Genomic DNA, 54,554 nt, shown 5'->3' with positions numbered 1-54,554 from the left:
GCCCAGCTCTTTTAGTTCCGACTTTTTGCACAGCTGTTCCACCCCAGTCTGCTTCACTTCTTTTGGGGCCACCTGAATTTTGGTCTTGGGCCAGGTGGTTCCCAGGGGCCTTTCCATTTCTACCCTCTGTCTCGTCAATGGAGAGGTGGCCAGGTGGCCTGACAGATGGAGGAGAGCTGGTGAAAACCCTGCACCCTCCCACTTCTGGCCCCTTTCCCTAGGACTTACTTCACCCAAAGGCAGCCGGGCAGCAAACAGTAGCAGCTGGGCTGGTGGGTGATCTTCATGGTCTCAGGAGGTCAGGGGCTAGACTACCACACTTCCAGATCTAGGGCATTTGACCTGCAGTTCTTTGTGCCTACCGCACTTTCACCCTGTCCCTCCCTGACCTACTTCAGTTTATCCTGCAGCTGTGGCTGAGTATCTTCTTAGATCACATTGACCCTGACCCCCTCCCCACTGGAGGTGTGTACAGGACTCCCAACAGGACTCTGTGCTTCCCAGTCCCAGCTCCTATTGCATTGAATTCCACCCTGCAGGGTTAAATGTGTCTCAACATGGAGCACTTCTAGTAGCAAACACAGTGAGTGATCAGTAAACTTTAGCTAAGATTTTAAAGAGCCGGAGCCTTCCTGGCTCTGAGGAGACACCGAGGGGCAGTTACCGAGACCCCCTATCTAGCCTTGTCAAATCCCAGTGATGGCTTTAGTCTAAACAGAAAAAGTTTCAGATGGTCTGTACTGGCAACCCCCTTCTCATGGGGACAAGTGTGGTTGTGAGGGGACACCATGTAATACTTATTGCATCTCTGGCTTCCGTTCTACCCCTCCGTAGCTTTGTAAATGCTTAGGAAATTCCCCCAGGTGACACTGACTCCCACCTCTGGTATGGGCCCTAGTCCTTTAAGCCAGCCAGCTCTGGTGTTCCTGGTCCTGGACTCCTGACCTTAGATGGCTAGGTCAAAGCAAAGCCCAGGACTTTGGATAACGATGGAGGGGAAGGAAGCCCCTTTTGGGGGAGCTGTACAAATCTAAACATAAAAGTGGAACAGCCACAAAGGAACCCAGATGACTCAGAGCTCAGATGGAGAGAGTCCCAGAGAAAAGACCAGAGCCTTGGTCAACCTCTGACTGGTCAGCCTGAGTCAACCTGCTCCATATAAAGGTTTCAGATACTCGATCCAAGGAGTCTACTTTGTTTTTAAGCTGGCTTGAGTTTTTCTGTTATTCATCACCAAAAGCATCCTGACAAATACGCATACCTGGACTCCCATTTCCTCCTTGTGAAAAGTGAACCGAAGCAGGCTGATTTGATGAAAAAACGACTCAGCTTAGAGAGAGCAGAAACCACATTCGTATTGCTCACTCTGCTCTCCCCGGTGCCTAGAACTGTGGCATGTAGGAGGCACTCTGTGGGAATCTGGTGCATGAGCAAATGAATGACCGAACAAGTGGTGTTAGAAAACCAAACCCATTTCACCTGTAGTGTGACTTCAGGCAAGTCACTCCCCTTCAGCGCCCGTTTCTGCATCTGTAAAGTGAGGCTGACTCATAACAAGCACTGCTACCCACTCACAGGCCTGTAGTCTCTGTGAGAGGGAAGACCCAATGGGTAGGAAAGCACAGCTCAAATGGGGACATGGCAGGGGTGTTATTTGAAATGGCTCCCTTGGGGTACAGAGTTTTCTAAGCCTAAAAGTGAAGCCAGTTCTTGGGTGAGGGGAGCCTGGGGTTGGAAGAGTTTCATTTGGAGTTCTGAGAACAATTCAAGAGCTTTCTGTTTCTTCCTGGAATCTGCCTCCCCCCGTGGTGCCCTGGGAAGAAGATGCTACACTCTCCCTTCTCTTCCTCCTTCTCAGGTATCCAGGGAATGCAGCTACACATCCAGGGAATGCAGCTACACACACACAGCCTGCCCAGGCTTCAGGGCAGGCTGACTTAGAGGAGGACAGTCAGTCAGGGGTTGCTGCAATGTGTCCAGGTCATCATGGTTTTTTGACTTGCTGCTCCTTCCTCCTTGTCACACTGGCCTTACTGTCTCCTGGTCACAAGAGGGCAGCTGTGCTCCAGAGGGCTCAGGGCACAGTAGGTAGGTCAAGGCAGTGGGACACCAGGGACAAAACTCTTTCCCAGAAGAGCCTAGAATGTTCTTCTGTCTCCATGTGTGCCCACCCCTGAATATGAACCATGGGTCTCTCTCTCAGATCAGGGATTGCCCTTTGATCCCTGTGAGCAGGAGAGAAGAGTGGAAACTCTGTACCTCCTTACCCAGGCCACACATACGTGTGAGGTGGCCAAAGCCTGGGAGGGCAGATGTCCCCCATGGCTGAGACTCAGAACACATTTAACATTCCACATCCCTGGCTCAGCTCTAGGGGGTAGGCCTTCTGATAGGGCTGGCACCCTCTTGCACACCCCCTTCCAAGCCACACAGTTTTATGTGGCAGTTCAATTGAGCCAAACCCGCCAGGGCTTTTTTTTTTTTAAATCCTCACCCAAGGATATTTTTCTCTTAATCTTCAGATAGAGTGGGAGGGAGAGAGAGAGGGAGAGAAAAATCGATGTGAGAGGTACACAATAGGCTGCCACCCCAACCAAGGCCGGGAACGAACTGCAACCAAGGTAAGTACCCTTGGCTGGAATTGAACCCGTGACTCATTGGTCTGGGGGCCGATGCTCTACTGCTGAGCCAAACTGGCCAGGGCAGTTAGCAGTTCTTACAGTAATGTATCAAGGCATGGCTAAAGCACCCTTCCTTGTGAAATCCCTCAGGTGACTGACTCTACCTCAGTGGTTTTCAAAGTATTTTTGCTCAGGATCCACAGTGATATATATTATGAACTAGTACAAACCTCTAAGTGTATCTGAAACATAAGTATCATGAAACACTTCTTACTCGTACTCCATGTAATACAAAATCTGTTAGTCTCGTTCTATTATTTTTTTAAATGCCAGTCATGACCTACCAAATTGATTTTTACAATCACTACTGGGCTCTGACCCTCAGTGTGACCATACTTCCCCTCTCTAAGCTGACCTAGTGTATCAGTTTCCCATTGCTGCTGTAGTAATGGCCACAAACAGGGTTGCTGTAAACAACACAAATGGATTCTTACAGTTGGGGTCAGCAGTCCACAACCAGTCTCACTGGAAAGGTGGCGTTCCGTCTGGAGGTGACAGGGGAGAACTCATTTCCTTGCTTTTCCCAACTTATAGAGGCTCCCTGTGTTCCTTGGATCTGTAGCCTTGTGACATTCCAGCCCACAATTCCATCATCACATCTCTGACTCACCCTCCAGCCTCCCTCTTATAAAGATCCTTGTGATTACGTTGGGCCTTCCTGGATCATGCAGGATACTCTCACCATCACATCTTCAATCTAATCCCATCAGAAAAGTTCACAGGTTCTGGGGATTAGGACATTGGGCATCTTTGTATGTATGTATGTGGCAGCATTATTCTACCTACCACACTTTGCCTGAATTATGCACACTAACTTAAATAACATAAGCTTATAATTCACATACTGATCTGTGCTGACTATCCCACATGGGGCAGCTTTATTGCCTCAGCGACACTGCACGCACCTGGGGAACCCTGGGCCTTCGCATCATTGCCTCCAGTGCTGGGCACACATGGAAACGAAAACGAAACTGCTTGTGATGACTGTTGGGCCAAACTGAAGTTATGCCTAAACAATTAATCTGGGTTCTGAAGCTGGCCCATTTTCTAAGCATACTTTTCTAGAAAGAACGATTGAATATTTTGGTTAGCAAAATTCTTCATACGTTGTTTCCCACCCTACCTTACTCTGTTATTAAGGGTCTCCAGGCCTATTATAGGGCCAGTGCTAAGCCTGGAAGCCAACCCCACCTTCACTGAATATCTAACAGGAATTACTAACACTGTATTACCATTTTACAGGTAGGGAGACTGAGGTTCAGAGATGTTAACTATTGCTCAAGGTTACACAACTGGGCAGAACTATGATTTGACACCAAAGCCCAAGGCTTTGAATCGAAGGCTTTGGTGATCACCTGGAACCCCTCCAGATGGGTAGTCGCTGTGGACCCAGGCCTGGCCTGAGTCTCGAAGGTAGGGTGAGAGGAGAGAGCTTCCAGTCTCAGACCCCAGCACTGCAGTACAGCACGGAGGGTTTCTGGCTGCCATGACTGGGATGGGTGGTCTTCCGTGGGCGAGAAATAGCACAAGTTACAAAAAGAAAAAAAACACTACTCTGTGGCTATTAAGTTCTTTGTGGCAAAGTTCACAACTTTTGTTTTGTGTTGCTGTTGATTCTTTCAAGGAACACATTGTTTCTCTAAAAACCTCTGGGCTTGCTAGCCAAGTCACAATGAAATTTCAAAAAAATTTTTTAGCTAATTCGTAATGTTTGGTCTGCTTTTGTCTTTCCTCTGCGACGACAGACTTGTGATGCACTGGTGCAAACACCGGTACACAAAGGAGCTCCTGCCATCAGGTCCACAGAACATGGCAGCAAACAGGGAAGAGGCAGGCTCAGGGAGCTGGCACCCCAGGTGCTGCTGGATTCTCTCCTGGAGGGAAGTAATGCTTCCACGAGTCACCAAAAGGACAAAATAACTCTTCTGAGAATATCATGATGTCTTCTGAGAAGCACTGTTACCAGGGTCCTAAAACTAGAGTTGTGTTTGAATCCCTGCTCTACTTCTGGGCCAGTAAAGTCAAGAATATGGCTATGTTCAAGGCTACTTTGTTATTCATTTATATTTGCACCTCTCGAGATTCTCAGCCTTGGAATCTCAAACTTCATGTCTAATTATGATGAAAACAGCTGGGCACAATGATCACTAAACCAAAATGATAACGTGTCCCTTTCCTCTTCCCACCATACACTTCCTTGGGGGCACATATTACAGTAGTTGCCCCTACTGTGGGCACAGGGCACAGACCTCAGGGTCTCAGAACAGTCTCCTGGTTGGGCTTGACTGCTTAATGGTGGTGGTAACTCTGGGCAGTATGGGAACAGTACACCTACTTTGCAAAAGTACTGCAATGCTAAAAGATAGCATTTAATAAGCGGTTCTTTTGGTCGAAGAAAAAACATTTACATTCAATTTAAGAAACTAATAATCTAAGATTTTACCTTAAAAACTAGTTTAAAGAAGAAATGACCCAGTTTTTCTACTGAAAGTGGAAATATTATAAGAAGACAAAACCAAAAACATATTCAGTATTTTATTTAATTTTTTAGCAATTTACATTATCTCCCCCCCTTTCTTTTAAGTTAGTGTGACAATTTTCCATAATAAACTACTAAAAGAGAAGCTTTGGTCAAAAATGGAATGAAATAGCAAAAACAAAAACAAAAAACCAAAATACAAACAAAACCCAATCACTGCTGCTTTTAAAAAACCAACACTTTCACCAATTATATTCAAACAAAACCACACAAACATTTTCGCGATATGTGTCTTCAGTGTTTCCTTGTGGCTGGCTCTCCTCACCATCATGCAAATGGTGGAGCTGCCGTAGGGCAGTTTGTCATGCTGGATCTGGGAGGCTCACTCAGCTTCACATTATCCGAAGGCCCTGAATGGAAGACTCTAAGGTCTTGAAAATAGCAAGAAGAACACCAATGGTTACTAAGGACTGTGCATCTGGGCATTTTCCCCATAGCTCCATACTATTCCCCCTCTTCTCCTTGGCTGAGGTACGGGCGCCTTGTCCCACCCCCCACCCCCAAATCTAAGCCATGCTCTCCTAGGACTCGACCCAGCAGACTTTCCAAGACTGCTGGCCCTTCCAGGCCATGTGTTGCCCTGTCTTCACCACCCCAGCCCACAGGCTCTGGGCACACTCCTCTGTGTTCCTGGGGCACACACCTCCTTATCTGTGTCACTAGCCCTTACTGATGAGGGTTATTTGTCACATGTCCCTTGCCTCTTCACTACACTCTGGATGCCCTAATGGCAGACATTTCCATGTTTCTGTAGTCTACACAGCAGCCAGACTGCTGAACAACACAGCAGATGCCCAAAGGTGGATAACTACACAAGAGCAGGAATACCCAGGACTTAAGCATATAAAGATAAAGTTGGAGGGAATACTTTTAGAGAAAGTTTGTTTTTCCAGAATATTCTGGAGGGTTTTTCATACCATGTATTTGACCCAAGGAGGAGGAAAAAATAAAACATCATGAAAATGCACAGTGGCAAAATTCTGTAAAGCTGGAGTACTCAGAGTCCTCCTGGATTTGTCACTGCCCTTCTTCCATCAGGCCTCTTAAAATCTCTCTGTCCAGAGCCTGCTGGCCACACCTCTGCCATAGCTGAAGTTCATATCCTCGTCAGTTGTTCCCTGGACTCCAGGGCCTCTGCCTGGAGCCCTCAGTTGCCCAGGCCACCCATGCCTTACAGCCTGGTGCTTTTCTACATCAGTTCTGGAACAGCTCTTGTCTGCAAAGCCCAGCATCTTCTCCCTAGTTCCGTCTTCTGCATCTGTAAGACTCATAGCACAGTCCAAACCACTGAACCTATGTAGTGTGCACTCTCTGAGCTCTGGGCCTGGTCTGCACAGGCTGCTCCTGCAGCCTAGAATGCTTGCGCACCCCCTTCTCCCCTAACCATGTGCCCTGAAATCCCGCTGCATCTAAAGATGCAGCTCTTCCCTGCAGCACTGGCAGCCCACGCACCCCCTAAATTCCTCAATGTGAAAACAGAGGCACTGGTTTCTCTTCTGCAGCTCCACCTAATCCCCTCACCCTCCTCTCTCCTACAACAAGCTCTTCAGGGGCTCCTGCATCTCAATATCCTCAGTAGCTAGCACCATACCTGGCACCCAGAGGGCACTTAGTGAATGTTTATTAGACTAATTAGTGTAAAACATAAAAATCTATCTATAGAGTTAAACTTGGACGGGTACCCAAAACAGGGCCTGCTATGGAAACAGCACTCAACTTTTCCTCAATGAGCAGATGGACATCTAGAAAGAAGTATGTATTCCATCTCATTGGGAAAGTGTAGTTTCCTCCTGCTAATGACCTTTAGGTTTTAAAGTCAACTACATTCTAATAGCCTACATTTCTGATTTGCACTGGCTTTGATATTTTGTTTCAAGAAATGAGAAACACTTTTCTCACAGGAAAGTTTTAACAAGATTTGTTCTGAAAGGCAGAAAATACCTTGAAATCCCAAATTGTCATGGCTCCATCGATGCCAGTAGTGCAAAACTTGCGACAATCTTGTTTGTCCACCTCATAAATAGATACTTGACTGAAAAAAAGCAAAAACAAGAGATTGTAAGGTATGTGGTAGAAGTGAGCTCCAACCTTCCTGATAGTGTAAGGGCATTTTAAGGAAATTATCTATCAATTCCTGAATATCAAGTTGTCTATTAATATTAGGCTGTAGAAATCTGACTCAGAAAATATGCAAACGCATTTTATTACCAGATGGCCAGAGAAGAAAAGACTGAAATGAGGAAAACGTTAAGAACCTGCATTAATTAGTGATGTGGAGAAACAAGACAATCCAGGCCACACAGTATGCAAACTGCCCAAGAGCAGGGTGTGGCCAGGACTACGGCCACAACTGAAACAAAAACTAATTTAAACAAACAAACAAACAAACAAAACCTAGAGGCAGGATGAAGCACGACTGAAACCCAACTAGCTCTAAACAAAAACTCCCAAATCATTCTCTAACAGCCAGGGCATGTAAGCCAAGAGCTCTCCTTGCATTTGAAATGGATCATTATAAATATTAGCAAGTCAGTCAGACTCACCACAAAATTCCAACCAGGCAAGCCAGGCTGTCATTTTATTTTTAACCTAAAAGTCTCAGAGAAGTAATGAGAACTGTTTCCTTTCAGACATAGTCTGCAGAGAAGCTTAAGAAGTAACTCTGAAAGTCATTCAAGACAGAAAACTTGAGAATTGTGAAGAAATTTTGCCATGCCTTCAAGTTAACACTTTTCTATAGAGCTCAGACATTCTCAGCCTATTTTAAGTCTGGTGGTCCTTTTCATTGAACATGATGAAACACACAACTTGGCCATGACAGGTGTGGCTCAGCTGGCTGGGCACTGTCCCGTGCACCAAGATGTTGCCGGTTCAATTCCCAGTCAGGGCACATGCCCCGATTTTGGGCTTGATCCTCCGTGGGGGACATGCAGGAGGCAGCTGACAAATGCTTCTCTCTTAAATCAATGTTTCTCTCTCTCTCTCCCTCTTCTTTCCTCTCTCTTAAATCAATGTTTCTCTCTCTCCCCCTCTTCTTTCCTCTCTCTTTTTAAAATCAATAAAAACATATTTTTTTTAAAAAGCACAACCTAGTCAGAGAGCGGGATGTCCGGCTTGCGAGTGAGAGTCTAAAGAGCGGTTCAGAAATGGGTGATGTTGAGAAAGGCAAGAAGTTTCTTTTTTCCTTGTGGTACGTGCCCCTAATGGGAACCGAACCCGGGACTCTCTGGTCTGCAGGCTGACGCTCAACTGCTGAGCCAAACTGGCCAGGGCGCAAGAAGATTTTTGTTCAGAAGTGTGCCCAGTGCCATACCATGGAAAAGGGGGGCAAGCACAAGACCGGGCCAAACCTCCATGGTCTATTTGGGTGAAAGACAGGTCAGGCCCCTGGATTTTCTTACACGGATGCCAACAAGAACAAAGGCATCACCTGGGGAGAGGCTACACTGATGGAGTATTTAGAGAATCCCAAGAAGTACATCCCTGAACAAAAATGATCTTCGCTGGCATTAAGAAGAGTGCAGAAAGGGCAGACTTAATAGCTTATCTCAAAAAAAAAAAAAAGCTACTAATGAGTAGTAGTTGGCCACTGCCTTATTTATTAAAAATGTCTCATGACTTTTTTTATGTGTACCATATTTAAATTGATCTCACACACCACAATTCAGATCATGAATGGCTGATAGAACATTTCTTTTGGGCAGTCATGATTTAAATAAGATTGGCTTGTGGTTAAATGAATACGGTCAGCTTTCTTACTTTGATGGTAATTTCAGTTCAGCGAGTACTATCACTGTTTTCCCTTTCTAAAAATATGCTTGGATTTGATTCGTAATGTTCAGCTTTTCACAGAGATGGAAAGTGCCATCTCAAAACCTGTTAGGAGATTGGTTTTATATTTAGATTTATATAACTGGTTGTATTAATATGTTTAAACACCGAGGAAATCCTTTCACTGTCTCTCAGACCAGCAAGACTCGCTTGTGTTTCAAGTTGTGTTCATGAGCCTGTTACAAGGCAAGGGCTAGAGGTGAGCTGGCAGTGCCCATTTTCTCTCTGGTCCTAACTATGCCAGTTTAAATTCCCAACAGTATCTAAACTGTTGCCTTTTACTAAATGAAAGGCGTTTTAGTGTGGTTTATGTATAATACCAAATAAAGAATATTTAATACCTCTCACATTTTATAGATGATCTATAAGGTCAGATGCTTTTAAAATTCAGCGTGACAAGATATAGTGGCAAACGTTGTGAATTCTTTAAGTCAGACAAGTTATAATTCAGGATTTTCTTGAACAGCTATTCAAAAACAACTGTAGAATTACTATATATGTGTGTTATTGGTAATGGTGCTTTTGCCAGCTCACTAGAAGGATTAAAGTAGAGGAGAACAGATAATCAACATAAAATTGTAAATTATGTGATGATAAGGCTTAAGACAATTAAAAACAAAATCACATATGAAAAAGAAAAAAAAAATAAGTACAACCTATAATTCTCTCAAAGACAAAGTCTAGAGGTTTCCATCATTCTTCCTCCTGTCATCACCACAATAAAAGGTTTAGTCAAATAGAGAAAATCCTATGGTATCTAACTCTGAACACAGTAACTTAAAATGTCAAGAATACACTGCATTTCTTAAGTTAAAAAAAAAAATCAAGCTTTTTGAACAAAACACAATTCTATTGTCTTTTTTTAAATTTTTTATCCTCACAGGAGGACATTTTTCCATTTTTATTCAGATAGAATGGGAGGAAGAGAGAGAGAAACATAGACCGTGAAAGGGACACATCGAGGCCTCCCGCACGACCCAACCAGGGCCAGGGACAAACTGCAACCGAGGTACGTGCCCTTAGCGGGAACCGAACCCGGGTCTCTCTGGACCGCGGGCCGACGCTCTAACTGCTGAGCCAAACCGGCCAGGGCACAATTCTATTGTCTTATACAACCACATATGCCTGATGAAAAATAAGCAAGTCCTCAATTTATCATAATGATGCTAAAGAATCCTATTTTCCTAATTACATAATCTTGTTTATTTTATTTTTTTGTTAATCCTTACCTGAGGATATTTTTCCATTGATTTTTTTTTTTAGAGAGAGTGGGAGAGGGAGAGAAACAGAGAAAGAGAGACACAGAGAGAGAACATTGATGTATGAGAGACACATCTTCTCTCACATCAACTAGTTTGACTCCACCATGACCCTGATCAGGACCGGAGATCGAATTTGCAACCAGGTACTTGCCCTTGACTGGATCGAACCCGTAACCCTTCAGGCTGCAGGCTGAGGCTCTAACCACTTAGCAAACTGGCCAGGGCAATCTTCTTACTTATATACATTACTTGAAATCCATGATTGAAATGACAGAATTACCTTTTCAAACAGGATACAACATATTTTCCTCTTATGAGTTAACTATCAGAGGAATGTGACATTAAGGAAGGTCTCCTTTCATTCTCTCTCTCTCTAATTATTAAAAAAATTTTTTTTTCTTTATTGATTTTTAGAGAGAGAGAGGAAGGGAGAGGGAGAGATAGAAACACTGATGAGAGAGAACATCGATTGGCTGCCTCCAGCATGCCCCCCATTGGGGATCGGGCCCACAACCTGGGCATGTGCCCTGACTGGGAATTGAACTGGCGACCTCTTGGTGCATGGATCAATGCTCAACCACTGAGCCACACTGGCCGGGCTCTCTCTTTTTTTAAAATAAGGTATTTAAAAAAAATTTTTCTTTATTGATTTTTAGAGAGAGGAAGGGAAAGGGAGAGATAGAAACACTGAAGAGAGAGAACATCGACTGGCCACCTCCTGCATGCCCCCACTGGGGATCTGGCCCACAACCTGGGCATGTGCCCTGACTGGGAATTGAACCGGTGACCTCTTGGTGCATGGGTCGATGTTCAACCACTGAGCCACACCAGCCAGGTGCGGGCTCTCTCTTTTTAAAAAAATATTTACTGAATTTATTGGGGTGACATTGATTAACAAAATTATATAGGTTTCAAGTGTACAGTTCTACAGTACACCATCTGTATATTGTATTGTGTGTTCACCATCCAAAGTCAAGTCTCCTTTCGTAACCATTTATCTTTCCCTTTACCCTCCTCTACCTCCCCCCACCCCCCATTCCCTCTGGTAACCATCATACTGATGTCTATGAGGTTTTTTTTTCTTTGCTTAATCCCTTCACCTTTTTCACCCAGACCCTTTCCTCTGACAGCTGTCAGTCTGTTCTCTGTATCTATGAGTCTGTTTCTGTATTGTTAGTTTATTTTGTTCATTAGATTCCCTTCATTCTCAATCAAGGTTTTGAGAAAGCAAGCCCTAGGAAGAGGCTGCACTGATAGGCCACACCAGCTCACAGTCTGCAGTAGGATCTGCACTCCTCACGGGGGATGCCTTGTATCATCTACACCCTGAAGGACAGAATAACTAGGTGGGTGTAGTTCACTCTCTATCATGAGCTGAAAGTAAGAGCCTGAAGTTGGGAAGCTACAAACTTCTTGCTCTCATTCCTGAAGGAATGTCTGGGTGTCAGTACACAAAACTTTCATAGAGACCCAGTAAGGAAACAGAGGAGAAGAAGGGGGTCTTGGTCACCTAAACACTTCTCTCCAGACAGTCAGGGCCCTGGCTACAGATAGCATCTATCCAGGAACTCAGAACCCAGTCCAGGGGGCCCCCGGTAGCTGGATGGCACCTACGTGATGCTATTCTGGTGCAGCGTCTCCAAGGCTGTATTGCGGTCCTCAGTTGTGGCCCTCTTGTCCATGTTGCGGAAGCGTTCCATGGCAGACATGTTGCGCTGGATGCTCTGTTTTGGAATGTCTAGCTTGGAGACGAAAGTCAAGCAGCCGCGGTCATCATAGTTAAAAAGCATTGGGCAGCAGTCATGACCCTGAAACAAGATATTAGTCAGGCCCTGGAGGGTACACTACCTATCTACCAACCCCTCAGCAGAATGTTCACCACCACAGGCGTCTCTTACTCCTAAAGGCTAGCTCTGTCTCTTCTAAAAGGCTGTTCTACCTTGTGCCAGGGCACAAAGTCACAGAGCACACACTGCTCCTATTCTGAAGAATTATATACAGTGTATTACAAGGAAAGATGAAGAGAAATACTTACAGCAGCTACAACACTATTCTCCGAGACGAATGACACACTCAGGAGGGGCAGGAACTCTGTTTTCAGAGTTGAGACCCTGAACACAAGAACACTTGTTAAAAGGAGATAAAATGAACCGTTCAGCTTCTTTATAGATACAGAAGTTGACAAAGGACCCATTCTCATAGGGGCTTCGGCAGTATAAATGACCACTTATGTTTAAAAGGAGCTCCATGACCTAGCAGTTCAGGAATCTCAAGCATGAGATGGCCTTGAGATAACCTGCAGAAACTGAGGCCTTTTGCTCTCTTTAGCCTATGCACTACTCCCTTCTAAGGCCCCCCAACTCACTACAAACTGGTCTACAGCTTGGTCCCCAACAGGCCCTTGTTCTTTCCCATCTCTGCCTTTGCTCCCACACCTCTTTACCACATGCTGTCTTTGCTCCTCCTGCTTATCCAAAATCCACCTCAGTCTCTGAAGCTCAGCTCTAATATGTCACCTCCATGAAGCTTTCCTGGACCATATCAGCCTAAAGTGGCTTCTCCTTTCTCTGACCTCCTAAAGTTCTTACTGTCAGTCACAAATGAATGCCTTATTTTGATATTTTTCTCCTCGCCTGTGCTCACTGAGGGCTCCTAGAAGGCTGGCACCACTAGAAGTCAGGAAAGCCTATTCTCTTTCCTCCACCAGGCACTGGGTTAGGAGCTAGGACTACTGATGAACAAGACATAGTCTTAGCAAGCCAGGAACTCACACACAATAGGTGTGTGTGTACACATACATGCAGACTTAGTATATGTACTAAGTGTATAATTTAGTAGTTATCTGCTCCAGTATCTGGCCAAGAGGTTACATAGATATGGCAGAATAACACATTGGTTGATGAGTTAGGATCACATAACTTCACGTAAAAGATTATACATTTTGAAAACTATTTCTAAAGAGACAACCCCCAGCCCTGCCCCTGCCAAATAACACACTATCTTAAGGCCTTACTGTGGCATACCTGGCTTTTACTATATGAACTATTCGTATTTGAGAAAGGGAAGAATGGAGGACATAATCTGACTTGCAGGATCATAAAAGCCAAATATAAATCAATACAAGGGGAGACAGAGACTTATAATAAGCACATGCTAAGAGCTTATATGCATTATAATAAATTGTATATAAATTAAATAACTATAACATCAAAACATTACTGAGTGACAAAAGGTAAATTACTGTACAAAATTTGTGTTAAAAATCAAAAGCTATATAAGTATCTCTATATATATGCATAGAGATCCTCTAGAAGACTATATAATTTATAATGGGGGCATTAAAAATAACATAAAATTTAAAAATACAATTCAATCCATTAGGAAAAATATATCCTTTCTGAAGTGTCACTTTGTTGTCACTGTGTGGCAAAGGGAGCCAGAGTCACCTGCTGTGATCGATTGTCAGCATACAGATTAAGTCAGGAAATCTTTAAAGGTGGGTTACCTTTGGCTGCCAAAGGAAAAGAACATACCAGGAAAGAAGATTCTTCCTCCAACATATGAAAAAAAAAAATGAATTCTGATGTCTAACAAGATGCCTAATACTCTCCTTAAGGCTGAACAGGCACAAACAAGTCATCACAATCCAGCATACACCAGAGGAACTAGCTTCAAGGTTTTAGCATTATTGAATTAAGTCTCAAATTAATGGAATCATCGTTCACTGACTACACAGAGCAAGAATACATCCTCTATTTAAGTTAAGGCTGGTGTGTGACATTTATACATTGTATAGTAACAGACTAAACTGGGTATCTGAAGGAACTCTTATTAGTAACAAACCAGGAGGGTTCTTCAAAGGAATCACTATCAGCACTTCCATTAAGAAGTGTTTCTGAAAGTGAAACCTAACTCTTTAAAATTTCCCCGAATGGACAATCTAAAGTGTGTCTGTGACTTTAAAGGTTGCTTTGCAGTTCACGGTCAGATTTTTATGCTTGTGTCCTACATAAGTACCCAGGGAAGGGAAGCCTTAGCCCAGTTGATGAGAAATCCCATTCTACTTCCTAACACAAAACCAAAGGCAAATAAATACTCACTGCACGCTTTTGGAGGCATCAGCCACGGACACGGTGCTGTCATGGCTGACCCAGGCCAGGCGACTCCCACTAGCAGAGAAGCTGACACCATGCACCCAGCCACCAGTGCCACTGCCACCAAACTCTGACATCAGTTGACCAAAAGGCATCTTGCTGCCCCAGGGCGTACTAGCTGGCTTTTCATCCACTTCTTTAATGTATGCAGAAAACACTCTGCAGTTTAAGGGGCAGGGAGAGAAGGAAAAAGTAAATGAAAATATATAGGCCACAGGCTGCTGCTGTAAGGTGTTCCAGAATACAAAGAGCAAAATATGATGGGACAAATTCACATACACAAACCTCTTAAAACACAAAATAGTTCTAGGCTGCCTACAGGCCAATTCAAGTTTGGCAAACATAATCAACAAATAATCACAGAGTGCTGCTCTAGGATTGTCATTCTAGAAGTAATGAACACAAAAGCCCTTCCCTCCTGGAGTGCACATTCTGGGGGAGAATCATGCTGTCCCCACCCTCCCTTGCCCATGGGAGATCTAGCTAAATGAGCATTCTTTCCTGCCTACTTTACCATTATTCCTGACACAGTATTCCAAGAACCCCACACAGTCAAATGTAGGAGAAAAAAACTGCCACCCTGCAATAAACCAATGGTATGAATCCATTTAAAGAAAGGGATGTCAAAAGAGAAAGCCTAGGGAGGTCCTGGGAAGAGTGAGTAGGCTTTTCCTAGCGCTGTCAGGCAGAGGGCTGTGCTCACTTGACCCTCAGGACCACTGTCCAGTCTTTGTGGCAGATATGGTCTGGGATGAAGGTGGGTCATTTACACCTGCTATCATCAGTCCTTTCTCTAAGTTCTTGAGGTGGGAAGCAAAAGGGATAAAGGACAGCTGGGAATTTATCATTTTATTCCCTTTTGCCCTCCAATGCTATATCTAGTTTGTAAAGCTTCTCTTCCAAAACTTCTGAACCTAAAAACTCCCTAAATGATCCAGAATATTTCCCCCCCATATGACAATGGCAGCAGCAGCTCTGGAAGAGCCAGGGCACTAGAGAGGGGAAGGGCACAGTGAGCTCTCTGTTAGTTAGATGTGGCCTTAGAATCACAGTGCTTTAAATCAGCATCACAATGGCTATTGCTTTAGACATTTGAGTCCAGGAAAGAACGGTGGTTCTCAGCTGCACCAACTCAAAAGTGTGAACAGAACAGACCTATACCCAAAGGAACACAAGTCAAAGTTAAGTTTATTTCTGCAAATTATTAGAAAAAAATTGTAACCTATTTTCACAACCAGATTTTTAGCAAAGCCTGATGATCCAGGTGGTATGGATCAGTAACACTTAGCTCCATCTTCTAAGGGAGCTAGAACGACTCTGGGTAATGTCACAAAAACAAAACTCCTAAATATGAAAAACTGTAGAAAATGCCTATGTCTTTTTACTCTTACATTGGTTCTTAAGTAGAAGAACCAATATTTTTCCAACAAGTACCTTAACACTGCTGAATCCCCTTCCTGTAATCAAACTATCACACACATATTTAAGAAAAATAATAAAAGGACCCAAAAAACAACAAAAACCCTTGGGTATTCTTGGATATAAATCACTAGCCAGGTTTTCTGGAAATTCTCCACAGCCTACTAAAGGTTGATGCATCCCATCTCCCAACCTACCATGTAGCCAACATAAAACATTTATGCCCTGGCCAGTTTGGTTTAGTGGTTAGAGCACTGGCCCATGGACCAGAGAGAGGGCCATGGGTTCAATTCCCAGTCAGGAGCATATATCTGGGTTGTGGGTTTGATTCCTAGCCCTGGTCAGGGTCATGCTGGATGTAACCAACAGGTGAGTCTCTTTCAAATTGATGTTTCTCTCTCTCTCTCCTTCCTTCCCTTCTACTCTATCTAAAAATCTATGGAAAAATATCCTTAGGGGAGGATTAACCCTCCAAAAAAAAAAAATATATATATATATATTTTAAAGTATTGCCTGCTTTTATTTTATTTATTTATTATCCTTACCCAAGGACATTTTTTTTATTATTTTGTTCAAATAGAGAGGGAGGGGGAGAGAGGAAGAGAGAGAGAGAAAGAAACATCAACGTGAAAGGGACACATCGAGTGGCTACCACCTGCATGACACAAGCAGGGCCGGGGACAAACTGCAACTGAGGTACGTGCCCTTAACGGGAACCGAATCAGGTCTCTTTGGACCGCAGGCCGACACTCTAACCGCTGAGCTAAACTGGTCAGGGCCAAAAATATTAATAATAATAAATAAATAAAGCAACATTTATTTGCTTTTCTTCTGGCTAAAGGGGGAAAAAAGCCTTGTTGATAAAGAACAACTTTTAAAAAAAGCAATTACTTGTGTGATCCTTACAACTCTTAGCCAAGTGGCTGTGTTTCTGCTAGCTTCATGCTAATAACAAAAAGCTTTAACTGGAAAGGAATAGCACAATAATAGCGCAGCAGTACACTGTTCAGCTATGTTTTGTTAATCTTAGTTTCACTCTGGAATTCGCAAAGTTTGCTGCTTGGGTTATAAAATGAGAAATAATATTATAGTTGAGGGAGGTGGAGAGAACACTTTCCCCACTCCAAACCATGGAGGTTCTGCCTAAGAAAAACGTCCTGAACCCTGCTCTTGAATCTCCCTTCTACCATACTTCCAAGTCCACTTTTTTCTTCTTCATTGATTATGCACTTCCTTTAGCCCCTTTTCTTTTCTAGATCACAAGCTTCTTCACTCTGAGTCCCTTATGGCACCTGGCAAAAAGGGACCTTAAAAATATTTGTTGAAAAGATGAACAATGAACAGCTCAAGACTGTCTAGGAATTCTCATTTGCTCCCACCTGCATTTGAAATCACATGATCCTGCTGCCAGCAAAACATTGTTGGGATGCCAATCCAAGCTGAGGACTGTGGAGCGAATTGGCTTTTTAATGTGCTTGCTTACCCACCTACAAAAGGAGAAAAGCTATTTTAGTTTATCCACAAATCAAACAATCCCCAAATGACCTACAAATGTGTCAGGTGAAAACAGCAAAGCATGGCTCCTATGTGGCTGCCAGGTCCCCTGCCAGAGAAAAGGTGCATTTCTAAAGGAAGAGAGAAAGAACCACAGATAGTCCCTTCCATTTTCCTGTCTTTTAGGTTCTGAACTTTTCTGGCAACTAGGGGATCCTCTTTAGTTAAGTATATTTATGGATTAACTCTAGTATTGCCCCATGGGATGTCAGATTACGTGAGACTTTAACCTTTGAAATAAAAAACTGAGTTTTGAAATTACTTGAATTTTTATTATAAATATTCAGGGATTTGTTATTTCATTTTAGGTTAAGTTTGGGTTATTAAGAGAGCTTAATTTCCTTTCTAAGTTTCCAATACCAAGTAAGTTTCCTGAAGCTTCAAATTCCTTTTAACTTTTTTTCACAGAGAAAACATGACTAAGAAATCAGCAGAACCTCTTGGTCTCTAATTTTCTAGCTCCACTTAAAGAGTTTATTTGCGTTTAAAATCAGTCATTATTTTGGCATAACTAAATCAGCTTCTGCCCTTAAACTGCTGGTTAAAAACCAATCATGTTCTGTTGTTCAAGATTAGAGACTTGTGCCAAATGCCCTTCCTTGAAAGCTAAATTATTTTTCTGTAAAATCTTTTTCTTAGGAACAAGCTGAAAAATTTCACTCAGAATAGACAATATTCTGACTGTTTAATAATACAGTTATTTTAAAATAAAGACTGAGAGGTTGTTTTAAAGTACTAACATCATACCAATAAAATATTATTTCATGGCTGAGAAACTCCCCTGAACATACAGCTTGTTCAAATGACAACACTTTGTACTACAGTAAAATCCAATTTACCTATACTTGAGACTATTTTTTAATGAATAAAAATGTGAACAATCTCTGACATTGAAGGTAACCTACAATAAAAAAGTGTTTCTTACCTGTCACAGCGAGCATTCTAAATGATTTTAAGCAGGCAACATTTTGTTAGCCATAATTTTACACATGCTTGAAAGAAAAATGTATGTCTTAAATTCATAATTCAATCTTGCTTCAAATTCAGACTTTCTTCTCAAAGAATCAAAATTTCCAAGATTTTATAAATTACAAAGTTAATATGATAATCCCTTTTTTTCACTGTTTCAGAAGAAAGCAAACAGTAACACTAACACCAAGAGTAATGTGTACTCTGCTATTTTCAGTGCCAATATACATTGCCAGCTTCACACTAAATGACAATTCCATGTTGAAGGGTATTACCACCCTTTCTGAATATATGTCAGGTAGAGCAGAGTCGTTTTCTTTTCAAAGTAAGCAGGAAGGAGTAGTTAAAGTAAGTTACTCAGCCATAAAGTAAACTTATGTATTTTGAATGGCTTAGTTACAAGTAATTTATTTAAAAAAAGTACAACGGGCTAATTATTTTTCCAAGATCCTGGCAATTTTTACATAATTGGCTTATACAAGTAAAGTATTATACCAAAGCACAAATTTGGTTAGCAAATACATTTTAAAGAAAGAAGAACACTGTTATCTGTAAGAACTCCTAGGTATTTAAGTGAATAGAGATAACGAGGGAAAAAAATTATTTCTTAGGACACTGGGAATCTTTCAAGTTTATAATTTATATATCAGAGTAATATATAACAGCTATTTGGACAGTACAGAGTCAGAAGAGTAGTAATATCTTATAGAACACATAAGTTAGAAGATCGGAACATGGCAACCACAGCTCTATATTAATATGAGAAAGATGTGAGATTTGACTCAGTGTGCACATAAGAAGGAAAAATGTGCAGAGAGAATCGAAGATTTCAGAGGAAAAAAATCTCCAGATAAGGAAAAACTGAAGTTATAGTTAAGCCTTCACCCAGTGTCTCAATAAATCACCAAGAACATAGTGGTTCAAATGTATGACTCTATAGGGAGAAGTAAAAAAACAACAACAAAAAAAACTCAGATGCTGCTCACCAGTCATTTTCAGACTCAAAGTAACAAACAGAAATGAGTCTTGCTCCACTTCCCACAGCAAATTTGTTCTCTAGTGGGGACCACTTGACAAAAGTGGCTGCACGATTAATTCTCAGGATCACCAGGGTGGGCTTCCAGACACCATCTTTCTGACTCCAGACATAGGCATTGCGGTCTGCCCCGCAAGTTACGATGCGGTCACTCTTGGGGGCCCAGTCGATACCTGCAAGTGAGACATGGCATCATCTACTTTGCCTGGGCCAATGACAACTGACATGGCACAGGCAGGTGGGCACTGGTATGGCAGAGACAGATGTGGTCCTAATCATCACTTTACAAGGGCAAGGTTTCCCTGCAAAGTTCTGTAACTTGGGATCCTCCATGAGGCCAGGTAGAACATAGCTGTTTTTATAACTGCAGAGGTTACAAAACGAAAGGGACATCCTTTCTACCCATTCACAGGTTTTTAAAGATATCTGGTCTGAGACCTTTATCTTCCCTCTAAGTCTGCTATATGACATCCAAACAAAACAACATACAAGGTAAATAAAATTAAGCTTCAGTATATAGAGGGGAAAATATAAGTTGTGTTCCATTATATATTCTTCTGAAGATCTGTGTCATTTAAATGAACCTAAATACCTTTTCTGTATGATGCAGGTTCTTTAAAAAAAAATTTTTTTTTCTTTATTGATTTTTAGAGAGAGAGAAAGGGAAGAGGGAGAGAAAGAGAGAAACATCAATGAGAGAGAACATCGATGAGAGAGAACATCAACTGGCTGCGTCCTGCATGCCCCCCACTGGGGATCGGGCCCACAACCTGGGCACGTGCCCTAACTGGGAATTGAACCAGCAACCCCTTGGTGCATGGGTCAACACTCAACCACTGAGACACTGGCGGGGCATGATGCAGGTTCTAAGAAAGAGTTCTTGATTATCTTTGTATCTAAACTAGGAAGAGGCCTACATATGTATCTAAATGTAAGTTTTATTTTTCTTATTTGACCAGACTTTTACTTATTTGGTGCCTCTGTGAAGTATCCCAAAGTCAGTCAGTTTATTATATATCAAGAGTAAAAGCTGCTATGATAGTCATTTTATAGCTATAGGTATTTTCTTTTTTTTTTAATCCTCACCTGAGGATATTTTTCCATTTTAGATAGAGTGGGAGGAAGGGAGGGACAGGGAGAGAGAGCGAGAGAGAGAGAGAGACATTGATGTGAGAGAGACACATCAATTGGTTGCCTCCCAAATGACTCTGATTGCAAATTGAACCCAAGACTCGTTGGTCCTTGGGCTGATGCTCTAACCGCTACCAAACCAGCCAAGGTATTTTTAATAAATATAATTTCACAGTGATGTTACAGAAATATTACTAATGAATTTTTATTATAGATGTCCCTAAAAATTAGTAATTAGCATTCTTAACATTTATATGAAAACAAGTAGGATGAATATAAATCAAAATCTCCATTAGTCACATACCATAGTGATTTAACAGTGTGAAGAGTTTATTCACTCATTTACCTACAGGAAAAGTCAGTTCAATTATTTGCACCATTGAAGGGAGAAAGATATGGGGGAGTGTGCTCTAAGTGATGAAGGGGGAGAGAGAGAGTGAGAGAGAGAGAGAGATAGAAACATCGATTGGCTGCCTCCTGTATGCCCCACACTGAGGATTGGGCCCACAGCCTGGGCATGTGCTCTGATTGGGAATCAAACTGGCAACCTCTTGGTGAATGGGTCGACGCTCAACCACTGAGCCACACTGGCTGGGCTAATTCTTTTTTTTAATCCTCACCCGAGGATATTTTTCTGTTTATCATCAGATACAGTGGGAGGGAGGGAGGGAGGGAGAGAGGGAGGGGGAAGGAGGGAAGGGGAGAGAGAGAGAGAGAGAGAGAAACATCAATGTGAGAGAGACACATCAACTGGTTGCCTCCTGCATGACCTGTCTGGGGCCAGGGTAAACCACAACTGAGGTATGTGCCCTTGACCAGAATTGAACCTTCAACTCTTTGGTCCATGGGACGACTCTCTAACCACTGAGCAAAACCGGTCAGGGCATATATTTTCATTTAAATCCATTCATTACAGAATATAGTTTTGCAGCCCTCTTTATTAGATTTAAAAGTTTATTTGGTTGAGCATTGTCCCATGTACCAAGAGGTTGCCAGTTTGATTCCCAGTCAAGGCACATGCCTGGGGTTGCAGGCTCGATCCCCAGTAGGGGGCATTCGGGAGACAGCTGTTCTATGTTTCTCTCTCTCCCTCTCCCTTTCTCTCTAAAATCAATAAAAACATTTTTTTAGAAAGTTTGTTTTTAATTACAATAGCAAAAACCACACATTGTTATGAGACAAACATCACAATGGAACATGCAAGAAGTCAATAAAGCCCTGCCCTGTTCTTTAGGTCCATATACATTCCTCTCTCAAAATATTAATGTTATGGCAAACATTTTCTCTTGCTTTTTCATAAATTAGTAGTCGTTATTCATTATTTCAGAACACTGACCTTATTAATGATTTTCCTAAACATCTCAGTGTTGAACATTTTGCTAGTTTCTAATCATGTATTAAGATAGATGAAATTGGCCCAGCTGGGGTGGCTCAGTGGGTTGAGCATCGTCCCATGGACTGAGAGGTCCCGGTTCAATTCCTAGTTAGGGCACATACCCGGTTGGGGATTGATCCCCAGTAGGAGGCAGCCGATAGATAGCTCTTTCTCATATCAGTGTTTCTACCTCCTCTCCCCTAAAAAAAATCAATAAAAACATATTTTAAAAAAGACAGATAAAATTGGAATAAACATTATTTTTACTCTGGATAAAATCTCTTCATGAGAAAATTTTAGAAGTGTGCAAAATATTTTTATAGATGCTTTGTTTTTCCTAACTTGATTACAAACTTTTTGACAACAGGAAACAAGTCTTTGAAACTATTGTGTGGGCAGACACTAGGGTGGTCCATGTGATCTTGCCTGCTGGTGTTCATTCCTCCCTGTGATCCCCTTGCCATGGGTATGAGCAGGACCCGTGACTTGATTTTAACCAATGGAATTTGGGAAAGGTGATGAAATGTATATGATTACTGTACAAGATTACATAAGAAAGTGCCCCCCACCCCCGACTCCACAAAACATAAGAATATGCCACCCCTCTTGCTAGAGACACAAATACTCTTTCTGTTGTAGGCTTTGAAGAAGAAAGCTGCCAGGAATCTTACAGTCACGGAAATAAATTGTTCTACCAACAACCTGCAGGGGCTTGGAAGTGGAGCTTTCCCTGGCAGAACCTCTGATAAGAACTCATCCCTGATTGACATCTTATTATTATTTTTTTATTTTTTCTTTATTGATTTTTAGAGAGAGAGGAAGGGAGAGGGAGAGGGAGAAAGAGACATTGATGAGCGAGAACATTAACTGGCCACTTCCTGCATGTCCCGCACTGGGGGTTGGGCCCACAACCTGGTCATGTACCCTGACCAGGAATTGAACCGGTAACCTCTTGGTACATGGGTCTACGCTTGACCAATGAGCCACACTGGCCGGGCCTGACACCTTTTTTATAGCTTGTAAGACCCACAGCAGAGTCCCAGATAAGCAGGCCCTGACTCCTGACCCACAAAAACTGTGAGATGATAAATCTGTTTAGTTTAAGCTGCTAAGTTTATAGTATTTGTTACACAGCAGTAGAAAACTAATATATCCTCTAACATCTAGAATATCTCCTTGTAAGAGAAAGCTAGTGATTTTGTAATTATTTTGATAATCTCAAATTTCACCCCTTATTCCATATGACCACCACTCTAATTAAACACGTGTGTGTTTTTAAAAAAATGTTTTTATTAATTTAATTTAATTTTTTTTTTTTTTTTTTTTTATCCTCACCCGAGGACATTTTTCCTTTTTTTTTTTGTTCAGATAGAGTGGGAGGGAGAGAGAGGAAGGGAGAGAGAGAGAAACATCGACGTGAAAGGGACACATCGAGTGGCTGCCACCCACACGACCAACCAGGGCCGGGGACAAACTGCAACCGAGGTACGTGCCCTTAGCGGGAACCGAACCCGGGTCTCTCCGGACCGCAGGCCGATGCTCTAACCGCTGAGCCAAACTGGTCAGGGCAATTTAATTTTATTTTTGAGAGAGAGAGATAGAAACATCGATGAGAGAGAAATATCAATTGGCTGCCTCCTGCATGCCCCCTACTGGGGATCAAACCCAAAACCTGGGCATGTGCCCTGACCGGAATAGAACCTATGATCTCTTGGCACATGGGGACTACACTCAACCAACTGAGCCACAACTGGCTGGGCTAAATATACACATGTTTTATTACTGAAGTGCTTAAACATGAGGTACTTAAAAGTAAAATCAACAGATCCTTACTCTTTAAGAAAAATATAAGTAACTGTCTTCTGTTTGGTTTTATAGTTCTAAGTCTACTTCTGTAGATATATCTTTCATACGAATATGAAAGCTGTAAAACCTTAGTCATAGCCTCAAACTATTTTAGATAATAGCTCTTAGCTCTTTAAACACATATTTGTTAAAGAGATGGGAAGAACAAATGGTCAGTAAAAGGAAAATTTTCATCTTTCATTAATTTAGTTTTGCATCTTTTTTTCCTGTTTCCCTGCCATTAGAAGACTTGATAGCAAAGGAGGGGAATCAAGCTTCTATTCTGTCTTTCCTATACTAACTACATCTCAGGCTAACCAAACAGTAGATGAAGTAAGCATTTTTCATAAATGTACTTTAGCTAATATGGAAGAAATGATAGATTTAGAATGCCATCATGGTGTAGCTAATACTAAAGTAATGGATATGGGCACTGATCATCAAGAGTTGTTAAGATCACAGAAAGAAAGACAACTAGACATTATGTGCCTCCTTGATGAAAGAATTTACCATTACCTAACTCAACTAGCAATTTACAGGAAATAAGAGGACAAAGGAATATGTGAAACACCATGGGCTTGCAACCAGTAGAATCTAGGCTCTGGAAAACACTATAGAACAAACCACTTGACTTCTGACTGTTCTTAACAAATAAATTGCAAAGGAAAAGAAAGAGAAAAAAGGAAACCTATAAACAAAACAAAAGACAAGAGATATGTGAATTAATCATAGCCCTGTATGTACCTTATTAGGATTCCAATTAAAACAGACTATTGTGGCCCTGGCCGGTTTGGCTCAGCGGTTAGAGCGTCGGCCTGCGGTCCTGAGAGACCCGGGTTCGGTTCCCGCTAAGGGCGCGTACCTCGGTTGCAGTTTGTCCTCGGCCCTTTTACGTCGATGTTTCTCTCTCTCTTTCTCTCTCCCTCCCACTCTATCTGTACAAAAATGGAAAAATGTCCTTGGGTGAGGATAAAAACAAAACAAAACAAAAACAAAAACAGACTATTGTGTTGGTTATTACTGAAGAGTCCTTACCTTTTAGAGATACAAACTGAAATATGAAATGATATAACGTCTGAGATGTGCTTCATAATAGGACAGGAAGGGAGCTGACAACAAGATTGGCTGTGAGTTGGTAATTGCTGAATCTAGTTTATGAGTATACAGGGGTTCATTACATTATAGTCTATTTTTGTTATCTGTTTAAAACTGTCCATTGTAAAAATTTTTTTTTTTTTTTAAAGACAATGATTAAACATTTAACACAAAAGAATAAACTCTCAGAAAAAACAAACAAACAAACCCAGGAATCTGATATCCCTTTGGTGTGTGCCATATTCTTTTTCTCTGCAGTACTTTGTCTTTTCTTCTAGAAATATTCAAAGATAATCTTTTTCTGTAGTTACCATCTTTCTGAGGAAATATGTTTGATCTTTGGTCTCCTGCTGCAGACTTATATTTAGATTTTTCTAAATCTATATTTAGATTTTTTTGTTTGTTGCTGTTGTTAATCTTCACCCGAGGATATTTTTCCATTGATTTTTAGATAGCATGGAAAGGAGGGAGGTAGGGAGGGAGAGAGAGAGGAAGAGAGAGGGAGAGAGAGAGAGGAAGAGAGAAAGAAAAAGAGAGAGAGAGAGAGAGAGAGAGAGAGAAGAGAGAGACATCAATTGGCTGCCTCTTGCATGACCCTGACCAGAGCCCAGGATCAAACCTGCAACCCAGGTACGTCCCCTTGACTGGGAATCAAACTCAAGACCCTTCAGTCTGAGGGCCAACGCTCTAGCCACTGAGAAAAACTGCCCAGGGTTTGAACAACAGTTTTTTAAGACCTTAAAAAAAATCATTTGAGCATTTGGACAGAAAACAGGCCCAAGTTCAAAGGATTCCAAAAAAGAGGCAGGAGAGAAAAAGGACACAACTAAATACTTCACTTTTTGGCTATCTCTCTGATCTTTCATCTTAGCTATTTCTCATGTAAAAATATTTCCTAATGCCAAATTTCCAATTTAAAATGAGTATTATTCTTTTGAGGCCATAAGGCCACTGGCAAAGGGACTTAGAGAAAATAGGCCAAACCTAATAAAATAACATTGTGGAAAAGCAATAGCAACAAAAATAGAAATTAGGTCTTTGGTGCTAGTTCAATTATAATATAGTCAGTTAGCTCAGGGTGCACACTGGCATTACATACAAACCCTGGTAAAAGCAAAAAGAAATGGTAACAAGTTTTTACTGGGGAATACAATGTAAAAAGTGCAGATGATCAAAACATGCTATGTTTTTCTCTGATTTGGAGGAAGTTGATCTTTGAACTAAACAGTATGTTAGGGGATTAGAAGCAGAATTCCAAGGTCCCAATGAAAAAAAATATCACACCGGGTCAGTGTGGCTAAGTTGGTTGAGCGTCATCCCATGCACCAGGAGATGACCAGTTAGATTCTGGTCAGGGCACATGCCTGGGTTACTGACTTGATTCCCACTAGGGGGCGTGCAGGAGGCAGCCAATCAATGTTTCTCTCTTATCAAAGTTTCTGCCTCTCCTCCTCTCCCCTCCTCTCTCTGAAATCAATAAAAATAAATAAATAATAATTTTTAAAAATCACCACCAGTCCCTTTGCTGCCCACTAAAGTGCAAATGTCACTGTGAGGAGAGGGGAATCCCAAGACTGCAGTGAGAAATTTGTAATTAGAAAATTATGAAGAACAAGTTTTTATGTGCTTGGCCAAACTGTTTAAAGCAAGAGGTTGAATCATCTCTGCCAGAAAATAGGATAAAAAAGAAACTATAGTAGTAAGAATCAAAGAACAAGAGTTCTTTCTAAACAGAGCAGTAAGTGAACTTTTTGTTCTGTTTTTGTTTTGTTTTTTTATCCTCACCCGAGGATATTTTTCCATTTTTTGTACAGATAGAGTGGGAGGGAGAGAGAGGAAGGGAGAGAGAGAGAAACATTGACATGAAGGGACACATCGAGTGGCTGCCACCCGCACGACCAACCAGGGCCGGGGACAAACTGCAACCGAAGTATGTGCCCTTAGCGGGAACCGAACCCGGGTCTCTCCGGACCGCAGGCCGACGCTCTAACCGCTGAGCCAAACTGGCCAGGGCCTGTTTTGTTTTTTAATAGTCAGACATGACTTAACAACAAAGCAATACAGTCTCTTGAAATTTGATATCGGGATTTGGCTCATTAAATTCCGAAAACCACTGTAAAAATTCCACATTTTTACCTTCTCCTCCTCTGATACTTGCTTAATAAAACTCAGCCCTGCTCTTCTTGCCAGCTCTATTCATCTATTAATAGTTTTTGCCAAAGACAAAAGTTAATATATATTAGGAATCTACCTGATAGCTGATGCTTTAAGACCCAGTCTTCTACAAATCAACAAAGAAAAAATAAAAACTCAATGGAAAAATGGAGAGGAGCTCTGGCCAGTTTGGCTCAGCAGTTAGAGCATCAATTCCAGGTCAAGCACATGTACCTCAATTTCCGGTTCAACTCCTGGCCCTGGTTGGAGGCAATCAATCCATGTGTCTCTCTCATATCAATGTTTCTTTCTCTCTCTCTCTGTCCCTGCCTCCCTCAATACCCCTGGTATCTTAAAGAAATCAATGGAAATATATCTTCAGGTGAGGATTTAAAAATATAAAAATAAAATTAAAAAAAATGGGGAGGAATTATAAATAGTAAAGTCACACACACACACACACACACACACACACAACCCAGATGGCTAATAAACATCTGAAAATATGCTTAACCTTTCTATTAATCAGGAAAATAAAACTTATAGAGATACCACCTCTCACTCATCAGTCTGACCATATCAAGTATGTGCAGGGTGTGGGAAAATAAGCACTCCCATACAAGGCTGGTGGGATGAAGGAAATTTGATGATATCTAGAAAAGCTGAAGATGTGCATACTCCTATGTACAACAATTCTACCATATATGAACATTCACACATGCACAGAGATCTGCACAGGAATGCTTGATTTAGCACTTCAATATAATAAAGAACAACTGGAAATATAAATATCCTTCAATGGAGGAAAGAATAAATGAGATATGAAATGTCAAACAGCAGTTAAAAGGAACAAACTTGATTTAGAGACACCAACACACAGCTCAGAAACAATATGAAATGCAAAAGCAGGCTGCAAGAGATGTATGATTGATGCCATTTTGGTAGCACTTCAAAATACTAGCCAAGCCCTGGCCAGTTTGGCTCAGCAATTAGAGCATCGGCCTGCGGACCAATGAGTCACAGGTTCAATTCCGGTCAAGGGCACGCACTTTGGTTGTGATTTGTCCCTGGCTCTGGTTGGGGTCATGTGGGAGGCAGCTATTCGATGTGTTCCTCTCACGTCGATGTTTCTCTCTGTCTCTCTTCCTCTCTCCCCCTCCTACTCTATCTGAACAAAAAAGAAAAAATGTCCTCCCACAAGGATAAAAAAAAAACTAGTCAACAGTACTAGAGATTGCTTATTAGATATATACATGTATGTAAGAGTTAAAAATGGACCAAGACAGCCCTGGCCAGTTTGGCTCAGAGGTTGCAACATCAGACCACCGACTGAAGGGTCATGGGTTCAATTCTGGTTAAGGGTGTGTACCTGGGGTGGCAGGTTCGATCCCCGGCCCCGGTCAGGGTTAAGCAGGAGGTGACCAATTGATGTGTATCTCTCACATTGATGTTTCTCTCTCTCTCTCTCTCCCCTCCTTCCCTTCCACTCTCTCTAAAGGTCAGGGGAAAAATATCCTTGGGTGAGGATTAACAACAACAAAAGAATAAAAATGGACCGTGACAATGTCATACTAAATTATAGACTGCCTTCTGAGGTACAGGAACAAGACTGGTGGTGAAAAGAGACTTTACCATTATCTAGAATAACATTCTTTGTTATTAAATCTGTTTCCTAACTTTTCTGGCATAGGAAAAAGATATTTATCTTTTTTGTTGTTAATTCTGGGTGGTAGGAATATGGATGTTTGTTATATTATTCTTTGTCTTTTTCAGCATTTGGAATGTCTTGTCCCCAAAACAACATAGTGATACCTCGGTTCTCGAACATAATTCGTTCCAGGAGGACGGTCGAGAACCGAATTGTTCGAGAACCGAAGCAATGAAACCCAATAGGAAAGCGTTCTTCCAAACACAGTGGCTTACATTTTCATACAGCTGATAGGCTGTCTACTCTTCACTTTCACATCTCATCTCTTAATTCAAGCTCCTTAGTCCTCATAGTAGGTTTAGTGTTTTTCACAACACTAGTGGAGTGCTGTGTATCAATTGGGCTAAAATAAGCACATAAAAATTGAGATCATGCTCTGGCCAGTTTGGCTTGGTGGTTAGAGAGTCAGCCCGCGGACCAGAGAGACCCGAGTTTGATTCCTGCTAAGGGCATGTACTTCGGTTGCAGTTTGTCCCCGGCCTGGTTGGGTTTATGTAGGTGACAGTCAGTCAGTGTGTCTCTCTCATATCGCTGTTTCTCTCTCTCTCTCCCTCCTGCTCTATCTGAAAAAAAAAAAATTGAGATCACTAGTCCTGGCCAGGTGGTTCAGTTAGTTGGAGAGTCATCCTCTACACCAAAAGGTGGCAGGTTCAATTCCCAGTCAGGGCACATACCCAGGTTGCAGGTTTGATTCCTAGTCAGGGCACATAGGGATGTTTTTATCTTTTTTTTTTTTTATCCTCACTCAAGGACATTTCTGTATCCATCTTCAGATAGAGTGGGAGGGAAAGTGGGAGGAAGAGAGAGAGAAAGAAATGTGAAAGAGACACATCGAGTGGTTGCCACCCACAAGATCTCAACCGGGGCCGGGGACAAATTGCAACTGAGGTATGTGCCCTTAGCGGGAACCGAACCCGGGACTCTCTGGTCCATAGGCTGATGCTCCAACCGCTCAGCCAAACTGGCCAGGATGGAATGTTTTGCTCTTACATTGATGTTTCTTTCTCTCTCTAAGATCTATTTAAAAAAAATAAGCCCGCTGGTGTGGCTCACTGATTGAGTGTCGACCCATGCACCAAGAGGTCACTGGTTCGATTCCTGGTCAGGGCACGTGCCCAGGTTGTAAGCTTGATCCCCAGTGGGGGGCATGAGGGAGGTGGCCAATGGATGTTTCTCTCTCTCTCTCTCTCTGTAAAATCAATACAGAAAAAATATTTAAAAAAAAACTGAGATCACTATTATGCTATTTTCTCAAAAATTTTAAAGAAAACTCAGTAAATGCTATACAACTATGAATATTATGGCAGACTTATTCTATTAGGCTCTTTATTTAAACAAGTGTGCTAAATTTGAAAAATACTATACTAAACTCACAGTTATCTTCTTTTACCTGTGATGTGTCCATTGTGCTCCTTGAGTTCGTGAGCTTTCACCCATTGGCTTCCATTCTTCTTATAGATGTGGACTTCATGATTATTGGGGCTAAGGGCAATTTCTGGAGAAAAAAGTCAATAGTTACCACTTGAACTTGAAATTGTCGCACAAAAAGAGGTATGTTACAGTTGGCATTTAAAAAACCGATTAAAGGAATAGAAAAGTTATTCTAAACTGGTTCTCAATATTCACCCTTGAAAAATTCCTTATTTTTACCTTTACTGGGACTCCATATTTTAAAATGTTTTGCAGAAAAGTTAAATTTAAAAATTCATTTTATCAGAGACATATACAACCGTCAATTAAAGATTCTAACCAGTAAGAAATAAACAATGTTGCTATACTTAGCTCATTTATAGTTGACCCTTGAACAACACAGGTTTGAATTGTGCAGGTCCAATTATATGTGGATTTTTTTTTTCAATAAATAAAATTGCCCTCCTTATCCATAGGTTTCACTCACAGATTCAAATGACTGCTGCTGATTGAATACATTATTTTCCATCTATGGTTGGGAATCTGCAGATGTGGAGGGCCAACTATATACATTGTTCTATGCCACTTTATTGAAGGGACTTGAGCATAAATGGATTTTGGTATCCAAGGGGGGTACAAGAACCACTGCCCCTTGAATACCAAGGGTTAACACAGTTACGTTTTTGGGGAGTCAAAACTTGTACATGAATTTTCAACTTCATGGGGGGCAGTCAGCGTGCTAACCCCTGCATTGTTCAAGGGGTAATTGTAATTTTAGCCTACAGTAAAGGTATTTGACATTTTAGCTTATCTGTACAACATTATTAGTAATAAATATTTAATTTGTTAGACTTTCTGAAATGCTGAAAATAGCTCATAGGTTCTCATTACTGCTATCTTGGACCCATGTTAGAACCACCATAGTTTATTTAAAAAAAACTGATTCTGCTGATAAACTATGTCAAAATCTTCCTTTAAATAAAGCCAATATAAACCACAAAATGAAATTCTGTTTTCAAGAGAAATCTTTTGGAGCAATTCAAAATATTAAGAATAAACATATTTATATAATACATTATTTTGAACTTATTTTGAATTTTTCCCTTTCTAGTTGATCCATTAAAAAAAACTGACTTCTTGCCCTGGCTGGTTTGGCTCAGTGGTTAGAGCGTCGGCCTACGGTCTGGAGACACCCGGGTTCGGTTCCTGCTAAGGGCATGTACCTCGGTTGCAGTGAGACCTGGGTTCGGTTCCCACTAAGGGGATGTACCTCGGTTGCAGTTTGTCCCCAGCCCTGGTTGGGTCGTGCGGGTGGCAGCCACTCGATGTGTCCCTTTCACGTCGATGTTTCTCTCTATCTCTCTCTCTCCCCCTCCCACTCTAGCTGAACAAAACATAGAAAAATGTCCTCGGGTGAGGATTAAAAAAAATAAAAATAAAAAAAATTAAATTAAATTAAAAAACTGACTTCTTGCCCAGCCGGTGTGGCTCAGTGGTTGAGCGTCAACCCATGCACTAAGAGGTAGCTGGTTCGATTCCTGGTCAGGGCACATGTCCAGGTTGTGGGCCAAATAGAAGGTAGATAGTCGATGTTCTCACACACTAATGTTTCTATCTCTCTCTCTAAAATCAATAAAGAAAAAATATTAAAAAAAAAAAAAATTGACATCTTGCCCGGCAGCGTGGACTGAGAGGTCCTGGTTCAATTCCAGGTCAGGGTACATGCCCAGGTTTCAGGCTTGACCCTCAGTAGGGAGTGTGCAGGAGGCAGCCAATCGGTGTTTCTCTCTCACATTGATGTTTCTACCTCTCTCTCTAAAAAAAAATCAATAAAAACATATTTTTAAAAACTGACTTCTTAAAATTAAAATTAGGATCTATGACTGAAACTTTAGGTCAATCTTTTAATAGTTTCCCCATCAATTATGTCACCTCTCCTCCCCTCCTTTGGAAAATTACATCTGTTTTACGGATGAACTATGGAACTAGATAAATATCTAGCTCTAAAATCCTAAGACTTTCAATGCTTTCTGGAAAAGTTATATATTTCTCTAAATTGTTAAGATGCATATAGGGATTTCAAAAGCCAAATCCAAAGTTAAATATGGAAAAAGTTTATAAATTTCAAATTATAATGTGGCATAACAAAAAATTTGACCTAATACATTGAATTTATTAAGCAGTTTAAATGAGGACAATAATAATTTGCATTTCTATTAAAAATAATTGGAAATACTCCAAAAACCTATTTTTAGATGGGAAAGGGGAGATAGAAGATATAGGAAACCCAACTATGAAGCTCTGGATTCACCATCCTGCATGTTACATATTTTCAAATACCCAATATAGAGGCTCATATCTAGGTTTTCACCCAACAATAGCCGAAGTGGACTGTTTATGTACCAAGGATTTATTTAAAAATAAGAGTGAACCATGTCTGAATGGCTTTTAAAAAGATAGTGAATCTACAGATTTGAAGAAATCCCTACAAAATCCCAGCTAGCTTCTTTGCAGAAATTAATAAGCTGATCCTAAAATTCACATGGAAATGTAAGAAGAACCAAAACAATCTTGAGAAAGAAGTACAAAATTGAAATTTATACTTCCCAATTTCAAAATTTACTACACAAAGCTATAGGAAGCAAGACAGTGTGGTCCTAGCATTAGGATAAATATAAAGATCAATAGAACAAAACTAAGAGTCCAATAAATTTACATTCAATGGACTATCGACAAGGTTGCCAAGATAATTTCATGTTGCTGGGACAACTGGCTACCCAAATGCAAAAGGATGAAAGAAGCTGGGCTCCTACCTTACATCATATACAAAAATTAACTCAAAATGGATTCAAGACCTAATATAAGAGCTAAAACTATGAGACTCTTAGAAGGAAGTAAAGGTATACATCTTTGTGACCTCTAATTAGGCAATGGTTTATTAAATATGCAGCAAATGCATAAGCAACAAAAAAATAAATAAATTGGAGATTTTCAAAATTAAAAACTTTTGTGCTTCAAAGAATGCCATAAAAAAAGTGAAAAGACATGCTACAGAATGGGAGATTTTGCAAATTATTTATCTGATAAGGGACTTGTATCTATAATATATAAAGAACTCCTACATTGACAATAAAAGACAACCCAATTTTAATAATAGGGAAAGGATATGAATATATATTTCTTCAAAGGAGATATACAAAAAGTCAATAAGTGGGCATACTACTTTATACCCACTAGAATAATAGTGGGTATAGGGCTATAACAAAAAACACGTATACTAAGAAGTATTGATGAGGATGTAGAGAAATTGGAACCCTTATATACCGCTAGTGAGAACGTCAATTGGTGTGGTCACTTTGGAAATAGTCTGGCAGTTTCTCAAAGTGTTCAGTATAATTACCATATGACCCAGCAATTCAAATCCTAGGTATACACTCAAGAGAAGTGAAAACATGTGTCCACATAAAAACTTGTACGTGAAATGTTCACAGCAGCGATATTCACAACAGCAAAAAAGTGGAAACACCTCAAATATCCACCAACTGATAAATAAACAAAATGAGGTATGTCTATACAATATTATTCAGCTATAAAAAGGAATGAAGGTGATACATGCTACAACAGAGATGAACCCTGAAAACATTATGCTTAGTGAAAGACGCCAGATGCAAAAGCTACACATTGTATGATTCCACTTTTATAAAATGTCCAGAATAGGCAAATCCATGGAGATGGAAAGTAGATTAGTTATTGCCCACGACTGGAAGTTTTGAGGAAAACTGCAAGTGACCAATGGGTAGAGCTTCTTTTTGGAGTAATGAAAATATTCTGAAACTAGATAGCAATGATTGTTGCATAACTGTGTGAATATATTAAAAATCACTAAATTGTATACTTTAAAAGGATAAATTTTGTTATGTGAACTATATCTTAATAAAGCTATTATTTAAAAAAAGAGTGAATATAATTCAACTTTTAAAAACTCATGGGCCTAACACTACACTTCTGTTTCTATATTGTTTTTGGTCTTCTCCTTGTTATATTATCTGTCACTTTGCTTGCTGTACTATGCCTACTTCTAAGAATCTTCTCTATTCCTTTCTAGTTTGCTGGAGCTAGAAAACTAGAAACTCAATCCTGTTATGAATAACACAGCAAATACAAGTTAGTATTGCTCTTAGCTCCTCAGGAATAAACCATATGTCTCTGAAACATTTTATTTCTAGGTCCTAGAATTATGACTAAATGCTAGGTGAGTGTGGTATTATGGCACCACCATTCCAGACATTGGATTCTTAGGGCAATGAAAGAGGTCGCTGATATAAACTATCTTCTGGTGGTATAGTAAAAGAAGAGGACAAGGAACCAGAAGGCTTCGTGCTAGCAAGGGCTCTGACATCTTGGTATGTAAGCAATGGAAATTCCTTCCAACACTCTAGGCCTCAGTTTCTTTATCTGTAAACGAAAGGACTGACCAAGTTCCCTTCTGAACCTATATCTATCCTTTTCATATGTGAGTATTATATATGTGATCCCTAAATGTGCCTACATCTAAAAGTATCAGAAGTATAAAAAATAAAGGCACAAAGTTAATAGCATACTTACGGGTACGATCCCTGTTCCAGGCATGACAGGTGATTGGCTCTAGTAAAAACTGATGCAGGGACATTATTCTTAGTGTTTTCAAAGGATAAAAATCTGCAATGAGCAACACAAAAAAAAGCATTTAATATGGCAGGCAACCAATATTTAAGTTGTCTTTGAAGTGTTTAGGGATAATGAAAACATTATTCTCCTATTAAAAAAGAATCAATCTCAATGTCAAAACTTAATCACTTAAACACAACTAGTGCCCTGGCCAGTTTGGCTCAGTGGTTAGAGTGTCAGTCCACAGACAGAAGGGTGGCAGGTTCAATTCTCGGTCAAGGGCATGTACCTGGGTTGCAGGTTTGATCCCTGGCCCTGGTTGGCGTCGTGGGGGAGGGAACCAATAGATGTGGCTCTCTCACATTGATGTTTCTCTCTCCCTTCCTACCTTCCACTCTATCTGAAAAAAATTGATGGAGAAATAGCCTCAGGTGAGGATTAACAAAAAACAAAAACAAAACAACTAGTATTGTAACCACCAATGTATAATTTTTTTCAGTCAAGAGTCATCAAGGGACCCCACAACCACAGGTTAAAGATTGTTGGAGTACAGGATATTCCGGCAGTCTCAAGCGATCATCCTATAGATTACTTACTAATTACAAATTATGCTATTATAATAAAAAAATCTGGCAGTCTCCACCTTAACTGAGTGATCAAATTTAGTATTATAAATGGTGAAACAATATAATTTGAGGGGCTTCCTGATGGGAGGCAACATGAAGTACACATCATCATTTATAAGTAGTGACCACTTAATTAATCATTCAGACCAGAATAACTTTAAAGAGCAAAAAGGGACACTATTAATAATTATGCTGTAAAGCCCAGCTGGTGTGGCTCAATGCATTGATCATCATCCATAGACTGAGAGGTCCCGGTTGGATTCCTGGTCAGGGCACATGCTCAGGTTGTAGGCTCGATCCCCAGCAGGAGGCAGCCAATCGATGTTTCTCTCACATCGATGTTTCTCTCTCTCTCTAAAAAAAAAATCAATAAAAAACATATAAAATTTAATAATAATTATGTTGTGACAACAGGTCACAGGACTATCCTGGATTAACGTGATAATATAGCCAACCAAGCTACAAAATATTTATGCCAAACATATTTACTTTAATCAAGATTCAGGTCCAATTTCCAGTTTGTAGAAAATAAAAAGAAATAGAGAACACAAAAGGGAAACAAACAGTTAAAACCAGAATGTGCGCCATACTATAAAACCATTGGCCTGGACTACTCAAAAAAGGCAAGTTGGGATGCAGACTGTTCTAGATTAAAAGAGCTATGAAAATAAAATTTGATATGTGAAACTCAATTGTCATATGTATTTGAAAAATAGCCATAAAAGACACATTTTGTATAATAGGGTAAAATTGAATCTGGGCTACATATTATGTAACAATAGAGAATTATTTTCAATTTCTTAACTACAATGGTTTGCCCTTAGGTAGGAGAATGCCTTAATTCTTAGAAGATAAAGACGATTAAGTATTTAGAGATGAAGTGTCATGATGTCTTCTGTTACTTATTTTCAGTCCTCAGTACAAGTAGAAATATAAAGAGCAAATGTAGCAAAATGTTAACAACTGGTGAATCCAGGCTAAGAGTATGCAAGCATTTGTTATATTACTCTTTAAACTTTTTATTGCTAACTAAATGAAAAGCTGGGATCTGTTAAATATCACTGAATTAGAAAAAAAATTCTCTATTTTATAGGCACCTAAATCTAGATCCACTGAAGAAGCAACCATTACCTGAAATAGAAGAAATTTTTTCAAAAAGCACTCCACTTTATCATTTCTAAGAGGCACTCTCACAACACTCTGAAGTTTCAATATACTTAAGTACAAGTCATATTAACCTAGGGTGGAGACTGAAGTATGAGATAGGAATTCTGATGTAAGCAGAAAATGAATGGAAAGGCCCCCAGAAGGTTGTGAAGTGAACAATCCAAGTTCAGCAGACAAAGCAGAAGTCAATCTCAGTGAAAAGCAGAAAAAATGTCTCTGCTAATTGCTGTAAAGGAACCCAAAGGTCAAAAAGAGATAAGTACACCCTTAAATAAAACATCTAATATCTTGAAATGGCAGAGAAATGGCAGTGTTTCACATTTCATCCTCAGTCATTAATTTTTTACTTTTGCATGCTCTAGAAAGTAAATTGCAACTCACAAATAAAGAAAAAGGCTTTAATAGGAGATTAAAATTTTTTTAAATAAATTCAAATGAGACTGCTAATTTGTTTTTAAAAAAATAAATGTTCAGCCCTGGCTGGGTGGCTCACTTGGTGGGAGTGTTGTCCCTATACCAAAAGGTTTCAGGTTCAATCCCTGGTAGAGGCGGGTACAGGAGACAACCAACTGCTCTTTCTCTCTCTAAAATCAGTGAACATATCCTCAGGTGAGGATAAAAAACAAAAACAAAAATGAAACAAAAAAACTTTCAAACTTATGGCATGATTCTCTTTACCTCTAATATCAGATGCTTACCCATAACAACTCATAATTACTCAAAATAACATGCAGTGTTAAAAATATCTCCATAATTAAAAGCAATTAGTTAAAAACCACATTTTATAAGCTCATTTAACTGAAATAAAACTGTTCTGCAAATTAATAATTTTATGTGAAATCTACATGCAATGAAAGCACATATTTTACACAGTTAAAAAAGAACTGCTGCAGACAAAGGTTTTCTCATTCTTCATTTTATAAGCAATGCAGCAAAGCCTTCAAAAGAGGTAAACATTTACACAATGGCATAATTACTTCTAAAACTGCATTTCTAATTTAATTATTATTATCCAAGCACCATATTTGGACACACATTTAGACCTGTAATTCTTTTATAATCATGTAGCTGTTTTAAGTCTGTAGGCCAAGACAACACGCATATTTGTCAAATTTATAAGGCACCCAGTAAACACAGCCTGTATTTATAAAAGTCAGTGAATGGAGAAGAATAATAGCTGAATCTTATAACAAGAAAAAGATACCTTCCATCATAGGGTGATAATTATAATTTCTAGTCTGTGATTAATATTTAAGTGAAACCTAAAAACCTTTGTCTTAATGAGGGTAGAGAGGAGAAAAAGGGACAGACAAAAAGGTGGTGACATTAAATTTAACAAGCTTCTACTGTGACCTTTTTATTGTGCAGCACTGAGATGATTTATAGCATAGTATGATTCCAGGAATTCTCCCTACCTTCAAATTCCTTTCTTTACCTAACACTTTGAGTACAGAGTCATTTTGATGTTTGGTTAGCTATGGGCTCTGGAGCCAAGGGAACCTGGGTTTGAATCCTGCTTTTGACACATAGTAGCTATGAGACCTTGGGCAGGTCACTCAATATCTTTAAATCTCATTTTTCATCTGTAAAATGGACATATCACTAACATCCCAAGGCTGTTGGTAGGAGGATTAAATGAGGTAACAACACATGAAAGCATGTACAAAGCTAGCTCAAAATTGATACTCATTAAGTTAGTTCCCTTTCTTCCTTTGACTGAGCTTTTGGACCATCCGAAGACGTACACACCAGTTAGTATCCTCTGAATTTGGCTGTGGAGCTTGAATGCTTTTGTACAGTGGGAATTTCAGTTCCCTGTTTAGAGTCAGTTTTCAAGACTGTGATTCATCCAGTTTCTAATTGCTCTCATTACCCAACCCAGCAATACCAGGTACTCTAACAAGGTCACCACACCCTCCACACATTCAGACACAAGTTCCAATTCCGGGCACCAGCCTCACCAGCAGAGCATTCTATATGTTGGATTTGTTTCAGCATAGGATTAGTCAACTAGATCGAAATATTGCCACGCTCCCTTCAAGCAGGAGTTTTAATTTTTCCAAAATGACCCCCTCCTTAAATTGTAAGTAGATGAATTAACTTGAGAAATTCTCTGAATACTTTGTGATAGGAATGAGCCAGTTACACTCACTTCCTAACAGGGCAAAAAACACCCTCCTGATATCCTCTCTTTTATTTTTATATACCTAAAAAACCCAGAGCCAACGTAAAAACAAAAGGTTAGATAAAATTGATAAAAAAGGACAGGACTAGGATAACTTAGGCAATGAGTTGAGGTAGATAAAAGCAGGTTCCAAAGTCGCAGTATGTGAAGAGATGGCTTTATTATCAGAGTCTAAGGCACACTTTTTTAAGTGCCTACCGCGTTCCCAGCAGTATAGTAAGTACCAGGTTGGGGCCAGAAACACAGGTCAATCCGACACTTTTCTGGACTTCAAGTGAGGAGTGAGGGAGGTTAGGAGATGAAGCGAAGATAAAAATGCCCAGAATGCCCAGAAGCAGTAATAATAGCTAGTATTTATTGAGCACCTACTCTGGGCCGGAAACTACTCTAAGCAATTTATGCACATAAACTCACTTGATTCGCCAGAAAGCCCTAAGAATGTTCTTACTGCAGATGAGGAAACAGGGACTCAGAGACGCAACCTTCCCAGGGTCATTCAATGACGTGGTGCTGCTGGGATCAGAATTTTGTCAGTCCGACTGGAGGGTTGAAATGTGACAGGTGCTGCTACATCAAAGGTTCCAGCAGAGCCAGTAAGTGCAGTTTTGACTTAGGAGATAGCGGCACTCGAGAGGGGGAATCTTATGGAACTCAGGGGAAGGTTTTCCTAGTTTAGAAGGGTTCCCCAATAACAGAAGGATTGAGGGCTGCCCTAGATAGAAGGCAAATGTTCCACGAGCGCCCACCGTGTGCAGGCACCTATTCTAGAGGCTACAGAAAGAAACGAACGGTCCCTCGTGATACCGATTAAGGGGAGATTATTCCACTTACTACAGTTTTACAGACTAGGGCAAATGGCCACAACGGAGGTGCAATAAGGGCTATGGAATTGCAGGAGAAGGAGCCGTTAATTCTGGCACTGGAAGACGCTTGAAGCCCGAAAATTTTGAGAGAGACGATCTTTATGGGGACTCACAAGTTCGGCAGGTTCTATGGAGAACGGAGATCCCCGTCCCTCCGGAGGCCGGGCTGGAAATCCCGGCCCGCCCTCAGTCTTCGGGCCCCGCGGCCTAAGCTCTCGCCTGGACCCCACGGGTTCAAGTCCGGTGCGAGGCCAGGTCAGTGGAGGCCCACAGGGTCAGAAGCTCGCCCCTGCTGCTCCTTACCTGGGATCGGGACAGTCCGGACCGGCTCGGAGCGGGGAATTCGCGGACTCTGGTCAGTCGACGCGAACAGGCTCCCGCGGGCGCTGGCTGAGGACCGAGGCCCAGTGGGAGCGGCTGACAGATCCCGGAAACGGTCACAGCGCCTGCGTAGGGCAGCCGCGCGGGCAGTCCGCGCACGCGCAAAGCTCGGCGCGCGGCAGTCAGGGCGGGTGCGACGGGGGAGCGTCCTGGACTTGTGCATCTGTGTTCGCGCCTCTGTAGTGGCTTCGCAAACCGGCCATAAGGTGGTGACGAATTAGCGTGGACGTCTTACTCCTTACCTAGCATATTTCCATATACCTGTGGACCGAAAATGTGAATCCTTGGGGGTTTCACAAGAGCTTTTGTCAAGAAATGCATTACTAAGAATTGGGGTTTTTCCAACTCCAGGGACCCGAGGAACGACTACGGTTTTCTCCCTTCAGAGAGCCCCCCTTTGAGAACCAGTCTCCTCTGTGGAAAGCACCTGAAGCCCGTCCTGAGTGAGAATCACTTGTTTCCTGCTCCCAGGATGGCGCCACAGGACCCAGGAGTTGGGGGAATTCAGCAGCTACCCCTCCCACTGAAGACAGTGCTTGCTGTGCTGACGCTTCCTCAACTTCGGAAGGAGAAGGGGCACCGTGATAGACACCAGAAGCTCGGGACTGCTTGTCAGGCCTGGCAAGCTCAGTGATGGAACGTAACCACACAGGATGGTCTAATAATACATTTCTGACTGGGTAGGTCATGGCGAATAGTCATGTCTCAGTCCTTTAGCTTCCTTAGCAAAGGTCAGTCTTGACTTGAAGGAGCGCTGTCCATTGTTCTTGTGCAGCTGGGATAACATATCTTTCATATGTCAGGGTAGTTTTCTTTTTCAGACCCCATGAAAGTGCAATCTGCAGCACCAGAGCGTGAGACCACAAAACTCACTGTTATTTTGTTGCCTGCATACCATATGTATGTACTAGAACTATCCTGTACCCATCAATGTAAAAGGAGTATGTCTCCATTGTGCATTTTATCCATCCTTAGACCTTTCCCTGCTTTGCTTCCTCCTGCTTTCTTAATGTACCACCAGTGGATTTCATGTAACTTTCCTTACACTTTCTCCTTTGATTCTAAATGTGTAAAATGAGCTGCAAAACTGCCATTCTCCAGAGCAGTTTCTCAATCGTTGAGATTCTATTTCCAGACATGTCCTCAAAATTTTGGCTCAAATTCATATAAAATTTTTCTGTAGGATTAGACATACTTTTGTCGACATACAGATGTCCTGAATGTCTACTAGACTTGCTGCCCTTGAACTCAGAAATTTAGGAGCACTTCTGTCCTCCGGGTCACTGCAAGTTGTTCACCTGCTGCCTATTTTGTTCCTTCTAGTGGTTTATGAATTTGAACCTACTGCTTGGCTGTAAGGTGATGTTCACAAGAGTGACTTTTCAATTTCCCAATTTCAGAGCCACATTATGTTCTCTGGGGTTAGTTAATACAGTTGATCAGGGAACACTAATTCACTGGAAATAACTGGTTTTACTTTGTCCTCTGGCTACCAAGTCTTTGGTCCTAGGGAGAAAGGACAGATTGAGAGTGGAACAATCATTTTAAACTAATTACCCACTAGAAAAAAATGTCTTGGCAAAAAAAGGACAGCACGTGGAAGCGAGGATTCCTGAACCAGCTGGAAGTGTGTAGAGTTGGTACCCAGAGTCAAAATACCAACAGTGTTTTATTTGAATTTCATCTTTTTTTATTTTGTTAATCCTCACCTGAGGATATTTTTCTTTTTTCTTTTTTTTTATCCTCATCCGAGGACATTTTTCCATTTTTTTGTTCAGATAGAGTGGGAGGGAGAGAAGGAGAAACATCAACACAAAAGGGACACATCGAGTGGCTGTCACCTGCACGACCCAACCAGGGCCGGGGACAAACTGCAATCGAGGTACATGCCCTTAGCGGGAACCGAACCCGGGTCTCTTCAGACCACAGGCCAACACTCTAACCGCTGAGCCAAACCAGCCAGGGCTCCTAAGGATATTTTTCTATTGATTTTTTTAGATAGAGTGGAAGGGAGGGAAAGAGAGAAACAGCGATGTGAGAGAGACACATTGATTAGTTGCCTCCTGCACAACCCTGACTAGGGCTGGAGATGAACCTGCAACCCAGGTTCATTCCCTTGACCGGGAATCGAATCCAAGATCCTTCAGTGGACAGGCCACTGAGCCAAACCAGCCAGGGCAAGATCACACCTTTTTACAAAGGATAGTTCCTTCTTAGAAGGAGTTTATAATCTATGTAGGTGAAAATAACATTCAAATCAATGATACCAGATTCTTTATAATAAATGAGAAGAAAAGAAATAACTTAGCCTCCGAAAAATAACAGTGAGACATTTAATATGAGTTAGTATTTTGCATTTTAGCCTAAACAAAGCTAAAATGTGTTTCATTTAATAATTTATGAGTCATTCTAGATGCCAGAACCTTAATTCTAAAGAGGTCCTTGAAGTGAAACCACCTGATTGTGTAACTGAGGAAATAAAACCAGAAGATTGAGACTTTAAAAATTTTTCTTTTTCTTTTTAAAATTGATTTTAGAGAGAGAGAAATGCCGATTTGTTGTATCATTTATTTATGTATTTATATATTCATGGGTTGATTCTCATATGTGCCCTGACTGGGGGATTGAACCTGAAATCTTGGCATATTAGGACAAAGCTCTAACCAACTGTGCTACCCAGCCAGGGCAGACTTTGAGACTTGATGACAAGGCTTTGGTATAAGTCAGTGGCAGGGCTGGCCTGTTGATGCTTGGGCCAGAACATTTCCCATTATTCCATCATGTCCTTGTATAAGAGCCCTTGGACTCCAAGGAGGAACACTTTTTAGTGTTTGTTTTTTTAGACTTGTGTAATGACACATGTGGTATCCAAAATGGGGACTCTGCCTTATAAAAAATTAGTTCCAGGGAAGGTGGTACTTAAAAATGGGAAATGGGAGAAAGGGAAGGATTGGACACTACGATAGAATAATTTTGTTTGCTTTATTGATTTGATTGGAGTTGGAATAGGATTGAATTGGAATTTGGTCAAGCTTCAAGTCATCAGATATTTAGTGAGTACTCACCAATTGTCAAGTATTATGTTAAGCATTTTGTGCAATGTACATGAAAGTTGAGTAAGATCCCTCTGTCCTCAAAAAATTTAGAGACCGGGATAAGATCAGTTCACAAATGATTTTAAATATAAGAAAATGCACAGTGCCTTGAATCTGGAAGGGCTTGGGGCTAGTTAATGTTTGGCGAATGAAACTATGAATGAATGAAAGAAATAGTCTGTGATTTCAAAAGAGACATAGGTTACCACCAGTTGCTAATTGGTGAGGGGTTTGTATAGATATAGCAGAACATAACCAATCGCAGGTCGGAAAGATTACATGTTTGCAAAGGTCTAAGGAATTTCTTCTGATCAGGAAAACTTTGATTTAGTATATAGATTAGAATGTGGAGAGTAAGAAGATTGGTTCTTACTTGTGCTCCAGCTGAATAGTAGTGAATACTTACTGCCAATCTGATCCAATTTCTATCTCTTCCATGGGTTAATGCCTGACACCCACTCACCACAAAAACTGCTGGAACTGTTACTGAATCAATGTTTATAAAAGTTATAAGTAGCCTGGCCGGTGTGGCTTAGTGGTTGAGTGTTGACCCATGCACCAAGAGATTGCTGGTTCAATTCCCAGTCAGAGCACATGCCCAGGTTGTGGGCCAAATCCCCAGTGGGGAGCATGCAGGAGGTGGCCAGTGATGTTCTTTCTCTCTCATCGATGTTTCTATCTCTCTCTTCTCTCTCTAAAAACCAATAAAGAAAAAAATAAAAAAAATAAAAAAGTTATAAGTAAACAGAAGAACAAAAATATACTTTGTTAGTGCTTAATAATCCTTGTGCTTTAGATATTGTCATGATTGCTATGGTATGGTCCAAGGAGGAAACGTTTCCTGTAGAAAGGACTTAGTATAATTTAGAGCCAGAGGGACTGAAAAATACATACAGATTTTTCCACTCTGGGCTGCTCACCCAGTTCATTTCCATAGCATGGAGATGAGATTAGTTTATGGGATATCTAGGAGCATAAGGTAGTGTCAAATGGTATGTAAATAGCATACTATCACAAAAAACATGCTTATAAGACAAGCACACAAGCATACTTATGAATACCAGGTATTGTTTTCCTAATTTGATAAATGAAATCTGTAGCCCACTAGGTTGTAAATCTCCTGGAGGCCAGGGCTACTTTTACACATTTTGTTTCTAACACATTTTCCCATGCTGTTATGTAACCTTAGATTATTTTAATAAAACAGTGGTATAATAGAATGCTTAAGAAAGTTTACTGACTTAGGAAATAAATAGAACCGGGTTCAAATTCTGACTCTGCAGCTTACTGACTTGGGGCAGGTCAGTCAACTTCTCTAAGTTTATCTGTCAAATGAGGATAATAGTTCCCACCTCTTAGGTTGTTCTAAGGATTACAATAGACAGTGTAAACAAAATGCTAAGACAGTTCTTGGCACATTAAAAGCACTATATAAATTGTGACAATTATTATTTGAACATATTGTACCAAATTGATTTTTATAATTTATTACAAGCACACCTCATTTTATTATGCTTCGCTTTATTGCACTTCCCAGATACTGCATTTTGATCAACATCAAGGCAAGGCCCTCCACTAGCAAACCAATTACAACTCCCTGAAGACTCAGATAATGCGTAGCATTTTATTAGCAATAAAGTATTTTTTAATTAAGATATGTACATTGGTTTTTTTAGATATAATGCTATTGCAGTTTTAATGGACTACAGTATAGTATAAACATAACTTTTATATGCACTTGGGAAATAAAAAAATTTGTGTGACTCACTTTATTGCAATATTCGCTTTACTGTAGTGGTCTGGAACTAAACCTGCAATATCTCCAAAGTAGGCCTGTATTCCCCAGTTGTTTTTCTCCTAGTCTGTGGCTTCTCTTCATTCTCTTAATATCTTTCAAAGAGTAGAAGTTTTTAATTTTGAGGAAGTCCATTTATCTGGTGTCATGTCTAAGAAATCTTTGCCTAATCCAAGGTTATATAGATTTTCTTCTATTTCTTTTCTTTGAAGTTTTATAGTTTTTACATTGACTAATTTTAGAGTATTGAATTAAACTTGCATTGGTGGAAAAAGGCATACTTGGTCTTGATGTATTGTTTTTATACATTATTGTATTCAGTGGTTACAAATTTAAGAATTTAACAATTAAAAATTTAATATATAATCTTTGCATAAGAAGGATATTGTTTTGTAGTTTACTTCTCTTGTAATTTCTTTTCTAGTTTTGGTAATTCTGGTTCTGTAATTCTGGCTTCTTTCTTTTGTGTTCAGAAGTATTTCTCCAGTTTTCTGGAAGAGCTTATGTAGAATTGGTGTTTCTTAATTTCTAAACTTGGAAGTTTTAAGTTATATTTTTGTTATTAATTTCTATCTTAGTTGCATAATTTCTATTTTATTATTTTTTATTTTTATTTTCTTCTTTATCAATTTTAGAGAGAGAAGAAGGGAGAGGGAGAGAGAGATAGAAACATCGATGAGAGAGAACATTGATTGGCCACCTCCTGCATGCCCCCACAGGGGATTTGGCCCACAACCTGGGCATGTGCCCCAACCGGGAATAGAACTGGCAACCTCTTGGTGCATAGGTGGATGCTCAATCATTGAGCCACACCAGCCTGGCCATAACTTCTATTTTAATTAGTGATTTGTTTTTGCTTGCTTATTCTTTCAGTTACTAAGAAAGGTGTTAGTATCTCTCAGATGATTGCGAATTTGTTTATTTCTACTCTAATTCTGTCATTTTTTAAAATATATTTTGGTGCTATATTATAGGTGCCTCTATATTGTAGAATTATGTCTTCTGATGATTTAAATGTTTTATCATTATGAAATGTTCCTTTATAATAGTGCTTTTTGTCTTAATGTTTACTTTTAAGATGTTAATATAGCTACACCAGCTTTCTTTTTGTTAGTGTTTGCCTACTATATATTTTCTCTCTTTTTACTTTCAACTTTTATTTTAACATATGTTCTTAGGTGTGTTGCTCATAAAAATATATAGTTGCATTTGATTTTTATAGTACGTTTATCTTATAAATGAAATATCCAGAACAGTTGCAATTAAAGTAATTACTGATATATTTGAGTTTAACTTTTACCATATTATTGTATGCTTTATTTTAGTCCTGACTATTCTGTTTACTTTTCTCTCCTTTCTTGCCTTCTTTTGGATTGATTATTTTTATGATTTCATTTTCAAGGACTAATTCAGAGGGATGCTGGAGCTGTCTCACACTGGCTCCGGAGATCATATTGTGCCCAACTCTTCACAACTCCATGATCAGTAACCTCCTGTTGGTAGCTTGAAATCAGCTATGGTAGGAGCATTTACATGATAGAAAGTAGCAAAGACTACAGAACAGGGCTTTTGTCCTTTGAAGAAACATTTACCAGCACAGCAATGATCAGTCCTTTCTTTTCATGAATAAGGCAGAGGTCTCAGAATATTATCCTTCTTCACAGTTATATGCTGTTCTTGTCATGCATTTTTTTTTATCCTCACTCGAGGACATTTTTCCATTTTTTGTTCGGATAGAGTGGGAAGGAGAGAGAGAGAGAGAAACATCAATGTGAAAGGGACACATCGAATGGCTGACTCCCACACGACCCAATCAGGGCCGGTGACAAACTGCAACCGAGGCATGTGCCCTTAGCGGAAACCAAACCCAGGTCTCTCTAGACTACAGGCCGACACTCTAACCGCTGAGCCAAACCGGCCAGGGCTTGTCATGCATTTTAATTCTATAGTAAATACCATGTATTTGCCATTTTTTCTGAAGGATTGTTTCTATTACCAACATGTTGTTATGACTAGTCCTTATTTATGTTCTTGTCCTCTCATGTGTTTATCAGTGTTGTGTCTAACATTTTATTTTAAAAATTGTGTAGGGATAATTTGAGACCCAAAATGATTGTATCTTTGCCCAGATAAGATTTACATTTTTCCAGGTGCCTGAGGGTGTCAGCAATCTGGGATCAGCTTAATTTAATTTTAGGAATTAAGATTTTCTGGGCCATCCAGATGACTCAAAGCTGTGCTTCAATCCTTGGGAAGAATGTTCATTTTCTTACTCATCCTTACTCCTAGTGTCCCAACCCAAGGCACAGGTGTGATAGTTAATTTTATTTGTCAACTTGACTGAGCCACAAGATGCCCAGATATTTGGTCAAACATTATTCTGGGTGTTTTTGTGAGAGTATTTTTAGATGAGATTGATATTTTAATTGGTAGACTAAATAAAGCAGATTACCCTCCATAATGTGCATGGGCCTCTTCTAATCAATTGAAGCAGTTGAAGACCCAAATAGAACAAAAGGCTAATGTCCCCCAAGTAAAAGAGAATCCCTGCTGCTTGCCTTTGAACTGGAACATTGGCTCTTTCTGCTTCTATAGCAGCTTCTGGACTTTGGACTTGAACTAGGACATTGGCTCTGCTGAGCTTTTACTTGTCAGCTTTCATAATCATATAAGCCAATTCCTTATGATATCTCTTTATATTTACTTATCTCTCTCTCTCTCTCTCTCTCTCTCTCTCTCTCTCTCTCTCTCTCTCATATTCTATTGGTTTTGTTTCTGTGGAGAACCCTGATTAATTCAACAGACATTTACCAGGACCCTTGACCTTGGAGGACTCTGGGTAACCTTTGTCTCTAGTCTAGGCTGTTAAAAGTACTGCTCAGGTTCTCAACCACCTATTCTGGAACCAGCAAATAGCTCTTGGGGTAAAGCAGTCCTAAAATGATGGGCTCACTTTCTGATGTTCTCTTTTCTTTTAGATCTTGACCTAATGTTCACTGCTTTACTAGCCCACTCTTATCTTTGAGTAGATGTTTTGTATATTTTGTTCACTTTTTTAGTTATTAGGGAGAGTTGCCTATCGCTCTAGCCTTTCATTACCAGAATCATTTGGTAAGTAACCATTAAAAAAAGATTGATTTGAGAGAGAGAGGAAGAAGGAAGGAAAGAGAAAAAGAGAAACACCGATTTGTTGTTCCACTCATTTATGCATTCATTGGTTGCTTCTTGTATGTGCCCTGACCAGAGACTGAACCCACAACTTTGCAGTATCAGGACAGATGCTCTAACCAACTGAGCTACCCATCTGGGGCAGTAAGTAACCATTTTAAAAAGTTAACATTTATCTATTTAATCTTGCTAAATCCTATTGCGTTAATTATATATCTTTAACACATCATTACAGTGTTTATTTACTTGGTAGTACATGTTTGTTGCAGGTTAGAGGGAATATTTACTTCTCATCCAGTATAGTATATATCTTGTGTACTGGTTATAGATGTAATCACTATGGTGTTAAGTATTAAATAATTAGGTGGTGTTTAAAATGTTTATATTATACAGGAGTGCTTGGAGAATTGTTTTATAGGTTTTAAAGAGGGTTTTAGTGATATTTAGAGAAATTATTTGGAGTTTTTGGACATGTGGTGAATGCTTTTTTATTTTTTTCATTTAAAATAACATAGTATAGGTTCCTTTGATTTTAGACTTGTTTTCAGGAATGGATTAACCAAGGATAATTGTCGTTGTGGCATATAGCATTACCTTTGATTTTTTTGTAATTATATCAGAGATATATCTGTGGGCTTCTTCTTACATCTCACTTCCAAATGAAGATATTGGCAAAAGTTGAGTAACTCTAGACCTGGAGGCAAGTTAACTAACACAAAGAGTGTCTCTCCAGGAACAAATTTAAAGTGGCAGAAAATTACAAGTCTAATGATTATTTTTGTAAGAACACTGAATGAAATGGCTGGTTTGCTCATGAACGTAACTGTTTTTGTTTGAGTCCTGCTTCTGGGCCTAAACCTTTATGTTGATGAACCCAAGTTTTTGCCTCCATTTGCACATACGCCCTAAGTGATCTGACAGGCTCTTGGCTTAAACCACCAACCGTAGGTCACTGACCCTCAGATGTGTCCCTCATTTCATTCCTGACCCCTCATTTTATTCTGACTGCTACTGAACTTCGTCACTTAGTATCTCATCAGCTCCCACTTTAATTCAGTACATATAAAATCTGTTATTTCTCCTTCCTTTCCCACTTCAGATTCTACTTTCCTCTCTACCTCTCATTTCAAGGTGTCATCAACTACAACACATTGATTACAGGCTCCCACGCAGTTATCAAGTCATATCATGCCTACCAACTATGTATTTCTTTATCCCTAGAAAAGCTTTCAAACCTACAGAAAAGTTGCAAGAATAGTATAATGAATATCCATATACTAGTTTATGTAGATTCACCAATAGTTAACATTTGCTTTCTCTCTTATGTATATAAAATTAATAACAATAATGGTTATTATTTTATTTATTAAACCATTTGTAAGTCACAGATATCATGCCTCTCTATCCCTAAAGAGACACATACTTTACTATGTGTCTCTGAAGAACAGGATCTTCTCTTACATAACCATAATACAATGATCAAATTCAGCATATTTGATGTTAATTCAGTATTATTATTTACAACAATAATTAATTCTAAAACTTAATTATATAATATAATTATAAGTTTGTTTTAAGTTCATATTCAATTTTCAGTGGTTTTTCCAATAATGTCCTTTCTAGCATTTTTTCTTTCTTTCTTTTTTCTGAACAGATTTTATTACATGTGATGGGGCTCAGTCCTTCTTGACTGCTGCCTTCCTCACGGCTGCAAGGACATTACTCAGCTCCTCTCTCTTCCTCTTGGCACGGATGTGTGTCCCCACCCTTTTCTTGATGAATTTCAGGGCCCTCTTGTCCTTAGAGACCTTGAGCAGCTCCATGGCATGCTGCTCATAGGGGGCAAAGCCACACACCTCTCAGATCATGTCCCGCATGAACTTGGTATGCTTGGTGAGGCGCCGGCGGCGGCGGCGGCTGTGCCTTGGCTTGCTCACATTCTTTGTCACCTTGTGGCCCTTGTTGAGGCCCACGACCATCGGGTAGCACAGAGCCATGGCTGCTGTTTCTCAATCTAGCATTTTTTCTTGGTCCCAGAGCCCATCCAAGACCATTTGTTGCATTTAATTGTTGTTTCTTTATTCTAATCTAAAATAGTTCCTCAGGCTTTTTTTCCTTTGCTTTTCACAACATTGACATTCTTAAAGGGCCCACACCAATTATTTTATAGAATGTTCTTTCGTTAGGGTAGACACCACCATAATTGAGTGATTAAAGTTAACATCACAATTAATGGCACAAATGGACTCATCTGTCTTCTGGTGTGATGCAGTGGGTCCAAAATGCATAACCTTGATCAATTCATGACAAACCTCTCTTGCCCCCTGAACGAAGTCCATGCTCCATAACAAGTCATCAAGGCCACTCACACTCTGTCACTTCCATCTCTCACGATATTCTCTATGTGCATTCTGACTATCCACACCTCGCTTTTCCCACCTTGGGCTTCCCCACTTTTGTTCTTGGGAAAGCTGGGCCCTTTCAGGGAATGAACCACAGTTGGTCCATGCCTTATGTGCCAACCCCATTGCCACTTGATGTTAATTGGTTTAGGGATGGGTGTGTGACCCATTTCTGCCAATCAGGACTCAAGAAGAGGTCTTCTAGGGAGTTTCTGGGAAAAAATATGCTCTGTGATAAAAAGGGATGGTGAGAAAGTCTTTATCATTTTCCTGTCTTGATGGTTAGAGCTGTGGAAACTGTCTTGAGAGACCTGAGGGCAACACAATATGGAAAAGTGGAGATCTAGGTTCTTCACATTGCACTAACTGTGCCAGAGGGGTTGGTGTGTAAAATCATTAAATGTCTCTATAGCTTGCACCACTGTTGGCTGATGTGCTGCTTATTGCCCCTAAGCATGCTTTTAGCTGGTCTCCCTACTCCCATCTTTTGTCCCAGCATGCTGTCCCCCACTTTATGCCTAACTCTTATTCATCCATGGGCTTCAGCAGGACATGATTTCCTCTGGAACACCTTCTTTTATCTTCTAAGCCTGGCTGAGTGCCTCTCCTGTAGCTTTCTGTACTTACCCCCACAGAAGCCTTCCTATCCCCAAACCTAATTCTCATAATACAGTTTTCCCCTTGGTCTACATATCTGGTTACTATTTTGTATCTATATTTAAAAGTTGGTTTTTAAATGTTTGTAGAGAAAAGTTTTATGGAATCACTGGTCCAAAGCTACAGGATATATATTTTTTTAGCCTAAGCCAGAGTTCAGGAAGTAGAGGGAGAAATAGTTCCTTATAATAGCCAGCAGGTTCCCCTCTAGTCTTGTGATTCTACAATAACTCATGGTTGGCCTTTTCACAATAAATTTCTAGCCCCTACTCCCAGTAGCTTGTGAGTGGAAGGGTTGGGGTGTGTGTGATGTATTTGTGATTTCTAGAAACACTTAAAGACATGTCCCATGGGAAAGACCCAGAACCTGCTGGGTTCCCTACAAGGACCCAGAATTGGTTCACATGTGAAAGCAGGAGGAAGATAATTGATGTTTTTAAATGTACCTGAGTTTTCTGTGTTTCTTTTTTTAATTAATTTTTGTTACAGATGTTTCTCTTTTTTTCCACCATTGACACCTTCCTCCCAATCCCCCCCTCCAACCTGTGATTTGTTTTCATCGAGTATGGTAGGACACACAGACGTGGAAATGATTGTCACGAAGGAAGAAGTTTATGTATTCACAGACACATCCCTAGAAGCAGGAGACACAGCATGGCATGTGTATGGTAAATGGGAATATGGGCCTCTTCCCATGCTCCAACTCCCCCTCCTATCCTGTGGGAACTATGGTGAAGGCAATGTGTAAGTGGACTGTGAGACCTTGGGAACCTGGCCAGCAACTCATTCTAAGAAAGGCCAAAAGAGAAACAGCTTCTAGATGTAAGCCTGGATTATAAACAGCTAGTGTTTTGATTTCACATAGGAACGTCTTCCTCCCCCTGCATGCCCTGTTTTTCTGTTTTCTGTACTTTCCCTTGTGTTGGGAAAGTCTGGGAGGCGACCCCTAGTGTGGCCTGTCCACAGGCCGGATGGACTCAGTGGGACTTCACCAGTGGTGGCTGGTATGATGGTAAACATCACCAGTCGGCTGCCACCAGTATGCACGTAAATCCTAATAAACCCATGTCTTTCACTGCCAGTCCTCCAGGTTATTTCTTTGGAATCCACAAATAATACACTGAGGTTTTTTGGGACCTCAGCACTTTACATAACAGCATGCTACTCAGGGCCACATAAAACACAGGGTTTGTCAGGAGGGGAAAACATGGGCATGCATCTTTATTGTGGTTTCTGTGGGAAGGAATGGGCAAGGCAGGGTAAGCAAGATTAAGATTTGGCTAGTTTGAATAATTTCATTGGGCTCTGTGACATAGGGGCTGTCTCTAGTTGTTTAGTACCTGGTTTTGTGTAAGTAGGGCTGGGGAATATTGCCTCCTAGAGTATAAGAGCTAGATAGAGGAGGTGGTTCAGAGTATGAGCTCAGGATTGGGTTAGTCTGTGTATGAAAGCTCTTTGCTATTTCTAAGAACAGGGTACGTCTGGGAGAGGCAATGTCTCCTCAGTCAGGGAGGCCCCATGCTGAAGCATCAAGAATATAGAAAATAAGAAAATACAATTAATACAATCAGTGATATAAAATTTAGGAACTTTGAAAGGTAGCTCAAAACATTTAACAAAACCATTTAATTGGTCTTTGCTCCATTTACTCTGTAGAACATGGTGCTAGTGCCCTGACTTTAATGATTGTAGATACCAGCTAATGTTATTATTTTGCAAGGCTATTGATTATATCATTTTAGACCTTCAAGCTGTTCTGAAATTACATGTCCTCAGGCAAAAACAGCATATGTTACTAAGTGAAGTCCATTTTCTGTTCTTCTTTTTTTTAAAATCCTCACCGAAGGATATTTTTTCATTGATTTTCAGATAGTGTGGGAGGGATAGAGGGAGGGAGAGAGAGAGGGAGAGAAGGAAAGAGAAAGAGAGAAACATCTATGTGAGAGACCTACATCAATTGGTTGCCTCATGCACAACCCCAAAGGGCTGGGGATCAAACTGCAACTGAGGTACATGCCCTTGACTGGAACCGAACCCAAAACTCTTTGGTCCGCGGTCCGACACTCTAACTGCTGAGCCAAACTGGCCAGGGATGAAGTCCATTTGCTTATAAATATTGGGTTAGAAACCTCACTTCATCTCATGCTACAAAGAATTTGTAGCTCTGCTATTAACTGAATGGTTTTAGGCCAGTCACTGAGTTGTTTACATCTCCTTCCCAATGCCTTCCTTCCCCAAGTGAGGAGCTGCTCTAGAATTGTGTGAGTGTGAGGGACTGCAGGGTGGACTATCCCCCCAGGAAACAATGATGACGTCTTAAAACCTCATGGAATGCCCCTTGTATTTGTCTAGCAAGAGGCCTGCTGCTGTCAGCCCTGCCAAACCTCTCTTTGGAAGTCAAATGTTGAAGTCCTATGGAATGCTAGAAGAAACTTGGCAAAAGTCCAAGGTCATGCACAATAGGCTCTGTGCCAAGTTATCTTGTTTAAACTTTACATTCCTGTGAGGCAGATGCTGTTATTATTTCTCATTTAATAGTTGAGAAAACAGGAGGGGAAATCGGTTAAATTGCCCAAAGTCACAGTGCTGGAAAAGTGAAACCCATATCTGTCAACTTTAACGTATAAAAATGAGACTTATTTTATGTAATTACAGAGGTGAATACTAGATCAAAATAAGAACAAAATTGAGGGAGACATATTCTGGTTTACTATTAGGTGGGACTTTTGAACCATAATTGGCAGTCAAAATTGCAGTGGGCTGCCATTTTTTTTGCTGGAAGGGTTCAGGTACAAATTGGATTATCATTTTTCAGAGATGTTATGGAGGGACTCCCCAACTCTCTGAGAGTTGGACTAGACACCCTCGGAATGTTCCTTTGATTCCTAAAATTCTAATGTCATTCTAGGATTCTGTGAGTTGGTGTTGCCCAGGAAATTCACACACAGCAGTTGGAGACCCTACCAGCAGAGGGCAGTGTCTTCACAGTTGGTCCATTTTCAGAGAAGGAATAAACGTGGTTCCCTCCGGGATTGCCTAGAGAGCACCAAGTTTAGAACTATTACAAGGGTGATATGGGCCAATGTGAAAATGGAGAGGGATTCACCAATAGAATAATATTATTTCTTTCTCTATCAGCCCAAACAGTGATTTCTGTCTGCCAGTAGATTGGAGAGAGGTCAGAATGCTAATAGCAAAAGGGAAGACACCATTTCCAGAAAGCTGAGGAAGGGTACTTTCTGAGGGCTGTGAACTGGCAAGGAGCCCTCATAGTGTCGTCCCTTCTGTCTCTGCACTCTGAAGACTAGGAAAGTGAGGAGAGGAACAGGGTTGAGTAGTGTTAGAAGGTGACAGCAGAAACTCTGCCACACTTGGGGTGGTTGAAGGACCCAGGAATATTCAACC

At 40.5% G+C, this 54,554-nt stretch overlaps 1 protein-coding gene and 1 pseudogene across 3 annotated transcripts; both read right to left on the bottom strand.

The window, feature by feature from the left end:
• Positions 1–5,203: 5,203 nt before the first annotated feature.
• ARPC1A (actin related protein 2/3 complex subunit 1A) lies at positions 5,204–40,073 on the bottom strand. Of its 3 annotated transcripts, none has more exons than XM_036279638.1 (10): positions 39,955–40,073; positions 34,769–34,861; positions 30,144–30,248; positions 19,396–19,618; positions 17,266–17,373; positions 14,414–14,626; positions 12,349–12,424; positions 11,928–12,121; positions 7,162–7,252; positions 5,204–5,591 (listed from the first exon to the last, which is right to left on the bottom strand). In XM_036279638.1, exons 2-10 carry the CDS (start codon positions 34,830–34,832, stop codon positions 5,553–5,555), a joined length of 1,113 nt encoding a protein of 370 aa, XP_036135531.1. In that variant the 5' UTR covers positions 34,833–34,861; positions 39,955–40,073; the 3' UTR covers positions 5,204–5,552. The 3 variants fall into 3 exon arrangements, with proteins under 3 accessions (XP_036135531.1, XP_036135529.1, XP_036135530.1); XM_036279636.1 differs by lacking the exon at positions 39,955–40,073 and adding an exon at positions 36,675–36,697; XM_036279637.1 differs by lacking the exon at positions 39,955–40,073 and having other exon boundaries at positions 5,238–5,591; positions 30,128–30,248.
• Positions 40,074–49,766: 9,693 nt separating this feature from the next.
• On the bottom strand, positions 49,767–50,087 carry LOC118642777 (annotated as a pseudogene).
• Between the last annotated feature and the right edge of the window lie 4,467 nt (positions 50,088–54,554).

Source organism: Molossus molossus, unplaced genomic scaffold, assembly GCF_014108415.1.
Source record: "Molossus molossus isolate mMolMol1 unplaced genomic scaffold, mMolMol1.p scaffold_m16_p_3, whole genome shotgun sequence".
Classification (NCBI taxonomy): Eukaryota; Metazoa; Chordata; class Mammalia; order Chiroptera; family Molossidae; genus Molossus; species Molossus molossus.
The sequence above is the reverse complement of the archived record's forward strand: the minus strand, read 5'-3'. Positions and strand labels throughout refer to the sequence as shown.

What these genes read in the sequence shown, in the direction of transcription:
- ARPC1A (XM_036279638.1), bottom strand. Translation starts at nt 34,832, where the DNA reads ATGTCCCTGCATCAGTTTTTACTAGAGCCAATCACCTGTCATGCCTGG. An exon ending in TTTGAGTCTGAAAATGACTG is followed by an intron (nt 17,374 to 19,395) that starts GTGAGCAGCATC and finishes CTCCTTTTGTAG; the next exon opens with GTGGGTAAGCAAGCACATTA. An exon ending in TGACAATTTGGGATTTCAAG is followed by an intron (nt 5,592 to 7,161) that starts GTATTTTCTGCC and finishes GCTATTTTCAAG; the next exon opens with ACCTTAGAGTCTTCCATTCA.